General features: G+C 43.8%; 2 protein-coding genes across 2 annotated transcripts in view; both read right to left on the bottom strand.

The window, feature by feature from the left end:
• Nucleotides 1–12,954, bottom strand: part of atp6v1ba (ATPase, H+ transporting, lysosomal, V1 subunit B, member a) — a 74,800-nt gene extending 61,846 nt beyond the window's left edge. Inside the window, exon 1 of the mRNA XM_085994407.1 lies at nt 12,791–12,954. Within this exon, the coding sequence (XP_085850533.1) occupies nt 12,791–12,896 (106 nt within the window). The 5' untranslated portion in view covers nt 12,897–12,954. The remainder of the gene's footprint in view (nt 1–12,790) is intronic.
• Nucleotides 12,955–35,673: 22,719 nt separating this feature from the next.
• Nucleotides 35,674–42,462, bottom strand: vax1 (ventral anterior homeobox 1). The gene is made up of 3 exons (XM_085994013.1): nt 41,381–42,462; nt 38,406–38,593; nt 35,674–37,058 (listed from the first exon to the last, which is right to left on the bottom strand). The coding sequence occupies exons 1-3, from the start codon at nt 41,619–41,621 to the stop codon at nt 36,573–36,575; spliced, it is 915 nt and encodes a 304-aa protein (XP_085850139.1). The 5' UTR covers nt 41,622–42,462; the 3' UTR covers nt 35,674–36,572.
• Nucleotides 42,463–72,089: the final 29,627 nt, after the last annotated feature.

The following is a 72,089-nucleotide window of genomic DNA, read 5'->3' as shown; positions in this document are numbered from 1 at the left end:
TTGTGCAGCGCGATCTGGGGCCCAGCTGGGCCCCCGAGGATTGCGAGTGCCGGCAAAAGAGTCTGGCACCGAGAAGTGCCGGGCTCTTGGAATGCAGTCAGCACTCCGCGGGGGGGGGGGGGGCTCAGGAGGCCAGGGACAGCAGCGCGGAGGTGTGCTGGCAGGCAGCCAGAAATAGAAATGGCCGCCCCGCACCTCTCCTTTAATTAGTGCCTCTACCGCCGCAGGTAGGCCTCCCTGAACCGGTCGCACATAGCGTCCAGCGTTAAATCAGGGGGCGCATCTAAATATCGCGATCGGGGTGTCAGCGGGGCGCTGTGCGCACCGATGACATCATCGGTAGCGGCGCAGTGCTAACGGCTAGCGCCACCATTAGCGTCCCACGTGCCCAGTGGCTTCCGACCCACTTAGCGCCCTCTTAAGGCGCTAACGGGTGGCGCAGCCCACTGAATTTCTAGGCCTTTGTGTTTTAATGCGAGGAGTATTTGTAATAAGGTGGATGAATTAGCTGTGCAAACAGATGTAAACGGATGTGATATAATTGGGATTACAGAGACATGGCTCCAGGGTGACCAAGGCTGGGAATTCAACATCTAGGGGTATTCAATATTCAGGAAGGACAGGCAAAAAGGAAAAGGAGGTGGGGTAGCATTGCTGGTTAAAGAAGAGATTAACACAATAGTAAGGAAGGATATTAGCTCTGATGATGTGGAATCTGTATGGGTAGAGCTGAGAAATACCAAGGGGCAGCAAACATTAGTGGGAATTGTATACAGACCCCCAAACAGTAATGTTGGGGATGGCATTAAACAGGAAACTAGAGACGCATGCAATAAAGGCACAGCAGTTATCATGGGTGACTTTAATCTACATATAGATTGGGCTAACCAAATTAGTAACAATACTGTGGAGGAGGAATTCCTAGAGTGTATACGGGATGGTTTCCTGGACCAATATGTCGAGGAACCAACTAGAGATCAGGCCATTTTAGACTGGGCATTGTGTAATGAGAAAGGATTGATTAGCAATCTTGTTGTGCGAGGCCCCTTGGGGAAGAGCGATCATAATATGATCGAATTCTCCATTAAGATGGAGAGTGAAGTAGTTGACTCAGAGACTAGGGTCCTGACTTTAAATAAAGGAAACTACGATGGTATGAGACGCGAGTTGGTTAGGATGGATGGGGAACGTTACTTATAGGGTTGACGGTGAATAGGCAATGGCAAACATTTAAAGATCGCATGGATGAACTACAGAATTTGTTCATCCCTGTCTGGCATAAAAATAAAACAAAAAAGGTGGCACAACTGTGGCTAACAAGGGAAATTAAGGATAGCATAAAAGCCAAGGAGAGGACATATAAATTGGCCAGAAAAAGCAGCAAACCTGAGGATTGGGAGCAGTTTAGGATTCAGCAAAGACAAAAGGATTAATTAAGAGGGGGAAAATAGAGTATGAGAGTAAGCTTGCAGGGAACATAAAAACTGACTGCAAAAGCTTCTATAGATATGTGAAGAGAAAAAGATTGGTGAAGTCAAGCGCAGGTGCCTTGCAGTCAGAATCAGGGGAATTTATAATGGGGAACAAAGAAATGACTGACCAATTAAATACATACTTTGGTTCTGTCTTCACAAAAGAGGACACAAATAACCTCCCAGAGATGTCGGGGAACACAGGGTCTAATGAGAGGGAGGAACTGAATGAAATCAGTATTTGTAGGGAAATGGTGTTCGGGAAATTGACGGGATTGAAGGCCGATAAATCCCCAGGGCCTGATAATCTACATCCTAGGGTACTTAAGGAAGTGGCCCTAGAAACAGTAGATGCATTGTTGATCATCTTCCAAAATTCTATAGACTCTGGCACAGTTCCCATGGATTGGAGGTTAGCTAATGTATCCCCACTATTTAAAAAAGGTGGCAGAGAGAAAACGGGGAATTACATACCGGTAAGCCGGACATCGGTAGTGGGGAAAATGCTGGAGTCCATTATAAAAGATGTAATAGCAGAGCACTTGGAAAACAGTGACAGGATCAGACAAAGTCAACACGGATTTACAAAAGGTAAATCGAGCTTGAATAATCTACTGGAATTTTTGGAGGATGTAATTGGTAGAATAGATAAGGGAGAACCAGTGGATGTGGTGTATTTGGACTTTCAGAAGGCTTTCGATAAGGTCCCGCATAAGAGATTAGCGTGCAAAGTTAAAGCACATGGGATTGGGGGTAAGGTACTGACTTGGATAGAGAACTGGTTGGCAGACAGGAAGCAAAGAGTTGGAATAAACGGGTCTTTTTCCGAGAGGCAGGCAGTGACTAGTGGGGTACCGCAGGCATCGGTGCTAGGACACCAGCTATTCACAATATATATTAATGATCTAGACGAGGGAATTAGATGTAATATCTCCAAGTTTGCAGATGACACAAAGCTGGGTGGGCGTGTGTGCTGTGAGAAGGTTGCCGAGAAACTCCAGTATGATTTGGACAGGTTGGGTGATTGGGCAGATGCAGTATAATGTGGATAAATGTGAGGTTATCCACTTTGGTGGCAAAAACAGGAAGGCAGATTATCTGAATGGCAATAGATTGGGAGAAGGGGAAGTGCAACGAGACCTGGGTGTCCTTGTGCACCAGTCGCTGAAGGTAAGCATGCAGGTGCAGCAGGCGGTTAAGAAGGCAAATGGTATGTTGGCCTTCGTAGCGAGAGGGTTTGAGTACAGGAACAAGGATGTCTTGCTGCAGTTGTACAGGGCCTTGGTGAGACCACATCTGGAGTATTGTGTGCAGTTTTGGTCGCCTTATCCGAGGAAAGATGTTCTTGCCACGGAGGGAATGCAGCGAAGATTCACCAGGCTGATACCTGGGATGGCAGGAATGACGTATGAGGAGAGATTGGGTCGATTGGGCTTATGTTCGCTGGAGTTTAGAAGAATGAGAGGGGATCTCATTGAAACTTATAAAATTCTAACAGGACTAGACAGGCTAGATGCAGGAAGGATGTTCCTGATGGCGGGGGAGTCCAGAACCAGGGGTCACAGACTAAAGATAAGGGATAAGCCATTTAGGACAGAGATGAGGAGGAATTTCTTCACCCAGAGTGTGGTGAACCTGTGGAACTCTACCACAAAAGGCAGTTGAGGCCAATTCATTAAATATATTCAAGAAGGAGTTAGATATATTTCTTAAGGCTAAAGGGATCAAGGGATAGGGGGAGAAAGCAGGGACAGGGTACTGAATTTGGATGATCAGCCATGATCTCATTAAATGGCGGAGCAGGCTCGAGGGGCTGAATGGCCTACTCCTGCTCCTATCTTCTATGTTTCTATGTGTCGACAGTACTATCAAGCATACTTAAATTCTAACCGATGCTCAGTTTGAGTTCCGCCAGGGTCACTCAGCTCCAGACCTCCAGCCTTAGTCCAAGCATGGACAAAAGAGCTGAAGTCCAGAGGTGAGGGGAGAATGACTGCCCTTGACACTAAAGCAGCATTTGACTGTGTGTGGCACCAAGGAGCCCTAGTAAAATTGAAGTCATTGGGAATCAGGAAGAAAACTCTCCACTGGCTAGTCATACCTAGCACAAAGGAAGATGGTTGTGGTTATTCCTCAGGACAATATCCTAGGCCCAACCATCCTCAGCTGCTTCATCAATGACCTTCCCTCCATCATAAGGTCAGAAGTGGAGATGCTCAATGATGATTGCACAGCGTTCAGTTCCATCGCAATTCCTCAGGTAATGAAGCAGTCTTTGCCCGCATGCAGCAAGACCTGGACAACATCCATGCGTGGGCTGATAAGTGGCAAGTAACATTCGTGCTACACAAGTGCCAGGCAATGACCATCTCCAACAAGAGAAAGTCAAACCACCTCCCCATGACATTCAATGGCATTACCGTCATCTAATCCTCCACCATGAACACCCTGGGGGGGGGGGGGTCACCATTGACCAGAAATTTAACTGCAGCAGCCACATAAATACAGTGGCTACAAGAGCAGGTCAGAGGTTGGGTATTCTGCAGCAAGTCACTCACCTCCCGACTCCCCAAAGCCTTTCCACCACCTATAAGCCACAAGTCAGGAGTGTGATGGAATACTCTCTACTTGCCTGGATGAATGCAGCTCCAACAACAATCAAGAAACTTGACACCATCCAGGACAAAGCAGCCCGCTTGATTGGCACCCCATCCACCACCTTAAACATTCACACCCTCTACCACCAGCGTACCGTGGCTGCAGTGTGTACCATCTACAAGATGCACTGCAGAAACTCGCCAAGGCTTCTTTGACAGCAACTCCTAAATCCATGACTTCTACCACCTAGAAGGACAAGGTCCGCAGGCGCATGGGAACACCACCACCTCCAAGTTACACACCAACCAGCCTTGGAAATATATCGCCATTCTTTCATCATCACTGGTCAAAATCCTGGAACTCCCTACCTAACAGCACTGTGGGAGCACATTCACTACAGTGACGGCAACGGTTCAAGAACGCAGCTCACCACCACTTCTCAAAGGCAATTAGGGATGGGCAATACATGCTGGAATGTCCACATCCCGCGAATGAATAAAAAACTGATTTGCTAAATTCTAGGATAACAAAAAGTGTTCCATTCAGATTCTTTTAGTTTGTAATAATTTCACATATGGCTGTTTTAAAAATGAAATGGGATTGGGTGGCACAATGTTCTTTCACCGCACGCAAAGATAGGATGCACTGTTTCAGTTTATGAAATAAATGAAGGTGATTTTAATCGAAGAGCAGAAACAGTTTACACTTGACCTTCTATTTCATTTTTTTGTTCTCATGTTGCAATCCCTCCATGGCCCTGCTTTCCTCTATTTCTGTAACCTTCTCCAGTCCTACAAGCTTCTCCCTCCCTCCCCCCCCCCTGCCAAGAACTCGCCATTTCTCAGACTTTGGCATCTTGCACATTCCCCCTCCCTTTACCCCACCAATGGTAGCCATGCTTTCAGCCACCCAAGTCCCACTCTCTAGAATTCCCTCCTTAAATGCTTCCACCTCTCCTCCCTTCACACCCTCTGTAAAACCCACCCCTTTAAAGTCCATTTTTTCACACCGCTCCAAAGTTTTGGTGTGTTAAAGGCACTATAGAAATGCAAGCTGTTACTAACCTGAAAATGCCCAATAGGGTGTGGTGGCAGCAAAGTAAAAACATTACATTCTCCTGCAGACATCTCGCCTTGAGCACAGAAATTTGTTTGAAACAATCAAACTAAACCAACTGTTATTGGCAAAAAGTGACACTTAAAAATTCCCAGACACTCCATTGCCCTCAACCAAATAATTTCACCCTCAGAATACAGATGGTACATTCTTTATTTTATTATTTAAATGTGTTCTTTCCAACTTCTAATGTACAACATCATCCTGGTTGACCCTCTGAAGCTAAGGAGGATAGAACAATGTGGTGACTTTAAAGAGCTTGGGAGGAGAGGTTAGGAATACTATTTATTTCAGAATAAAAACTGCAAAGTCATGTAGCTTTGACAGAAGTTGATAATGCAGCATTTAGAAGTTCTCAGCAATATTGCCAAGACTACTCCCATCAAGGAACTGGCATACGTAGAGGCAATTTCACATAACAAGGATATCTGGAGCAGTCTCCAGATGGAAGTCACGGCAACAGAGATAAAACAGTTTAAGTAGGAGAAAGTGAGAAAGCAGCATATGAAAGCACAGAAGGCACAGTATTAGCACAATGTATTTCAATACCCAGGCGTGCGACTACTAAAATAAACATTCTAAATTAGACAAATGCACATTTGTAAAGATGTTTATTGTTCAATCCAATATTTTTCAGCTTTTCACCCAACTCCCCTAACTTGCATTTACATAGCACCTTGAACACAGAAAGCATCTCACACCTCTTCATAGTGAGGTATAAGGAAAATCCATGAACTCCTCAATCATCTTGTTTGAGGCTTGGGTGGAGGAGCAAGGGAACAGGGCTAAAGGTGGCAGGCGGCTATAATGAGAGCACACCTGGGTTTATATTTGACCACTGGGATGAACATATAGTATGTCGTTTTGGCAGAGGAGAGTGAGGAATGGATGAACTTGATGTGGTCAAGCCAAATCTGACAAAGGATGCTTAATCTAGTTGTGTCCAAGTTTGTGCCCCTCAAACAAGAGGGTGAAGATAGGGACCATAACAGGGACAATAATAGAAACAGGAGATAAGTGATGGTTCTGCTGAGGTGAGAGCATTGAAGGAGGTGACAGTGTGGTTGATTTCTTCACTAGAGGGCCAAAGGAATTAGAGTATGCAGTAGTAAACAACTTGGGAGTGTGTCCCTCCCCGCACCCCCCACCCCAGCATGAGCAGATGCTAAATGAGGGTACAGTGGTGTGGATGGTGAAGGATAGGAGGAAGTGCTCAGAGATAGCCTTGTCAATCAAGACCAGGAGCAAAGAGACATGAGGGAGTGGTTCTGAATATGGATAGGAGTACTTACATGAAGGATGAAATCTAGAAAGAACAGGAGGTCAGTGAATTCGGTGGAAGGCAGGCAAGGGAAGTTGAAGTGGAGACTGAAATCAAAGTTGAGGAATTGCTTGGTGTGGAGGCTGAGGGAAGTAAGAAGAGAGAACTTCTCAGGGAGCTTGGTTGGGGAGTAGATGACAAGGATTTTAAAGGAAAGATAAGAGAGGTGAAATAAGGCAAGATACTCAAAAGAGGCGACAAAAGAGCAAGGGGAGAGGCCAAGATATGTTTTGGCGATAATAGCCACACTACAGTGGTTTGGACAGGGAAGACAAGACAATGGCAAGTATAACCAGAGAAGGAGGTTTCAGTAAGAGGGGAAGAATTGCCACCATGATCCATGTTTGCAAGTGAGAAGACATTCTGGAGAGAAATACAGCGAGGCATAGCATTGTTGATCCTTCAGCAGAGCGGCAATGGTGGATGGAGCAAACAGTACAGGAGGTAGTTGGAGAGGTTAACCCTAAACAAGTGCAACAGGCAGGATGGGTGTTGGGAGTAAAGGGCAATTGGAGTTGTTACTCATGGAGAGGGAGCAGCAGGTGCTACAACAGGCCCAAGAGGATGCTGAGGTAGGCAGAGGGAAGCCACAGGCTCACACATGGTAATCAAGACTAAGGCTATGGCAGGAGTGAAGGGAGGCAGAAGAGGAATGAAGGGTGAGGGTAAGAATCAGGGGGTTTGATTTAGGGAGGGGGAAAATTATAAACATAGCTGGTTGAGGGGAACAGGAAGAGAGAGATCAGAACCCAAGGAGGTCCAGAAAAAAGAGTAGAGGGTTCAGATGTGGAGTGGCAGCCAAGCTGCACGAAGACAAAATAATCTTGGTCAGGAAAAGTTTTTTGTACTTAAGCAGAATGACACTGAACAAATCTGCACTTTCAAACCTGCTATTTTGATGAATAACTGGTAATACGATTTACCCACATTACATTGAACAGAACAGTTCGTCCCTTGCTAAGCTTACTATTCTGCTTAGTGTTTATCTCCAAATAGAGCTGTATAATGCTCAATAGCTGCACTAGTACAGGTATCACCACAGTTTCTTAGAGGCTTTACAACCACTATTTTCCTTTGACTGTTGAGTAATGTGTAAAACTAGGAAAAGGAAGAGAAAGTAGAGGATTCTGCTTTCTCTATTTCTCATTTCCTTCTTGTCCACTTTTGAAATTTACAGCTTAGAAGTCACAAGGGTAAGTTTGCACAATAGTGAAGAAGTTTGCCTAGAAAGATATTTTATGTAATGAGAATATAATTAGTAGCAGTGCAAAAATGCTTACATCCCACATGCATGCCGACCTCTACCTAGAGGACTAATAATGTGGACCACAAGTTCCTTTGCTGGTGCAGTCAAAACAACTTGATATTGTCTAACAGAAGTCACCCTGTCAAGCAAGTTAGATCTGGCCATCAATTTTCCCTTCCTCTCCATAGATGGTGCACTCCACTATTAGGCACTTTATTCAGTGGTTGAGGCCAGAACACTGGACTCATTCAAGAAAACATAGAAACATAGAAGATAGGAGCAGGAGTAGGCCATTCGGCCCCTCGAGCCTGCTCCGCCATTCAATGAGATCATGGCTGATCATTCAAATTCAGTACCCTGTCCCTGCCTTCTCCCCATATCCCTTGATCCCTTTAGCCTTAAGAAATATATCCAACTCTTTCTTGAATATATTTAATGAACTGGCCTCCACCGCCCTCTGTGGCAGAGAATTCCACAGGTTCACCACTCTGTGTGAAGAAATTCCTCCTCATTTCAGTCCTAAATGTCCTACCCCTTATCCTTAGACTATGACCCCTGGTTCTGGACTCCCCAACCATCGGGAACATCCTTCCAGCATCTAGTCTGTCCAGGCCTGACAGAATTTTATAGGTTTCGATGAGATCCCCTCTCAATTTTCCCTTCCTCTCCATAGATGGTGCACTCCACTGTTAGGCACTTTATTCAGTGCCTAAAGATACAGTAATCAGAAGAGGTAGAGTTGGTATTCTGAAAGGATAAAATAAAATAGAATGAAGAGCCTTCTTCATCTGATTTTATTTTATGACGCTTCTGCATTTCAAATTTTATTTAATATTTCTGCTTAGTGCCCCACAGTTCAGCAAATTTCATCCCATCAGCTGAGGAGCCACAGGAATATACTTGACACACAAGCATTTATACCACCAAAAAGATTGAAACTAAAAGCTTATCTATTTTTGAAAGGCAGTCCCTCACTACACTTGCTTTTGCCACAATATCAATTTGCAGAACACAACTAACTCAAGCCACTGACTCCTGCTATTTTGTATGGAGAGCAGAAAAACTGTAGCATCATACGTGAAAAGGGCTTTAGCTATGGCTGACACCTGACTAAAGTTTCCCATACTGCATCAAGATTTTAAAGCTAAAACCTTACGAGATGCCATAAATAATGTATACATATAGTTGGCCTTTTCATGTCTCATGGTGAAATAGCCATTATGAGTAATTAGCCTGCAGTTTTCTTGGAGAGACAGTCTCAGTCTGTCACTTATGATGTATTTTGGAGATACGCTTATCACACGTTCAATCATAGCAAACCAGGAATGGGGAGGCAACATGTCTGCCTCTGGTTACTTTTTTATTTTTACAAAATTCAATAGTAGCTTTCAAAAGGGAATTGGATAAATACTTGAAGGAGAAAACATTGTAGAAATATGGGGAAAGAGCCGGGGAGTGGGACTAACTGGATTGCTCTTCGAAAGAGTTGGCGCAAACTCGATGGGCCAAATGGCCTCCTTTTGCGCTGTACTAGTCTATAATTCTGGAAGAGTTTCCACTGAAGTTTGGCTATTTCCTTCAAGAGCTAAACCAGAGGCCCTTCAGATCATCTTACACTTAACCTACTGGTATATAAAGATTGAACAAATGATGCCTAGAACATCTTCTGCTCAGACTGCCTCTCAGATCCACTGAATAAATCGTAGAATTTTACAGTACAGAAGGAGGCTATTCAACCCATTGAGCCTGTGCCAGTTCTCTGAAAAATCAATTTAGTTCCATTCCCTTGCTCTTTCCCCATATGCTTTAATTTTTTTTTCACCGGTTTCCTCCCACAGTCCAAAGATGTGTGAGTTAGGTTGATTGACTATGATAAATTGACCCTTAGTGTTAGGGGGATTAAATACGTGGGGTTACGGGGATAGGGTGGGATATGTGTTGGTGTAGGGGTTACGGGGATTGGGTGGGATATGTGTCGGTGCAGGCTCGATGGGCCGAAATGGCCTCTATCTGCACTGTGGGGTTTCTGTGATTCTGTGATTGGCTCCCCATGGCCCACGTGATCCCAGGGATGCTTGCGAACCGCATGCACCTCTGGGTTACGCGGGCCCTGCGCACTTGGAGTTCGAGGCCCAGCATCGGAACTATACGCACCTCGGGGGCCCTCGGGTAAGTGTGTAGATTTGCCCATCAAAGAAGGGAATCTCCCTTCATACACTTGAGAGATAGACCTGTCAAATATATGAATGGAGATCACCTCAAAAACACTTCAAAACATTAAATAAATTTTAAAAATCAATTTTTTTAATTAGTTGAAATTACAATAAATTAAATATTTTAAACAAAAATTTAATTTTTTGAAAAAAATTGGAGTTTTTTTTACAGGGCTAAAAATAAACTTACCTTTTTTTTAAAAAAAAGTATTTTTAAATGATAAATGACTGAAAAAATTTTTTTTATTTTTTTTTAAACTTTTTTCAACTCTTATTCTAAAGGTTTTCTGTAGGCGGAGGGGCTCCAGAAAGCGGAACTATCTGCCCGCAGAGGCCCTTCTCTGGGGCAGGCATCCGATCTGTCAAGAGCATTCTTGACAGATCGGAAATGCCGGTTTTCAGCGCACGCGCTATGCATGCCTGAAACCGGCATTTCCAATGTCCCTACGGGTGGGTCCCGTAGGGATCGGAATATCTGGGCCAATATGGATTCTGCATCCACCACTTTTTCTGGAAGACCATTCCATGTGCTAACAACTATGTAAAAATCTCTTCTAAGCTCTCCCTTCATTCCTTTAGTGATGATCTTAGGATATGCACTTGTAGACCCCAGCAGTGGGAATGGTGTTTCCCAATTTAACTCATTAATTGCTCTTGGCAACAGTTGCATCAAGAAAGTGAATAAGCACACTCATGTATCTCATGGATGCAAACATTACTATTTTGAACTTCCCCTTTTCAATGTGAAAAGTCTAGAACATTTAAACTAAGTTAAAGCCACAGCTTCCTCAACTTTTTGAAAGTACCAAACAACAGAAGACAGACCTTCAGTTTCCAATTAAGAAACATCCATTTTCTGATCTGCAAAAGCAAATGTTTCTAAATCTCGAAGGTCAAAAGCGCCTCAGAATGCCAATTTTTTGCCATCCCACAGAAGTCACTGCTCAGAGTAATGGGAGATCCCAAACATAGCTTCACAAAAAGAATGAAGGGAGGGGTTACGTGAGATTTTTACATAGAGGGTTGTTGGGAGATCCCATACACTGCTTCGCTTTCAGTTTTCCATAGCTCTACATCTTTCAAGAGAAATGCTACTCACCTAGAAGGATACAGTCTTTCAATGGACTTTCCACTAATATCGGGATGTCAACAGCTGGAAGTTATTGTTGGCATCCTGGAAACTAGGACGGAGACGTGACTTTTTCCCTGGCTTCTTGCTATCCTCCTTGACAGTATGTTTTAGCCCTTGGAATGAAATCTCCCTCTTATAAACAACTTTGAATTAAGAGCGAGAATGACCTAATCCATTCCAGAATTTATGTCCTGCAACATTCAAAGAGATGTAACCAGTCAGTCCTCTACAATATTGTTGGTGCTGTACTACAGCTTGTGCTTAAGCCAAGACTACCTGACAGGAAGACATGCACTAGACTCTCAACATTTGCAAAGCTTCACAACTTCTCCATGTGAAACACTCCACCAGATTGCGTCAACCAGAACTCTGTCCCTCATTATGCATCAAGTAACATCTAGAATTAACCGTTATTTGCTCAACCAAGATTGTTAAATTATGCATTAAGGAATAGGCAATCTAATCTGCCCAGCAATGCAACAGTATGATATTGCCACAGCTATGTTCCTGGAAACTGCCAGGGTCACTTAAAAAAAAGACATTTGATCTGGTTACAGTCAAATTGCTTCACTTTTTCTCATTAAATTTTAAATGTAGCTATACTGTACTGCCAAGATCTATTGCTTGCATCATAAATAGAACAGTTTAAAAATAGTTTTGGAGTAGTTTTCAAAAAAAAAAGCAGGGGTTGCCAGTACACACAATTTCTTTTGTCAAATGATCTTAATATAGTGCTTAAACAGATATGATGTTTTAAAGCAAAAACAAATATAAGATGTTAGAAACTTGGGAACAGTGACACTAACTTAAAAGTACATCCTCTGAAAAACATAGCAATGTTATCTGAATGTTTCTTAGTTTATAGTCAGTTAAGCACTCCTCCACACTCCTACTGCAATGATACTTTAAGGAGATATTCATTTTAAAGGCCAAGGAAGATATAAAGCTTGACATTATGATTAGGCCAGATCACCATTCATTTAAAAATAAAACAAGTGCGTCACTCGAATTGGAGGCTACACTGCATTGATTCCCCGGTTTCAGATGGCACAAAACTAATCCAATGGTCTAATAAAGGTCTTCAAGAAAGGATCCTCAACCACAGCCACTCGTCTCCAAATTTAAATGTCTTGCTTCATTCCAGTCACATGACTGAATCACATGAAGCTTTGGGATGATCCTGTGACACACGGGAGTGGATTGGATTCCCGAAATAGTCTCGATCGAAGGGAGCAGACACTGGGTCTAAACTAAAATTGGCAGAAAAAAACAAATTATGACAACTCGATTGATCTGCTGACAGTGACACACTGAAGCTTTCAGATGGCGTTGGATCAATATGATGTCCCCGCCTGACACCCAATAGGCAAAATAAATTGCATTTCGATAACACACGTCCAAAAATATTGAACAAATGCCCATAAAAACGACAATTTGATGCAAATTTAAAAAAATGCCATTACCATATCTTCTGAAATGTAACTTCTTTAAATAAAACTGCCGAAAGCGGAACCTCTGCTTTTATAAATAAATATATTTATGTATAAATCCCCCCCAAACAGGTCCCGGGCATTTCCAACTCAGAGGTTGCACTCGCTCAAGGCCGGCTTTGAGCAGCCTGAAGGTTACAACAAATCAAACAAACACACGGCTTCCACCCCATCGATTTAAAACGTTCACCCAGCCACGTACTCAGCCTGGGCTGCGAGCTGTAGTTTCTGCCCGCCGCCTGTGCATGCTCCCTAGCCGCAAACGGAGGGCCATTGGCCACCAACGCCGGCTCCACCATCAGCGACATCTTTCCTCCTCACTCTCACTCGGAGAGACTGCGTGTGTCCTTGTCACGTGACCCGCCGCCAAGCGCGCCCCCCTCCACACGGAACTCCGGGAGCGCGCCTTACGTCACGCCGCCAGTTGAACGGAGTCACCAGCGTCGGCGCTCGCGCACATGCGCGCTCGAGAGAGAGAGCCCTATATGCAATAAAAAGAAAATTCTACAACATCCAAATCCCAATCAAAATCTGGCTAAAAATATTTGACAGCGTAATCCTGCCGATTGCGCTGTACGGTAGTGAAGTATGGGGCCCGCTCAATCACCATAGCTACACTAAATGGGAAAAACACACAATAGAAGCCCTACATGCAGAATTTTGCCGAAGCATCCTTCGCACCCAAAGGAAAACACCAACAAATGCATGCAGAGCCGAACTAGGCAGATACCCACTGATAATAAACATCCAAAAACGAGCACTAAACTTCCTAAATCACCTCAAATCTAGCTCCCCAGACACCCTTCATTTTAAAGCCTTCCAGACCCAAGAGCTAAACCCAGAAAAGAGTCCCCTGAGTCAGCTGCTACTGAAACTAAGTACTCCTACTCAGCCGGACCCTGACCAGTCCCAGACCAACACTGCCGTCCAAACACCAATCCGAGTGAACCAAATCATTAAACAAAGCAAAGAAACCTACCTGGAACATTGGAACAAAATAACCAAAAGCCAAAGCAGATTAGAATGTTACCGGGCCCTAAAAAGAGAATATAAACTGGCAGACTATCTCTCGACCATCAGAGACACAAAACAGAGACAGACCCTCACCAGGTACAGACTAAGCGACCACCAACTGGCAATTGAAAAAGGAAGATACAAGAAATCCTGGCAGCCTAGAGAGAATAGAATATGTGATCAATGTCTGGCCGGCGAGGTTGAGACAGAGATGCATTTCCTCCTAAAATGCGAAAAATTCAACACATCAAGAAACATATTATTTGACAAGCTCAGCCAAACAACCCCAGATTTCAAGGAATTGGATGACCTGTCAAAATTAAGATTAGTCCTGGGAGAAGGAGAGAGACCATACCTTGGTGCCAAATATGTAACAACATGTCACAACCTGAGGACTGTTTAAAATTAATACTGAATGTACCCACTGATGTACAAAGACTGTTTAAATTAATATTGTTTAAAGTAATATTGTATGTACCCAACGAAGGTCAGAATTGTTTGACACCTACAGAATGTTGGAAAACTGTACTTTTTGTTATGTAAGCTTTGGCAATATGGTTCCCTGTAAACTTTCATGCCAATAAAGCATTTGAATTGAATTGAAAATTGAGAGAGAGGTCGCCGCATGCGCGTCCATCCTCGAGCGCTCTCACCAGTCTTGGCCAATAGCAATCGCCGACGAGCAGCGGGCGTTGCTAGGGCGACACCGGTTTTTTTTTTGAGTCAAACATATTTACTTAAATATGGCAGTACTTGTTACAACTCATCAATTACATAATAAATCCATTACATTCATTAGCCGCAATAGAACAAAGCCTTAAAAACAGCTTTCGGGCTAACAGTACAAATGCAGTGGTAAATTTTACAGATAAACCAATAATATTAACAGTACAGGTACCCATAGTGAAAAACAATTTTACGCCAGTCCTATTGACAATCTAGTAACTCTTCGTTTTTGCTTGTTATTACCTGTTGTTCTTTTTTTTAACATTCAAGTACAACAGTACTTATACAACTCATCAATTACATAGTAAATCCATTACATTCATTGACGCGACACCGGTTTGGTCCTCCTGCGTTAACTTTAAAGGAAGAAAGGCTTGCATTTATATAGCGGCTTGCATTTATATAGCGCCTTTCACGACCACCGGATGTCTCAAAGCGCTTTACAGCCAATGAAGAAGATTTTGAAGTGTAGCCACTGTTGTAATGTGGGAAACGCGGCAGCCAATTTGCACACAGCAAGCTCCCCACAAACAGCAATGTGATAATGACCAGTTAATCAGTTTTTTTGTTATGTTGATTGAAGGATAAATATTGGCCCAGGTCACCGGGGATAACTCCCCTGCTCTTCTTCGAAATAGTGCCTTGGGATCTTTTACGTCCACCTGAGGGAGCAGACGGGCCTCGGTTTAACGTCTCATCCGAAAGATGGCACCTCCAACAATGCAGTGCTCCCTCAGCACTGCACAGGAGTGTCAGCTTAGATTTATGTATTCAAGTCCCTGGAGTGGGAAAAGGTCTTGCACACCATGCAGGTACTTCACCTGTACATTTACTCAACAAACATCTACCAGCAACTCCACTTCAAAAGTACTTCATTGGCAGTAAAGCACTTTGAGACGTCCGGTTGTCGTGAAAGGCAAGTCTTTCTTTCTTTACCACCTGCCCACACCCCCCACCACCGCCACAGTCTGTGCAAAAACTTTGCAGTCTTTCTCTTTCACCAAAGTTTTGAAATTCTGGTATCCATTGATCAGACACAGCATATTCTTAGTGCAGCTTCGCGTTTAGGGGTGTGGACTGGACTTTAAACTAGTCAGAGAGGGGGAATCTGGTGAAGATAACAAGCCTGAAGATAAAATAGATAGGAGATGAGAGTAAAGGTCAGACCATAAATGATCAAGGAACAAATACAGTTGTAGAACATAAGTATAAAATGACTGTTTAAAATAAAATCAGGGGAACAATTAATAAAAACAAATTAAATTACCTATACAGCAATGTGCACAGCATTTGAAACAAAACAGGGGGAACTGGAGGCAATAATTTGTAGTGAGCAGCCAAATGTAGTAAGAATAACCGAAACATGGCTACATAACAGGACAGGCAGTTAAATAGTGCAGGATATAATGTATTTAGAAAGGATAGTGAAGGAAGGGGGGGGGTGGTTGGAGAGTACTAGTTAGAGACAACATAAAGGGCAATAGAAAAAAGGGACTTAACTAACATTAAAATAGAAACAGAATCCATATGGATTAAGACAAAGGATAAGAAGGGATTGATCACATGAATAGGGTTATTCTACCGACCACCTAATAGTGGAAGGGAAGGGGAGGAAGTAACATGTAGGCAAATATATCAAATTAGTAAAAAAAAACAGTAATCATAGGAGATTTCAACTGCCCCCAAATAAACTGGCAAGAAGAAGTAGGGAAAGGGGGAAAAGGAATGGAGTTAATGGGAAATTAACCCATACAAATAAGAGTCATAGAGGAACATCTAGGAAATAGCGATCATAACATAATGAAGTTTAAAATAATGATTCAGAAAGACATAATTAAGATTAAGACAAAAGTAACAGAGGGGATGAAAATGGAATCAGGGAAGGTAATCTGGAAAAAAATTGACAAAGAAATAGAACAGTGGGAAATATTTCAAACGATTATCAATAGAGTTCAGGAGAAATATATTCCTCTAAAAAATGAGAACAAGCTAGCCAATAATGAAAAACCATGGATTAATATAGAGATAAGGGTAACATTGAAACTAAAGAAAAAAAATACATTAATACATAGACAATAAAGGAGAGGATGACAAAAGGGAATACGAAGAGCTTAGTTAGGAAAGAAGTAAAAACAACTATTTGTAAAGCAAAGTGGAACTCCAAAATTAAATTATCAAGGAATATAAAAAGAAATAGGAAAGTATTCTACAGACACATAAATAATAAAAGAAAAATCAGGATGGCGTAGGACCACTAAGGGAGGCATAAGCTATACTCACAGGTAATGACAATGAAATGGTAGAAATATTGAATAGTTATTTTGCCTCAGTATTTACCAAGGAGACTAACAAGGTGGCATGATATTAGAAGCGATCAAAAAAGATATAAAGGCATTTAAGATAGAAAGGCATAAAAGAATTTAAAACTGACACCAAATATGGTTGCAACAAAAACCTTTTATTGTGTTTGACCAAGTCTTTGACATAGGCAATGTCTCTAAGCAGTGGACATACAGATAAATAAACACAATTACCCCATTTTTCCTGATGGGTAGAGAGGTAACCTTCATTTATTCTTTCGATCCTGACTCTACAAATTGTGAAGGAAAGCGCAAGATCTTTATAGGCCTCTAGTCATGCACACTGTCCTAGATGATTCATTACGGCCTGACAAGAGTTTTTGTTGTATACAAGGCCCCCAGAAATGAGGTAGTTCCTACAAAACACCAGATGCCAACCTGTCCACCATCCTGACCCATTGTCCCACTTCCTATCGCTATCCTGGGCCCATCTAGTTTCACAATTTATTGACAAAGTTTCATCAAACAGATACGAATCACACTTCCTGCACTTTCAGCAGAAGCTAAACAGCACAGTCAGCTAAATTGTACCCTGATACATTAAATCCTAGAGCTTCCTCAGAATTAACAACTTTAACTATTTCATAATTTCTAGCTATAGTACAAATCCACAAGCCATTCAAAAGTAAAAAGAAAACAGAAACCTTAATCATATGAGATTAAACCAAATCCTAATCCTACGTATATATGTATACACAACTAGGGGATCTTACAAAGGGGAGAGATAATTGATAAACTAATCAAACTTAGAGAGGATAAAACCCCTGATCTGGATAGATTGCATCTGCGCATATTAAAAGAAGTTAGGGAAGAGATAGCAGAGGCACTATTACACAGATATAAAAATTCATTAGAAAAAGGAATAGTGCCAGAGGACTGGCGGACAGCTAATGTTATTCCTATATTTAAAAAGGGAGATAGGACAAGTCCATGGGACTATAGACCAGTTAGCTTAACATCGGTGGTAGGAAAGATAATAGAATCTTTACTCAAAGATGTAATAGAAAAACATCTAGAAACCAAAAATATAATAAAGAGTAGTTAGCACAGATTTTAAAAGGGAAGGTCATACTTGACCAACCTTATTGAATTAGTTGAAGAAGTAACAGAAAGAGTAGACAAGGATAATGTAGTAGATGTAATATATTTGGATTTTTAAGAGGCCTTCGAAACGGTACCAGTATATAAGACTCATGACTAAGGTCAGAGCACATGGAGTCAGGGGACAGGTAGCAGGATCGATAGCAAGCTGACAACAAACAGAAAACAGAGAGTAGGGGTTAAGGATAACTACTCAGACTGGCAAAAGATGGGAAGAGGTGTTCCACAGGGGTCAGTGCTGGGTCCACTAATGGGGAATGTATTGACCAACATTGCTTTAGGCAATGAATGTGCAGTGTCTGCCTGTGCTCCTAGAAAACCAGGCTGATGTTCTTTTTAAAAAAAACTCCCAAGATAAAGAGTGGAAAGGTGGAGTAACTTCAATAGAAAGTTCCAGAAATTTGACCCTGTTAGTTTTAGCAGCTCAAATATACAAATTGCCAAAATGCAAGTCACTTTCAATGTTAAGACAATGTGGAGAAACAATTTTTTTTTAAAACAATTAGAATGTTGGGATAAAGAGCCAGAACAGTTGACTATAAGTTTACAGTGATTATGACAAGTCTTCATAATGCACTGGTCAGACCAAACAAATACTACACGATTATTTGGTCAACAATTCATTAGAGATGATGTAGGAATGAGCAACATCCCCAACTGTAAAGGGCATGAGTTATGAGTAAAATTAGAGAAGCTTAAGCTCTACAGTCCAAAGAGCAGAACATTAGGTGAGTTCATTAAGATTTATAAAGTGTTAATTAATATTAATAAATGGCATTGATACAGAATCCTAGAATATTACTTCAAGGTAAAAGGGACCAGTTGGACAAAATAACAATGTAAATTAGTAAAAGGTAAATTTAAAATACATCTTAGAAAAAACTTCTTGACTCAAAGGGTGATCAAAATTTGGAATAATCTTCCAGGTAAGGGGTGAAATCAAGGACATTTGGGGAGTTCAAAATACAATTGGGTGCTGGGTTAGATAAGTTGGAGTATTGGAGGGATGAACTAAGTGGATCAAATGGGCTTTTATCATTGTTGACTTATTCTTATGTTCTTAAATCAGAGATTTCTCATAGTTGAACACTTGCTCTTGTAATCATGGTAAAACAAATGACCACTAAACCCCCAGTACAAAGCTAAGGAATGTATTGGATAAAGAAATAGTGTCATTAGTTGTTGAGGTTTTATCTGTCATCTCATTTGGTTGTGTAGTAATTACATTTTCTTAGGTACCCCAAATCACATTGAAGGCAGAGCACAAGCATGCCTCCTCTTTAGAAAGAGATGGGACCTAACAATGAATTATAATTTCCCAAATAAGCCTCTTTCTTGCAGAATGCTTGGTTCTAAGTATTAGCATTATTCAGCAGCAATAGATTGTGACCATTATTGAAGCAAGCATTGATGGGGAATTAAAGCATGATGATAAGTCTCCAAGATGCTTTTCCAAAACAAGGTTGTAAAGGTTGGTTTTCCCCAAAACAATGGCCCATAATTTGCAGTCAGCGGTGAAGCAAAGGTACTCGCCACTGACCTCGAAGAAAGCTGCCCACAGAGATCTCGCAATTTATTGAAAACTTGATGTTTCTCGGTGTGTAATTGATTGCAGTGCTGTGAATAGGGGATTCCAAGAGTGATGCAGCCATGACATCCTCAAGCTGTCTAAGCAGCCAATCACATTGAAGAATTCTCACCGACTGCAAACCAGAAAATAAAAAGCAGCTTTTATCCGCACTTTTTAAAAATGTTCCAGAGAGTGAAATAAAGATTGGGACTTTCACATGGGGCTAAGGTAAAAGCAGAAATATCATGAACAAACTTTAAAAAAAAAATTAATTGCAATTTTTATCATAATGGAGAAATCTGAATTCCACAAATATAAAAATTGGTTTTCAGTACCAGAACAATTGTTTAGCAGTCAATATGCTGTTAAAACCCCAGTTACACCTATTCCAACAATGCTTAACATTTAATGGGGTATTTAACAGCAAGATTAGCACGGAGAAGCTTACGTTTTTGTCAGTGCCACTGATTTCATTGATTGCCGGCTATATGGTCCACAGCGCAGCCTGTGTCAGAGCAGTTAATGACTCACCGCAACTTCAGGATTTCCGCATTTAGATGCGCATGTGCTAAATCCGGAAATCATGGTCAGCTTCAGAGTGTTAATGATGGCAAACACTGACAGTACGCTGTCATTACCCACCACAAAATCCGGGCCATTATATTAGTAAAAGTGATATGCTTATTACATTCCAATGACATTGAGTAGCAGGATCTAGTCCTATCATTTTGTTGCACTCCAGAGCCCAATCCTCAGTATGGTCAACATGAATACGTTTCTCAAGAAGTCCAAACTAACAGCAATCTTTGAGGCATTGTGCCCAGGACAGATCTCTCCAGAAGCAGATATTTTTGATACCCTAGCTAGACATGAGCAGCTGGCCTGATCATTGAATCGGCCAGGATAACCTATAGAATCATAGACTGATACAGCACGAGGCCATTTGGCCCATCGTGCCTGTGCCGGCTCTTTGGTAGAACTATCCAATTAATCCTACTCCCCTGCTCTTCCCCCATAGCTCAGTAAAAAAATGTCCCTTCAAGTTTTTATCCCATTTTCTTTTTGAATGTTACTATTGAATTTGCTTCCACCACCCTTTCAGGCAGTACATTCCAGATCACAACTCGCTGTGTAAAAAAATGTTTCCTCATGTCACCTCTGGTTCTTTTGACAATCACCTTAAATCTGTGTCCTCTGAATACCAACCCTTCTGCCACTGGAAACATTTTCTCCTTATTTACTCTATCAAAACCATTCATGATTTTGAACACCTCTATCAAATCTCCTCTTAACCTTCTCTGCTCTAAGGTGAACAACCCCAGTTTCTTCAGTGTCTCCACATAACTGAAGTCCCTCATCCCTGGTACCATTCTAGTAAATCTCTTCTGCACCCTGTCTAAGCCTTGACATCCTTCCTAAAGTGTGGTGCCCAGAATTGAACACAATACTCCAGCTGAGGCCTAACCAGTGTTTTATAAAGGTTTAGCATAACTTCCTTGCTGTTGTGTGCTATTCCTCTATTAATAAAGTCAATGATTCCACATGCTTTTTTAACAGCCTTTTCAACTTGTCCTGCCACCTTCAAAGATTTGTGTACATACACCCCCAGGTCTCTCTGTTCCTGCATCTCCTTTAAAATTGTACCATTTAGTTCATTTTGCCTCTCCTCATTCTTCCTACCAAAATGTAACACTTCACATTTCTCTGTGTTAAATTTCATCTGTCATGTGTCTGCCCATTTCACCAGTCTGTCTATGCCCTTCTGAGGTCTGTTACTATCTTCCTCATTGTTTACTACATTTTCGAGTTTCGTATAATCTGCAAACTTGGAAATTATGCCCTGCATACCAAAGTCCAGGTCACTAATATATATCAAAAAGAGCAATGGCCTTAATACTGTTCCCTGGGGGAACACCACTGTATACTTCCCTCCAGCCTGAAAAACAACTGTTCACCATTACTCTCTGTTTTCTGTCCCTTTTGTATCCATGCTGCCACTGACCCTTTAATCCCAGGGGCTTTAATTTTGCTAACAAGTCTATTATGTGGTACTTTGTCAAACGTCTTTTGAAAGTCCATATACACAAAATCAACCCTCTCCGTTACTTCATCAAAGAACTTGATCAAGTTAGTCAAACACGATTTGCCTGCTTCTCAGCAATCATTGCTTCACATCCTATATACTTGTAAACTTTGCAGACGACAAAATGATGAGAAAAGGAATCCTTAATCCTCTGAAGTGTCTGGTTTGGATATACTTGCAGAACTTTTTAATGAGAGTAAAATGAACAATATGTGTACAAAACAGTATATGTTACAGTAAATTACAATCAAAATACATTGGCCTAGAAATTGGGTATAGCCCCGCCAGCACGTTTGCGCCGAAAATTTTGCGCCCGCCGCAGAGCCAGTTGTGCCCGCCCCATATTCACTTTCAGCGCCCCAAAGCGGAACCGGGCGCTGGTACAGGGTGTGTCCGCCCCGCTTGGGGCGCTGAAAGTGAATTTCAGCGCTCCCGGTCCCGCTGCGCCACCCGATGCGGTGCGGCAGGCTGCTGTACTGCAGGCCTCCCCCTTCTCTTAAGGGGGAGGTGCCTGCAACGGCCGGAGCCCCGATTGCAAGTGCCGGCAAAAGAGCCCGGCACAACGGAGAAGTGCCGGGCTCCACGGAAACCAGCCGGCAATGCCGCGGGGGGGGGTGGAGGAGGCCGGGGAAGGAGGTGCGGGCAGGCGGCCGCTGAAAAAGCGGCCGCCCCGCACCTCCACCTTAACTTGCGCCGCTAAGGCTGCAGTAAGGACCCGGTCTCCCGATGTTGTTAGCGCCCGCCACGGAAGAGGCGGCCGCTACTGAAGATGGGGATCGGCGTGGTTTCAGGCGGTACCGGGGCACTGCGCACACCGATGACGTCATCGGTGCCGGCGCAGCGCTACCGGCTAACACCGATGTTAGGGCCCACCTAATTTCGGGCGCGACGCAACTTCCGGCGCAACCCACTCTTTCGCCCCTAATTGGGCGCAAACGCAACTGAATTTCTAGACCATTTATTGTCACTGTCATCTAGCCATCATTGTGACTACATTCCTTTCAATAACTTTGTGCGATAGCAAAATACTGCAGATGCTGGAAATCCAAAATAACAACAGAAAATGCTGGAAAAACTCAGCAGGCCAGGCAACATCCGTGGAGAGAAATTAGAGTCGACGTTTCGGGTCGAAACCCTTTTTCAAAACTGGAAAGGAAATGAAATAGATCGAAAGGCAGGGCTGGGGAGGGAACAAAAGAAGTGAAGAGACATTAAGAGGTATTCAAAACGAGACGAGATGGTGATAGGACTAGTAAAGAGACAAAAGACGGCTCAGATTAGGTGTGAAATATACTGGCAGAATGAGAGACAGCTGCCATGTAAAAAAGAGGAAAGGGGTGGGGGGAAGGGAAAACCCAAAACAAAGGGGTAAGGAGAAAAAAAAAAGTAAAAATGTAGTAGGGGCCGAGGTTATGATCTGAAATTGTTGAACTCGATATTGAGTCCGGAAGGCTGCAAAGTGCCTAATCAGAAGATGAGGTGCTGTTCCTCGAGTTTACGTTGAGCTTCCGTGGAACAATGCAAGAGGCCAAGGACGGTGAGGTCCAAGTGGGAATGGAGCGGTGAATTAAAATGACAGGCGACCGGAAGCTCGGGGTCCCCCTTATAGACTGAACAGAGGTGTTCCGCAAAGCGGTCACCCAATCTGCGTTTGGTCTCCCCAACATAGAGGAGACCTTTCAATACGTTAATTTTCTTAACAAGCATCTTGTATGGCACCATATCAAATACCTGCTGAAAATGTATACGCACAACACCCATTCACATTATCTGTAATGATTCAGTGAGAAATGGATCAGCTGGTGTGTCCTCTTCTAAATCATTTAAATGATCAAAATCATAAATGATTTAAAGAAGGAAGCATAGCGTGAGTCACTTCTGATTAAAAGAAGGGCTCTCTACTCGGCAGACTGCCTTTGTGCAGCAAACAGCATCAGTGGCATATGCAGGAGAAAACTCAGATATACAGGAAGTGTCTCAGGAATGATTCCACTGAGACTCTTAGGGCACTGAGGACCACACTCCAAACCATGACAATGACTAGATTCAGTGCCCTTGGAAATAGAATTCAGAGAACCATGAGTTTGAAGTTCTGACACTTTGTGCTGGGCACAGTCTGTGCTCAAGCACAGCAGCGATGACATGAACATGGGGACTTGGCCTTCAGTTGTCACCACCTGTTCTTGCCCCCAGCTGCCTCTGAAGCATATGATTGCAATAACACAAGCTATTGCTAGTGCATGCAGAATCATTCCTAGTGCATGCAGAACTTTTTCCAGTTCTGACGAAGGGTTACAGACTTGAAACGTTAACTCTGTTTCTCTCTCCACGGATGCTGCCTCACCTGAGGAGTATTTCCAACATTTTCTGTTATGTCAGAATCATGTAAGTTTGGTAGGTGGCCAGCTGAATCATAAACAGACCCTCAGCAGATCTCGAAGGAGATCACCACACTAATTCTTCCAGCAGTACGTCAAGTAGGAATGAAAGTGTGAAGACTACAGTGCACGAGTCCATAATTACACTGGGAAAGTACAGCTACACATCAGATTAAATACACAGTACACCTTCACTATTATTTCCAATAAAGGCACTACAGCACTTAAAACATTGGTTCCTGTTTTCTTCTAAATTAACTAGCGGATGTCCTGTAAATTCAGCAGGAAGAGTCCCTGTGTTTGTTGTCTTGTTGCTGCTTTTCTGTGTGGGTGTGTTTTTGCTTTGGTTGTGCCTTTTTTGTCACGTTCTGTTTTTTTCCTCCTTTTCATTTTTTGTTTCTGTTTTATTCTGCTTTTGTTTTTCAGTTGTGGGGGGTCAGGTGTGGGGAGGAGGTGCAGGGAAAAGAGAGTGGTATGGGCATGGTGGCAAGTGCCAGGAGGTGGGAGAGTAGAATGGTAGGGGATGAAATTGTGGCTGGGAATTTTGGTGGGAGGTAGTAACTGGTAGCAGGAGGTAGTAATGGGAAGGGTAAGGTTGAGGGGCAGTAATGGTAGTGCACAGGGCGGGAGGAGGAGAGAGAACATATTGGCCTAGAAATTCAGTTAGGCCAGTTTTCAGGCACCAAATGGGTGCAGGGAACGATGACTGCACTGAAATCGCGGGCATTGGTCCTTCGGCTCATCTAAATAATTGTGACAAGCCCATTGTACCTCCACGGGCAGCTCATCCAACTGAATAAGTGAATGTCGGGCCACTTGCCTCACCGGTAGCAGCGCTCAGATAAATCCCAACGTGGTGAGGAAGGGCAGCAGCTGGCAGGCGAACGGTGGAGCCAGGAAGAGCACTCCTACTCCTGCTCCTCCAGGCTCCACATCAATTAAGAAAAAATTTAACTTACCTCTTTGGTGGCAGCCACTGGCTAGGCCACAACCATGTCTAGCAAACCTGAGGCCCAATGCCAGTTCCACTCAGGGCAGCCCATTTCCCGGCAGGGTCTTAAAACAGGGGTTACGCCCCTTATTAGAATATGCAAGGGGCTTAACCCTTGTTTTAGGCGGCTGATGTGGACGCCTGAAAAATGGACAACCTAATTTCTGATTAAACGTTTTCAAGCGTCCTTGGGCTGCAGTATGTCAGTCTTCGAAATTGGGCCTTGTTTCACCTATTTTACACCCATAAAATGGGCGCAATGAGGTCCAATTACTATCCCATTCAATGCATAGGCAGGTGAGGGAATGGATCGGGTAGTAGGTTGGACTTGGAGGATGTGGGGATAGGGAGAAACTAGAGTGAGCGGAAGGCAAAATTGGGAAGCAGTAATTTGTTTTTAAAGTGCTTCTTAGGACTATCAATAAATGATACTGCCATAAGCGCTTTACAAAGAGAGGATAGAGGTGTTATCAGGGTGTGTCGAAGGATTGAGATGGAAAGCTGGATAAGTGTGTATGAAATTGTAGGTTGAGGCACACGCTGAAGGGATAGGCTAGCTGAGAATAGAAGAGGAGCAGGGAACCGGTAAAGAGGAGTAGGGTCAGGTCTAAGGTGAGAGATGAGGTGGGGTGGTCAGTGAAGAAAAGTGGGAAAGCAGTGAAAAGGAGGGTATGGGTCTAGGGCAGGGGCATAGTGCATTGAGGCTGAGGGCAAGGGTGGAGTAGATGTCCCCTTAGGTTATTTGTAATAATGTGTGCGGAAGCGGACCATGGGTTCACGTGGGCCTGTGCTCCAATCAGGAAGCAGAAGATCTCTCAGATACACATAGCTCTGATTCTACTTTCAATTCAAATAAGGATATTCCAATTTTTAAGCCTTCATCTGAAGCGTGTTTTGCATTTTGCCTCTTGCCTGATGAATTGATGGCGCAAAAGAGATACCGGGATACGATCAAGCATTTGCTTATCAAAATATGAAGAAGTGCAGTTTTAAATATTAATGTGTAGTTGAATACTTGCTTCTGTGTGTATTGCTGTCACTTTGTGCTATTCCACATTTTCTCCAGGTGCCATCCCAAATGAAATGACATCGGTAGTGGGGAAAATGCTAGAGTCCATTATAAAAGATGTAATAGCAGAGCACTTGGAAAACAGTGACAGGATCGGACAAAGTCAACATGGATTTACAAAAGGTAAATTGTGCTTGACTAATCTGCTGGAATTTTTTGAGGATGTAACTAGTAAAATAGATAAGGGAGAACCAGTGGATGTGGTGTATTTGGACTTTCAGAAGGCTTTCGATAAGGTCCCACATAAGAGAATAGTGTGTAAAGTTAAGGCACATGGTATTGGGGGCAATGTATTGACTTGGATAGAGAACTGGTTGGCAGATAGAAAGCAAAGAGTTGGAATAAATGGGTCTTTTTCCGAGTGGCAAACAGTGACTAGTGGGGTACCGCAGGGATCAGTCCTTGGACCCCAGCTATTCACAATATATATTAATGATCTAGACAAGGGAACTAGATGTAATATCTCCAAATTTGCAAATGACACAAAGCTGGGTGGGCGTGTATGCTGTGAGGAGGATGCCGAGAAACCATAGGATGATTTGGACAGGTTGGGTGATTGGGTAGAAGCATGGCAGATGTAATAGAACGTGGATAAATGTGAGGTTATCCACTTTGGTGTCAAAAACAGGAAGGCAGATTATTATCTGAATGGCAATAGATTGGGAGAAGGGAAAGTGCAATGAGACCTGGGTGTCCTTGTGCACCAGTCACTGAAGGTAAGCATGCAGGTGCAGCAGGCGGTTAAGAAGGCAAATGGTATGTTGGTCTTCGTAGCGAGAGTGTTTGAGTACAGGAACAAGGATGTCTTGCTGCAGTTGTACAGGGCCTTGGTGAGACCACATCTTGAGTATTGTGTGCAGTTTTGGTCGCCTTATCTGAGGAAGGATGTTCTTACCATGGAAGGAGTTCAGCGAAGATTCACCAGGCTGATACCTGGGATGGCAGGAATGACGTATGAGGAGAGATTGGGACGATTGGGCTTGTACTCGCTGGAGTTTAGAAGAATGAGAGGGGATCTCATTGAAACTTATAAAATTCTGACAGGACTGAGCAGACTAGATGCAGGGAGGATGTTCCCGATGGTCGGGGAGTCCAGAACCCGGGGTCACAGTCTAAGGATAAGGGGTAGGCCTTTTAGGACAGAAATGAGGATGAATTTCTTCACCCAGAGAGTGGTGAACCTGTGGAATTCTCTACCACAGAAGGCAGTAGAGGCCAATACATTAATTAAATATATTCAAGAAGGAGTTGGATATATTTCTTAAGGCTAAAGGGATCAAGGGGTATGGGGAGAAGGCAGGGACCGGGTACTGAATTTGGGTGATCAGCCATGATTGCATTGAATGGCGGAGCAGGCTCGAGGGGCCGAATGGCCTACTCCTGCTCCTATCTTCCATGTTTCTATGTTTCTAAGTAAATATTCAGGTTCTACAACGTTCCTGGAGGTCATCTAATTGGAAAGAAAAGCGTCCAATGCAGTAATAAAGCATCAGGTGAAGATTGTTTATACCCCTTACACTGTGGAAAGAGGCCCTGTGCCTGTTTCCACCAGCTGTAAAATTTTCGTACGTAATTGCTGGGCAGTTTGTGGGCAATTAGTCCAACTCTGCACCAGCAATTAGGTTTTCAATGTCGGTGCGGTGTTGGTGCGGATGATCTGTCAAATCGAAATTTGACAGATCGCAAGTTCTGGATTTAGCGGATGCGGGAAATCCCGAACTTGCTGTCCATTTCAAATACAGTATGACGGCGTACTCTGAGAGTACGTCGTCATACCCACTGCAACGTCTGGCCCTATATTTAACTGTAGTACCTATGTAAAATCATTTAATGTTTACTTTTAAAATGCTGCACATGCACACAAAGTTAAAATACACACGGATAGATTTTAATTCCAGGCATGGAACGAGATGGCAGGGGACAGAACACCCAACACATTTTGCGGCGTAGGCCTTATTATCACGCCGCTGGTAAGCTGCATACCCTGAACAGGCGCCCCGCTGCAGCGCAGTGACTTGGGGCCGGCGCAATATCGGGCGACATGGAGGATGATCCAGGTGGCAGGCAGGTATGTCTGGGGAAGCAAGCGATCACGGAAAGGGGCGGCAGTGGCCCACATTATTCATCGTCCGGTTTAACTGGGTTGAGTGTGCATGGTATACGCTCCACCCAGTTGCGTCTCTAAATTGCATTCTCGGGATCCTATGTAATGAGGCTCCCAGCCTATTCAGGTGGGCGCCTGGGCTGCCCAGCAGAAGGCCCAGAAAATATGGTGGCAGAGCGCTAACGAGACAGTAAGTGGTGCACAGCAATTTTAACTCTACTACCGCCCCATTTCCGCCAGGCGGGGCAAGTTAAAATCAACCCTACAATGCTTACCAGTGTATGGCCAGTGCCTTCATGCAACCTCTTTCAGTTGGAATAGAAAAATACTCCATTCCGCAAACATTTTTATGAATATAATCAGTGCTATTCTATGATCAGTCAACTTCAAATCAAATCAAATCAACTTTTATTGTCATTGTTAGTGCACAAGTGCAGTACAACGAAATGTAGGCTTGCGGCTCCCGAGAGTGTACATTTAGATTAAGACATTTAAACATTCAACATTCATTTGGCTTGCAGTATATTAACATAAACATAACCATAATAAAGTGCATTGGCAGATGTGCAGGCTTTAGAGTTTATTTGTGGAGTTCAGTAGGATGACAGCCCTGGGAAAGAAGCTGTTCCTAAATCTGGTCGTACGGGTGCAAATGCATCTGTAGCGTCTCCCAGATGGCAGGAGGGTGTGCTTGGACTTGAGGTGTGCTTGGACATAACAGCATAGAAAATTACTATTTTCTCTACAAAATAGAGTACAATATAAGAAAGACTTCACCTACCAGCGCAGCCATAATTTAACAACACTTATCTTACAACAACAGCAGATTGAGAGTCAGGCAGCCCATTGACTCAAACCCATTAACATCTGGTTGGGTAGCCAGTGCTGTAATAACTGGACTACGCTATCACCAAGAGGTGTTTGTCAAATTTCAGAAATGCTGGCATGGAGGTGATGAACTTTAGACAATTACATAACAGTAAGGTTTGCATTTACATTTAACTGAAATGGTATAATTTTCAATAAACATCATCTTAATTTAATGCCTCATGAGGAAATTTATATAGACAAATTAATACTAATGAATATATCCTAGTGACAAAGGAGTTGGTATAGGTGTAAAATGGAGCCAGCAATCAAACACAGAGTAAATTGCTTCATATTGCGAGGTCTGATTTATACTGACAGCTCCAAAACCCGATCTGAGCTTGTTGAGATTCATTAGTGTAGAGATTTCATCATGTCATGATGTTTGCGTGGTGACATCATGGGGCATTTGTATAAAGCAGTCATTTTAATTTTGGAGGCAGTAAGCATATTTTTAATATTATCCCCAGGAGTGATACTAAAGTGAGTAATAATTTTAGGTCTGATTAAAATATTTTCTTCTGTTGCCTTGCTCAATTTTATCTTTTAAGACTTGAACCACAGAAGCCTGCATTCAGAGTGCAATCTGCGATCTGTAGATCAGGGGTACATAGGAACAGGAGTAGGTCATTCAGCCCCTTGAGCCTGTTCTGCTATTCAATGAGATCATGATTGATCTAACTCTATCTACGCGCCTTGGCTCCATATACCTTAATCCCCTTGGCAAGCAAAAATCTATTGATCTCAGATTGAAAATGATTAATTGAGCTAGCATCTACTGCGTTTTGTGGGAAAGAGTTCCACACTTCTACCACTCTTTGTGTGACAAAGTGTTTCCTAACTTCTCTCCTGAATGACCTGGCTCTGATTTTGAGATTATGTTTCCTTGTTCTAGACTTGCCTACCAGCGGGAAAAGGTTTTCTCTACCTCTATCAATTCCTTTCAAAATCCTAAAATCCTCAAACAAATCATCCCTTAGTAATTTGTGTGTTGCATTTGTTTTTTGGGCATAACATGAGCACAAAGCACACCACGTTATCAGGGTGACATCCAGAGGGGGGGTTGGGGGGGGGGTTAATGATCACAATCCTGGTGTAACCGCCAGGATCATATCTCCGCGGATTTTCTAGGCCACTAGGCTTAACACAATATTCCCATCAACATGCATATATCTGAAGTTGCAGGTAATAACAGATTGCGCTGTTTTGATTTAGGATTTAAAAGGAAAGAAAGACTTGCATTTATATAGCGCCTTTCATGACCACCGGACGTCCCAATTCGCTTTACAGCCAATGAAGTACTTTTTGAAGTGTAGTCACTGTTGTAATGGAGGAAACGTGGCAGCCAATTTGCGCACAGCAAGGTCCCACAAACAACAATGTGACAATGACCAGATAATCTATTTTAGTGAAGTTGATTGAGGGATAAATATTGGCCAAGATACTGAGGAATACTCCCCTGCTCTTCTTCTAAATAGTGCTATAAGTTCTTTTACATCCACCTAAGAGAGCAGACGGGGACTTCGGTTTAACGTTTCATCCAAAAGGCAGCACCTCTGACAGTGCAGCGCTCCCTCAGGACTGCCAGCCTAGAGTTTTGTGCTCCAGTCCCTGGAGCGGGACTTGAACCCACAACCTGCCGACTCAGAGGTGAAGGTGCTACCCCACTGAGCCATGGCTGACACATTTATCAACCACTAAGGCAACAACACTAAGAGCAGCCCTTTCCATGCCTTCAGGCCCATGAAGTTCAAACAGGCAAAATCAGCTAGTAAGAAATCTAAGCATCAATAGAATTAAGCTGCCTAGGCTTTCTGGAAGCAATTGCCAAAGCTCACAAGCTAGATATGGCCCTTGGGCCAAAGTTTGGACCAAAGTGAACTAAGTCCACTAGGACTAGACTAGACAGACTAGATGCTGGAAGGATGTTCCCGATGGCCGGGGAGTCCAGAACCAGGGGTCACAGTCTAAGGATAAGGGGTAAGCCATTTAGGACAGAGATGAGGAGGAATTTCTTCACCCAGAGAGTGGTGAACCTGTGAAATTCTCTGCCAAAGAAGGCAGTAGAGGCCAATTCATTAAATATATTCAAGAAGGAGTTGGACATATTTCTTAAGGCTAAAGGGATCAAGGGATATGGAGAGAAGGCAGGAACAGGGTACTGAATTTGGATGATCAGCCATGATCTCATTGAATGGTGGAGCAGGCTCGAGGGGCCAAATGGCCTACTCCTGCTCCTATCTTCTATGTTTCTATGTTTCCCATTTGATCATTGCTTGTGGCGTTATCTGGAGCTGAGTAGAAAGAATACCAAACCCCAGTGACAGTCCTACTCTTCCAGGTCCCACTGAGCCAGACTGAGTGGTCAATTATTAATAGCACTCCGGCGTACCATGGATCTGCCTGACACAGTGTCACTAATGAAACAATGACTGTGTTTTTGTGTGGTACTTTAGTGAGTAACATATTTGTGAAAATCACCAACTAGCCCAATGAAGAGTTGTTTTATTTTGTACTTTCAATATGATTTCAGATTTCTATAGGAATACTACAGTGCAATTGTATCTTGAACCATCCTCTGCCAATCATCCCTTTTCATACTCACAATATAAGCCTAACTGCCCAGCAGCCTCACCAAACAACAATCTAACTTTGTAGGATTGTGAAATTTTAATATGAATTAACGAAGGGATATGAAAGGAGATATTATAGTCTAATCTGGCTTGTATCCGGTGTTCGCTAAATAAAGGCCGTATAAGGCAGATTGGCTGACACAGTGAGCTGGCATCCTTGATTTGAATTCAGTCCAGGCTGATAGAATGAAAGTCTCCCCTTTCCACCGGCTCAAAGGATCCTCTGTGAAATAAATTTGTGCAGTTTCAACTCATTTCCTAGTGGGTGTGGACTCACAACAACAAAAAAACTGCCCCTTAATTTGGCACTGAATTGACAATCTCATTCTGGAGACCGAAACGGATGGCTGGTGTGGGAAATGGAAAGATCACACTGAGATGGTATAGGTGCTCGTGTGAGGCTGGGTTTAAGGCATATCCCTGGGGCAGATTAAGAGAAGCCCCAAAACAGTATTTTTTCCACTTCCCAGTGCACCAGCAGTCCTCACCTTGATAAGCACAAACATGGTACTTGGTTTTACAAATAACATTCCTCATTAAAAGGAGCAAATATTCATTTCACAAAATATTCTGAAAGAGAAAGTTAAAAGTATGCAAATACCGCCATCACGATTTATAAAACACGCTGAGGGCATTAAACCACATAGCTAATATAAACCTTGAGGTGGATGTGGGAAACCTTTACGTGAATCTCCACTCAGGAGCGATGTTTATTTAAAAAAGACAATTGGCCTATGTACTCAGGAACGGACTTATTCCAAGGTCAGCCTTTAGATTTGAATCCCCTGAACTCTCCAATATTAAAACATGTCCAGTTACCTAATGTTATTGGTGTCAGTTCAATACTCGCTACCAAACAGCCGGCCCTTTTGAACAGAATACATAATAATATTCAAGCCAATTAAATGTTAGGTTGAAAGGTATCTTGGCTCAATGTTAATTTATTGTTGAAAGCACCAGACAATACGGCAGTCTCCATTAAACAAAAATCGCCCAGGAGTGTCAATTTTATATTTGATGGAAAGGCGTTTGCTTGTCTACAATCCGCTGGTTAATTACTAAATAGCAAACAGTATTATAAATCTTCCTAATTCCGAAAAGGCATAGGCCGAAGAAATACACTCCCCCCTCCCCTAAATACAGTATGGAAGCAGCATCAAAGGTAAAAGGTTAAGGCACGTTGGCGATACCTGTATTTCGCTCCTAACAATCACACACCGACACGGTGTAGTATCTTATGTTACAATTTGATTTCGATGTTTACCTAACGAAATTCTAACAATTTGATTAGGATAAACGTTCGCGACCAAGATTATTTTATCGCTTTGCAAAGTTATAAACTCCGAACGATATGGAACAAACTCCACGGTGAATGCATTCTTTCGCTAATCACAGCAGTTACACGCATAGCGTGGCGCTTGCTTTCAGATTGGCTGATAAATTCGCAGCAATTTATAAAGAACATTTTGTTAAATGGAGCTTGCGCTTGTGGTTTAGAACATGCATCATGCTGAGTACCTGTGGAAGTACGACAGATATGAAACTTTTAATTCATTGCAGTTCAGTTCAATCTTATTCCCGTTATATCGACGCATCTTCTTTGTCTGCACTTCACTTGCTGTTCATGCGGCTCCAGTCAAACTGTTAACAAATATAAAGCAGTTTTAATCAGTATTACCGAAAATAATAGAGGAAGTGATTTAAATATATATATATATTTCACTATATCCGAATAATAGAACAGCACGAAACAGATTTTCATCAGAAATTAAACTTTTGCCGCTACATTAAAAAAAATCGCTGTCTGAGCAAAGTTGAAAATGAATGGTATAATAATATAAACCACGACCTTTGTCTCGGTCCACTCTCGACCACATGTTGCTGACCAGTTATGGACAATATAGTCGATATGTGTTTTTATTGGGACCGGGATTATTTGACTGTAAGCGTGCCAGCGAATAAATTGCCAGTAAACACTGTGAAACCGAGAGTGCTGAAACTCCCCCGTGTCTGATTCATTCCACCAAAGCCTCCAATTTCTTGTTGAAGTGCGAGTTTCTATAGTTTTACAGTGTAGGCTTGTGTGACATAGGTCAGATCTACCCACACTCAATCAGATCACGGTTAGACTAGATTGATTTGCAGTTTAGGGTGTTTATTTTGTAGTTTAGACAAGCTATTAGCCGAAGTGCAAGTCAAGACTGAGAAACTGTATCGTAAAGGAATCTTATGTACGTATTCGTTAGAGATTAGTGGGTATTTTTGGCGTACAGAAACGGTGTAATATTCCATTTAATGCAGTGCTTGCATCTCCCCAAACGAGAACAAATCGTCTGAACTGAATCCATATTAATGCAAATAAGCAGAAGGCCGGATGGAGAGAGGACAGCACAATCGCACTGTCACAACCCGGCGATAAACAGCTTAACATCTCTGCCGCTGTAACAGGAATCGTGCCCAACTTCACTTCTGACTTCGCAGATACATTAAAATGAATGAAAATATTAAACTATTCGCCTAGCGTCAGAGCTGTTGCTACAGCTGGTGTCAAAAGAGAATCATTTTGATCTGTATTCTGACCCAGGCAACAGGTGCTGCCTTCACAGAGAAAATGAAAAGGAATCACACGGTTTAAATGCATGTCGTTTTTCTTGTTTTCATTTCTTTGTCACTCCCCTTTTTAAATAATTTATCGTTTCTCCTATTGATTTGTCTAACTTCAGTATTTAATTTACTAATCACCGCCCTCCCCTCCCCCCAAAAAAAAAATTCGATTAGTTTTAAAATGTCCCGGAATGACTTTTGGAAGTTGCCGAGTAAGAACAATTGGATCCTGTGGGGCAGAAGATTAAAAATACGCAAACTTAACGTTTAGCTGTAATTTGATTTAGTTTGCAAAACAAACCCCGAGGAGTAATAGAAAACGATGATGGCATATCATATAGGAAATAAACAGACTACAGCCTTTAGTGGTTTATATTTTGTGGATAATTTATAGCTGTTTTTTAAAAGGCTGCCTGCTCGGTTTCAATGCTTCGGCGGATTACAAATGACGCGTACAATTTTGAACATGGACTGCAGTAGCCCCCACGCTGCAGCAGTGTAAATCTGCTGTTATTTCACATTCACAAATCTTGATAAGTGGCACATGTAACAAACACTTGAAACTTCCGGGATGTTTATTAAACTGCTGTGCTGGGAACGGTCTGTTGTAACCCGGCGGGTCTATAATGTAAGTCTTTCTGCGGCTACTTTGTGCAATTATCCAGTGTTGATTTCAAAGTTCAACCCCCTTTTCAAAACAACTGCACTTAAAACACCTCCCAAACAACAATATTTTAAGTATAATTCTGTCCAGTTTGGATACATTTGACAGTAACTTAATTGTAATTTGACCCATGATTTACTAACTTTAAAAAAAAAAGCAATGTTAGATTTATTCTGAGGATAAAACAATAATATTTGTGGCCGTTCTTAACAGTCGCGTAAAACCTCATTTGGTATCAAATAATTTGAAAGGTGCAGGGTGTTTTGGAAAATCACAACTGTGGTGATTAGTACCAGAGAGTGACGTCAGATACCAGTGAGTCAACAGACAGCGAAAAACAAAGTCAAATTGCTTATTAAACTCATATTGAACTGCTCTGATTTTCGATATAGTTATCCAGAGAATGTACATAATATTAACACTTGTAATGTATATGTTAAATATATTAGAAACATACATGCAAACGTTTTTTTTGAATCTATACTGGTTATTGATTTCAATGGCCATGACCCTTTTATAATGATGTGTAAAACTCTATTGTTTGCAATGAATGCTTTCCCACCTTTATTTAGAACAAGTGGTGCACTAAGGCTATTTGATTATATGGTGATATTCACTTATCTTCGTTAACAACAATCATTTTGGTTGCCACTTTATAATGAAAATAATACCGCAATTTCCATCATGCAGTTCTGGGACTTGATGACTGATAATGAATAAAAGTAAGATTATCACGTTTCCTAAATTATTACAATACGATGGACAAATGTGAATGAACAGCCGAAAATGACATCCACTATTTATTTGTTAACCTCAAAAGCATACTCAGATGTGCCCTGTTTTAAAGATACTACTTGAATATATTTTAGACGTTTGTGCAGCCCGTCCCAGTCAAGTGTGGCCTCGGCAAATCACAGATAATGCCCAAAGTGTGTTTTCGGTAGGAATGAGAAACCACAGCTGTTAACATTTCAGGGTCACGTATATTTTCACTCTTAGGACATGCAAAAGATAACAAACGACAAAATACAGATCAAGTTAGTAGCAAGGGCTTTCATTTGTCTCTATTGAACTTTAAATACACTCACCGGCGTTCCATTAAACCATTAGTCTATTAATTACGGACGTTAATCAATAATTTACAATAAAATACCGTTTCAGATTTTACCTCTTTCAAATTATTTACTATAATAAAAGCTATACATCAGAACATCTGGAGTTTGGCTGCACATGTTTGAAACAATATACACTTTTTTTATACAAGAAAGACCAGACACTGAACAACCTTCATTCATGACATATCTAAACAGAGCTAGAACAGGCAACATGAACATCGAATACTTTTCTCAGAAGGAACCAAACTCTTAAAAAAGTGTCCATTTTTTTTGTTGGTTGACTTACCTAAGCTGAAATTCAAAAATATCCAAAATTATACTGTACTACTTAACAGGTCAAACAAAACTCGACATTCTTTAAAAAAAAAGTTGCCTGCGTTATTTTTGTACTCGCACAACATGTGATATAGTTACCAGAGCCGTGTAGTGTGACCTCGTCAGCATTTAAAGTGCTGCAGCAGCACCGTTTTAAAACTGATGTTTGAGTCTTCAGTTTCCCCACAATCGAGCGTGTCACTGGATAGGTTGATTCTGACTGTTATAAATTAATTTAAACTTGACTGGTAGATCGTTGGGAATGGACTATGTATGTATATTTACAATATATATTTGTGTGTATGTATATGTTACGTGAATGTTAATTTTCAATATTTTAAAATTCAGCCTACACGGGTCAACAGATAAGATGTTTCCTGAAGTTTTTTGTCAGTCCATTATTTTCTTGTCCATCGTTTCTCTTTTGCCATTCCTGGAATAGGGCTCGAAAGCGGAAGAGCTCAAGTATCTAGCAGATAGTTCTTGCAAGTTCCCCGTCAATGATCCCGTTACAGTTAAGGGCGAGGCGAGCCTGGTGGTTACCGTCCCAAGGAGAGACGGTACGGGCATATTGAAAACGTTGTGTCCGGGATGGGTGGTGGTTAGTGTCGGTGCTCCTGACGTCCCCACCGCGAGTGACGAGGTGGCCAGTGTGGTGCCAAGGCCGACCACGGGGGCACGCAGAGCCGATCCCAGGGTGCTGGAGGCGCAGGGCAGGAGACCCGACAAGCCAGGCGGGGACAGCAGCCTTCCTTGCTCCAGGAGCCGTAATACGCTGCATGTTGCTGCCGTCTCGGAAGCCGTCGACCGAACGTCGGAATCTTTGCCTTGGTCCTTTTTCTGCTTCGTGCGTCGGTTTTGAAACCAGACTTTCACCTGTTTTTATAATGCACAGCACATCACATAAATACACGCCAATGATGCAAGGCAGCCTTTAACCTACTTTCGCGTTTATTTGCCATGCCAGACTTAGGCCGATGCTTCAAAATAACCCTGTGACAAAATGTGTATTTCTTTAGTAATCTATCTGTCATCGACCTGAAAGGTGACTATTCCTAGAATATGTCCAATGCAAACATACAATCCCAGTTACACGTAAATTGAGTTAACGATGGAGTTGCAAACCTAAATACAAACTGAGAATGCTGACACGAAAATATGTATTTTTACTAATATGTCACACACAAAGTGGTGTGATTATCTACAACGTTTTAATGTAACAATTTATTATTATTTGTTGCTATTCAATGCATCTTAAGTATAATAAATATGCATTAGGGAATCGTATTAGATTCTTTCTAAGAACTCAGTATGGTTGTAAAACTGAGTCATTTCATATCAGTACATTTTTTAAACGGTGCCTGATTCTTATGTTCGGTAAATATGAACAAATATTTGCGACAGATCCCGCCAACGTTCACCTCCATGAGTGAAACACAAATAATATCTTGATATTGATACTGAACACAAAGCGTTCTAGAGTGTACCAGCAGTGCTGTCCCCGTGAACTGTAAAACCTATTTGAGCAAAGTCTTTGGTGTATGAGTTAATAATGTTGAAAACAATTTTTTTTAAACTACACGAAGCACCGGTTTACAAGCGTAATTCGTAAAAGTGATTTATTTCCGTTCCTCACAGAAATAGCGCTGTTCCACTATTATTTTAAAAAGATACAGCGTGGCCAGCATAAAACATTTGGACAACTGGCTTATTGTTAAGTGCCTGTATTATTTAGAATCCAACCCATGCAGATCTTTTGGAAGAATTAATGGAATTTTGTGAACAACTCTGAGAAAATAGCAAATGTACAAGTTTTACGGTTCGATGAATCCTTTCCCAACCAAACGTGTCGATAACTGTACCTAAAACTATAAATATTCTTCCATATCTTAACAGTCATCATCTTTGTTGGTTAACATAGGCCCCATATTTTAAGACTCAGGACTATTTTAAGAAAATCGGCTGAGCTATTGAAATCTTGATTCAGTAATAACCAAAATAAGTGTGTGTCCAAATAAATTGTCATTCTTCTTCGCCAGAGCTGCAGGTTCGGAAAACACTAGCACATTAAAAATGAATTGTTTATATATATTTTTTAAATCAGTTTAATCAAAGATGCTCATACAGAACCTTTCGGAATATGTAAATGTCAACCTGTACCGCAACACTAATGAACTGCAGCACCATATAATCTCAAGTTTATAAACGACCGTCTATGTCTACCTGAGTTTCTGACAAGTTGAGCTGTCGAGCCAATTCCGTTCTCTCCCGACCCACAACGTACTGACAGCGTTGGAACTCCATTTCTAAACGATACAGCTGCTCCGCCGTGAAAGACGTTCGGGTGCGTTTAGGCCGATCAAGGTCCAGCCCTTTGGGCAGAATTATTTCTCTTATAGATCCCTTGGCATCTGCATGATTGAAATGCAGTTTGTCAGTTATGTTTCAACCAAGCCACAACAACAACAACTCCTTTAGGGTAATAAAACGTCCAAAGCAATCCATCTAAGTAGCAAGCCTTCCCTAAATAGTCCAGGACTACAGATCATGCAGATAGTTTCTATTTTGGCGGTTGAAATTAACCATTTGCGCGTTCATTACATTCCAAACATCATATGGTAGGAGAACATTCTATTTGTTTTAACATGTGTAAGCAGGGTCAAGGACTGTCAATTTTCATCGTTTTGCAAATGAAACAAGATAAAATGTAGCTTGTATTTGGCGATGTACATTCAAAGAACTCCAACAAAAATGAGCCAAAATATCACCTCTTTATATGGCAACTATTTCTGAAGCACTCGGATGGTCACCTGGATTCTAAATTATTTATAAACTTGATTACTACAAACCTTTGGCAGCGTTACATTTCAGCACGAGCTTATTTGGATTGTGTAGATCCGCCAAATTCCCCTCATTAAAAAGTGCAGACAATTCATAATTTAAAAAGAAAATGCCTTATTTTAGTGAAAGCCCAAAATGATTATTAAACTAGAATTCACAGTCAAACGAAAAGTATAGCTTGATCAGCGAGTGAAAGCTTTGGAATAGTCAAGTGCTAATATTTAACACGCAGTTTTATCGATATATATTGCGATTTAATAATTTATCTTTGGTTAATAATCACAACCAAAGGGTACGTTTTTTTAAAAACATAACTAACTATATTTTATTAATGAAAATATATTTAGCTGCATACGAGGTTAGCATGGCCCACAAACTTTGGTTTGCACAAATGAAAAGTAAAATCAAAATTTCAGTAAAGTCACGAAAATAAAATCAATCGTAATTAGCAAAGAACGTATGGTTTCTGCAGCTCAATGTATCCATAACTGGAACTACCACAACCAGCAAGAGTATGTGTTTCTGCTCAGGGTCACTCCGGTCCTTGGAGTGCTGCGCCTGCAATTCAACCTGACGCGCGTCTGGGGGCCAATCGGCCACAGAAGGATTAACAATTGTTTATACCAGGCACTGCTTCACAGTTTCATTGCATTTCTTCAATGTTAGAACGCAAGTTTACCACTTATAATTACCGAGCGACGCAGACATAATTTTTAAAGTTAAAAACATAGAACCAAATATTTGCCTGTTTTTGTTTTCCTTTGCAGTGTCATATTAATTTTAAACATGGCGTGTTTGTTTTATTAGTAACTATGCTTGTAGCAAAACAGCAATAAAACGCGTTATCCACATTATTGACAATATAAATAACCACATGACCTTCAATCAAGAAAATGACTAATACATTACTAGATTAATACATTTATACCGGTAACATTTTTAAAACAAGAACTCGGCATCAAGAAGGCACGGCTTCCAGACAGAACCCAAACACAGACATTAACTGCGACCCTTCAATATTATAGAGGTGGGGTACATCGTACGTTTACAATTTTTACAATTGAGGAAAATCGAGTTGCTTGAATTTAAACGAATGGGTTTGTAAACAATGTAAATCACTCAGGTTATGTATAGGTATGTATATGCATATGCATTGTGACTTATGTAATCCTTAAACAGAGCCTGCCATGACAATAGTAAATTATATCGCATAAATATACCTTGAGCCGCATAGGTATAAATGAAGAGAACCCACAATTTATTTTGATCCGAGCTATGCAACTGGGCGTTTTTTAACGGCCTCTAGCCTAGTTGTTAGCACAATGTATTTTTGTGAATGAATGCCTTTTTATGATGTTATGTTTGCATCTGTAACAAAGGGTGACTAGTTTGAGCTGAAATATATTTCCATTAAGGTTATTTATATCCACAAACTGTATCAGGATCTTGCTGTTTCCAACCTTAAATCACCGTCCCAGTAGTGCAGAAATTGTTACATTTTTCGTGATGTTCTTTAATGTAAATTCTGAGTTATTCCCACCCATTCATAAACCGACTGCAAATATCTGATTTGTTTTATATAATAAATGATAACGCGTTGTTTTAAACCGCCATTCTGGAGCCGTAGAAGTATTGATATCAGTAAATTCGAGTCCAAGTCTTGAATTTGGACTGTCAATTGTTAACCTCGTTAGGAAGGGAAACAGCATTTAATCTACCCAGCATGAATTTTCTGGGCAACTCTAAATTCGCCGCCCGCAACTTACTTTCATTTGGCATAACTTATTTTTTTCCCCCTCGGTGTAAAATAGTTCTACAAAATTCAAATATTTCAAATCTATACGTCAAACGCAAAGAGTGTGTAAAAAATAAGGCAGAAAAGCTCAGCTGGCTAGAACCAGGGAATAAATATCTGAAAAGGAATTGTCAGAGGCCAGAGGGGAGACAAAGAATAAAAATAAATAAATGAATTACAGAAAGAGGCAAGCGGCCCTTTTGTTGTAAATAGTCGATCAGCTATGGTTGTGTTGGAAACACTCGGCCGTGTGTGCGCTGATAAGTTTGTACTGGCAAAAATACGGAAATGTAACCACAAACAAGTAGCAAATTGTCCCCAATAAAAAAAACCTGATACATTCTCCCGGAGAGCGTCGAACTTTACAGTAATCGGCAGATCATGTTCGCTTCCACGCTATTTTTTTTAAAGGTACATAACAACGTGGTGTAAAACGTAAAATAGTGTTTTGTATCGCGCATCGGAAGCTCAAGCTGAGCTAAGCCAGTGGGAAAAGTCAGTTTAAAACTCAACAACAACAGGGAGAGAGAGAGAGAGAGAGAGAGAGAGAAAACGCGCTCACCTCTTACAAGAATCCGTCTACAATAGTCCGGGTCAGTAGTACTAGATTTTGTTTTATTGCAGTCGTCGGGGACTGCAGAAGCTGGGAAAGTCTCCTGCTGGTCCTGCATCAAAGAATCCCGAAGGTTTCCGTGAGAATCCCTTGAATTCGAGCTGGTTTCTTTCCCTTCTCGGAGTCCATTCTTTAAACCTCTGCTCGACTCAGCTTCCATTATTGGCTCTCGATTGCATCTGACTTCCATCGAGGACTGTTAATGAAACGTAGTGCAACAGAAACAAAAAAGAAATCGCAAGGCACAATAAAAAAAATTTTGGTATTGTCCCGGCTGCTGTATTCGCTGCAAAGTTCGTTTTTTTTTTATCGAGGAGGGTCGTTTCCGAATGCTCGATTGGAACACTGCATTCGCCGATGGCCGTTCTTTTATGGTTGTCCAGCTTGAAATGCCAAATGATCAACACTACGTTACATAGTGCTTTAAGCTGCTGCCTTCCAGATTTACTGTTGTGAGAGATCTACAAATGCCAGGCACATAGTACGTACACTTGCCGTTTCAATTGATTATGGGTAATTTTACGGCCCGACATTTACGTTACCCCATGAATGCACTGACTTGTTTGGATAATATATCAGGTCTTAATAGATGGTTTCTCTGCTCGTCTTCAATCAGGCAGCTAAATACAGTAAACTGATTGGTCTCAAATGCGGATAAAAATACACTTGTCAGAGAGTTAAGAGTTTCAGGAGAGTTCCGAGCAGTTTGATGGTGTAATATTAGCACCGCCAGCAGCCATCTCTAAAGCCCGAACTCCTTTGAGCTTGCTATCCCTTGAACTGAACGTTCAGAGCAGTGGGACTGAGTCACCTTTAGGAGCTGCCCAGAGAGAGAGAAAAAAAATCTATTCAAAATATATCCACAGGAAACAGCCAGTCCGGAAAATCCTAACTAAAGATTCGCTAAATGAAAAGTTTCACCTCAGTTATTTCATTGTCAGTGCAACAATATATTTGGTACCTCGAATGGACAATAATCCAATAAGACCATTGATTACCCGACAATGAATCAATTCAAGTAAATGGATGGCTGCTTGGAGCACGCTCCAGTCCTCCTTGTCACCTCGCGGGGCAGAAGCCCTCTTCACGCTGCTCTTCGCATTCATTCTTTTATGGGAAATGGGGAAAAGAGTGAAAGATGGCAATTATCTAATTGGACTATTAACAAACAATTCTCCGAGTGTGGCTTGCATGGTCGTGTTTCGTAGGGCGGGGTGAAAGGCCACATGTCGGACTAAACCCATTCATAGGGAGCCCGGGCCGTTTTAGGAGCTCGAATGGAGGTCTCTGCCTACAGCTCTCGCAATGGAAGCGCAGAACCGCAACATTAAGAATGCCGGCGATCTCCATGGTGTTGCCTTCTAAAAAGAAATTCATGTCGGATTTCTGGAAAAAAAAAACCACCCTCATTGTCCTCTTATTCCTTGTTTCAGCAGATACCTTAAACCCATATGAAGTATTTGCTCCCAGTTATCTTTAGTTTGTACATACACCGGTCTGTCGGGATTTAGTTTACCATTTTAATGATTACGCAAAGGGAGGATGATGACCTTTAAAAGGAACATTTCGTTCTCTTGTAGCCAGCACATAAAACAATTTAATTGGGATTTCCTTGTTTTCGAGATTAAACTCAATGAATAAGATAGATAACCGCGCAACTAAACCCTTCCTGCTCACATCTTTGTTTGAAAAAATACCCTGATTTAAAAAAAAAAAAAGTTTTCATTCTCTGAATTGTCAAAGTTGGATTCCAGTCGCTGCAGGGAGGTATGTCCGCAGTGAGCGGCGGATTTGCGATGGTTCTGGTGCACGTTACAAAGGGGCGCGCTGGACTTTATTTTCTTGGAACAAGCCAAACATCGCTTCAGATTTCCAGCATCCGCAGTATTTTGTAAAACATCTCTGAAGTTCTTTGCTCGCAACAGTCAGAAATCTACAACCTCAAGCAGCACAGCACAACACTGCATTCTTGTAAATAAGAGGACACCACATCAATTAAACTTCAAGCTCACTCAATGCAAATAAACTTTCTTTTTCACCGAAACCCCAAATATTTATTTGTCCGTAATTTTATACAAGCTACAGTACTGTTTTAGACTAAGTTGATATTGTTTGAATCCGCCAAAGACACAGAATCTATCTGTCACCTTGGGTAACTTTGCAGTAACAGCGGCTTATCTTTTAATTCATTCGCCTTCAAGCAAGCGTACTACTGTTTAATATAACACACTCAAAACAGTCGAGAACAGCAGTCGCATATGGTTTTTATGTACCTGTTTTCAACAAATGAATACAAATTGTTTTTTTAATTCTAGGAAGCAGGGTGTTAGATTTAAAGACGGAATTTGGCGCGCTATATAAACATTAATGAAGACAAACACTAGCCGATTTGTCTGTAACAGTTTTGGGCGACGCGATTCTTTCTTCTGCAATATTTACGGTAAAATGCACAGTTTCGGGCAGTTGCCCATCTTAATTTGACATTTCCACATTGGCTGCAAAGGCAAGCTACAAGTATTAGCGTTACTTTAATAATGCACAATGCACATTATAATAAAATCACGGGTTTACGATATTTAAATCAGTCGGAAAGCGCGCTCTTGAGAAAGCCCACATTTATTGATGCAATCTGGCGGATATCTTGGTTAATTGTACTGTAGTCAAAATGCACTGTTAAACCAGTTCTAATTGAAAGTATCAAAGAACAACTACTGGACAGTGCCGAACACTTATCAATACAAAAAGGAATATTGCGAAATGCAGTCAACTGCACTTAGATTTATGGCCATTGCCGGGTTAGTCTTTGTCAGTACAAATTCTTAAATCAGCTATAGTTTTTAACTGTGTTCAAAAGTTTAAGAACTTTTTGGTCCCTTCATCTGTGGTGTCTCCTGTCAGCCTCCTAAGTGCCACTTGTGTACGAACCTTCCTCTCAAGTGTGCTTAGTAATTACTTTGCACGACACCGCCCTGAACCGATTTAAATTACAAGGCCCAATGCGGACAGATTTATTTAAAAAGAAGTGAAACACAATCTGACATTTATGCTCGAATCCAAACAATCTGGAAAACTGGAAGTTTTCAATGGCGCAGACACGAGAGTGAGTTACTTTTTGTTTCTTTTCCCTCCAAAGGATCATTGAAATAAATCGCAATGGGGAATATCTTGTCATCCACCATCAAAAAAGGTGGAAAAATCATTCTCTCACGGCAACGGTGAAGTACGCTCGCCCATCTTCACACTAGGGAAATACACGCATTTGCTTTTTATTTGAAGGAGTTAAAATAATTTAAACTGGAAGAGAATTGCTTTTAGGTCCTGCATATTTAATTTTGCACTAACCCTTGCGTTAGTTCTTAGCGTTTTTCGCTACGTTGGCGGACCATGTTGGTAATTTTGCCTATGATGCAAGTACTGACAGTAGTTTGTATAACATTACATGGTGTGCAATGATGTTGGTTACACGTATTTCCAGGAAATGCGTCCAACGCATTTCAAAAAGCATTATGGACAGTCAGACGTCGGCAAATGCTATCGATACAAATGCGAATTATAAAGTGCTTACAATTCCTCAAGTCAAAGTCTGCCTGGAATTCAGAATATATAAATATTACAAATAACACGGCAATCCTTTAAAACGAATCAAATTAGTTTGATCTTGTTCGTAGGTTTTCAACGGCCGATGTAAAGTTCAAGTTAATGAATCCGTCTAAAGGTATGAATGCTGTTATTATTCACAGATCTGTTGGGGTTCGAGAACATTTGCTCAACAAAACACGATTTTCTCTAAAAGCTAATCCAACGTGCAAACAACAAAGACCAATATGTCGTTTGAATGTTGTCTCAATCATGAACCATTAATGTGTTCTGCCTTGTCTATCAGTTCTCTGTGAACGTCCCCCATTGCACTATCTTTAATCACGCTTGCACATAAACAGCTTCTGCATTTGTAGTACTGAAATAACAAAAAAGTTAATATGGGCTGAAAACGAGGTACATTACCAATCAGAAACAAAGAGCAAAAATGCGCCACTTTTATCCCTGGAGAAAGCAAGAAACTCAACTTGTCCGGTTCTGACGAATTTCTTCTCCACCATCAATGCTGAGGGGAATCTTGATTCTGTGGTAAATCAGCAGCGACATCCAGTGGATAATATCTCGACCATTAATTATTGACCCGCAAAGAATGCATGGCATTGATAAAAGCTACTGCAAGAGCAACACTTCAGTACTTCTCACCTAGCTACATAGTCAATGATATTTGAATAGGAAAGCCAGTTATTTTAATATAATATCCAGTGCTATAAAGTATCATTTGGTAGAGAGAAAAAAACCCAAGTGTAATCTAAAAATTCACAGAATGTGAATCGATCATCTCGCTCAAACCTAATGAACTGTACTGGGCGAACATACTGACAATGACGGACAGCTAAAGACCCCCTGGTCCATCGAGCCTCTCCCACACAATTGCGATACCTTGTGTATCACAGCATATACCCTCTACCCCACCCAAAACCATGTGATCTCCTGGGAGAGGCAAAAAAAAACATACAAAACCCAGGCCAATTTGAGAAAAAAAATCTGGGGAATTCCTCTCGGACCCATCTAGGCATTCAAAACTAGTCCAGGGGGCCACTCTGGCCCTGAAGTCCCTGCAGTACCTAACTTCTGTAAGAGATGATCCCAGCCAGAAACAAATCGAGCTCTCACTTGAATGAATTCAGTGAGTCCACGTCCAAGGCAGGAGACAGCAGCCTGTTCCAGAGGTCCATTATGCTCTGGGAAATGAACCACCTCCTGACATCTAACCTAGATCTAGCCTTATACAGCTTAAATTTGTGACCCCTGGTATTCCTAACCTATTTCATTGAAAAAAAATGTCAGCTGGAACACAATCTATTCCCTTCATTATCTTATAAACCTCAATCAGATCCCCCCTAAGTCTACGCTTCTCTAAGGTATAGAGTCCCAACTCTTTTAGCCTATCTTGATAACTAAGATGCTTTAGACTGGGAATTAGTCCAGTGGTCTTCTCTGCACCCTTTCCAAAGCCTCAGTAATACCCACCATGTGAGGAGACCAAAACTAGACACATTATTCCAAGTGCGGCCTGACCAAGGTCTTGTACAAGGATAAAACAGTATGCCTCGTCTTGAATTCAATTGTCCTATGGATACACCCCAACACCCTATTTGCTCTAGTTATCACAACACGGCATTACTCATGTACCATTAAGGATGTATGCACTAGAATGCCCAAATCTCTTTCGATCTTCACCACCTTTAATGCCTTTCCCTGAAGGGTGTATGAATGTTGAGCATTTGCCCTGCTCACATGCATAACACTGCTCTTATCTAAGTTATACATCATTTTCCAGTCTTGAGCCCAATCTCCCAAGATAATGGCCCAGAAATTAGGTTCGGGAGCTTGCCGCACGTGCAAGCCCCCGATGTGCACTTACCCGGCGCGCTGACAGCTGAAGCCTGGGCCTGCTTGGAATTCCTGTCACTGGTCTGGTTCAGCTGTCGGCGCGATGTGCTTGCCTGATCCAACGGCGTAGTTAGTTCGATGTGCCGGCTGGGATCAGGTGAGCACTGGGCAGCCAATCAGGGGAGGGAAAACTTCATTCATGAGTTTGATAGTAAGAACTGTCAAACTCATGAAAACTACGGGCGCCCAAAACACTACTTAAACTTTAAATAAAATTTAAAAAAACATCCCACTAATTAAATGAACTATAAATAACTTTTTAAAACTATTTTAAACAATTATTCAAATTTAAAAAAAAAATATTTTTACTGTAAAGTCCTTAAAAACAATAAAGCTGTGGAAATTTTTTTATAATTTTAAATAATAGACCACTTACCTTAAAGAATCAAGTCCTTACGTCTCCTTTTTACATTTCTAAAAAGTTGAGGCCCTTACACACGGGCAAACCTGTAAAAAAGAAGGAAGTTCAACACGTGCGCGCAGAGTCCTGCGTGCACGTGTTGGACCTCTGAACCCCTTGGAGGAAATGCCGGTTTCCTGCGCATGCGCTGTGCATGCTGAAATCTGGCACTTCCAACGTGCCCACGCGTCAGTACCCCGTCCGTACTCACGCGTTGGGACCGGAATTACTGGGCCATTATTGGCCCTGAAATTGTCTGTGACAGTGTACTCTCAGAGTATGCCGTCGTATTCCCTTTGAAATACCCCGCAAGTTTGGGATTTCCACATGCGTTTGCATGCATCCGCGGGGGCCCGAGAAAGCAATCGCTGGTGCAGTTGGGCTATTTGTCCAGCGACTGGCCAGCAATTGCCCACGTAAGTCTTATGGCAGTGCACAGGACCTGCTTGTATCAGCGTAAGTGGATAGCTAAGGCTTAAATTAAACATTTTCATATCCTAAATTATGCACATACACTGTATTAACTGAGTTTATGCAAATATTGGCCCAGGTTACAGTTTTAATGATGTCTAAAATTATTATTAAAAAATTTAATTTTTATTGAGGTTGGTGGAATGAAGGTAATTATGAATAAAATTCCAATCCTGTTAATTGTATAATTATTACATTTTGGAATTCCACTGCATATCATTAGGGGATTCCCTTCGTAAATGATTGAAATGGAATTCTGCTTATTGATTGGAGGACCAGCCCCATACGATTCCAGGTACGCTTCCGCACCACCTGCGTCCCTGGGATCCGTGGGCCATTGTGCTGCCCTCCGCCTCGAAGCCTGAGACCGCAACTTTTCACAGTCTGGGCGCCAGGAGGTACATTTGTAATTGTTTCGTGGGTGGGAGACGGAGGTACGCCTCTGACCGCAATTTCTAGCCCAACGTAAATCAAACCAGTCGGAGATATCAAATAGCCTGAGAAGCCAATGGGAGACCATGCAGGGAATGTAGATGGGTTAGCTGTTTGCTGTTATGGGCCTCAGGTGAAGGAGGTTCTTGGGCAGTCCCAATTCAGTTCTACCAGAAGCGAGCCAACAGTACAAAACCACCTTTACTTTGGCAGTAATTGCCATTAATTTGGTAATGACACTAATAAGTGTAGCTGGGGTAGGAAATGGCATTTGAGAAGACACATTTCTAATGTAGGCTACAAGGAATTTTGAACTGTGTTTAATCCATGTTTGACATAGGAGTAGCTGGAACTGGCACTTGGTCCAAAGGCATAAAACTGAAGTGGTGTGAGATTAGTTCCTCAAAGTAGTCGGACACCATTTGCCTAAATTTAGTTTGGACAGAAGCATACCTGAATTACACTAAAAGGATTAAAATCTCATCTAGATCACAGTCTCTCAACTTCCAAAAGAAATATAATATCATGTCATCTACTATTGTGCTATCTCCTTGAATATCTCCTTGCTTTGATATGATTTGGAGTAATTATGTGAATTACCTTTAGTTTGGCCCATTGATACTGGGGCCAAAAGGGGTTAAATTATGAGGGCAGGCTTGTATTCCCATGAGTATAGGAGATTAAGGGGTGTCTAATTGAGGTGTTTAAGATGATTACAGGAGTTGATAGGGTAGATAGAGAGAAATTATTTCCTCTGGTGGGGGAGTCCAGAACAAGGGGGCAGAACCTTACAATCAGAGCTAGACCATTCAGGCGTGATGTCAGGAAGCACTTCTTCACACAAAGGATAGTGGAAATCTGGAACTCTCTCCCCAAAAACTGTTGAGGCTAGGTCAAGTGAAAATTTTAAAACTGGGATTGATAGATTTTTGTTAGACAAGGCTTTAAGGGATATGGAATCAAGGCAAGTGAATGGAGTTGAGATACAGATGAGCCATGATCTAATTGAATGGTGGAACAGGCTCAAGGGGCTGAATGGAGTACTCCTGTTCCTATGTTCTGAGATTTTTTTAAATCTTGTAAATAATTTTGTTTTGACACTCGAGTGTAAGGTATTCGCCAAACCATGGTCTTCGAAATTTAAGATGGAGCTTGGCTGTTCTTTGCGGGTTACAAAGCCAAACAGTTTATCCAGGGCTATAAAATATGACTCTGAATCTTGGGTCATAATTTGTTTTCAATCAGATTGCAGGTAATTTAAATGAAGAGTACCTAATTGTTCCTCTACCTCGCTCAGTGCAAGATCAATGGGTAAATAAATATTTCATGCAACTATTTTGATGTTAGCCTAGTTTCATTGACAGCTAATTGGTATTGTTAATGGAGGCAATTGGGAATTCCTATCTCTATTTTGTAGATACAGATTTCAAAACCATATATCCCCCCAATGGTTCTTCAAAGTGCACAAGTATTCCACCACACAGATCTCTCAAGAGGGCAATTGGGGGGTGGGGAATTCTCACACTGAGAATACCTTGGATAAAGCTACTTGAAAGCTCCTTACCCTTTGTTCCCTCTTGGCTAAGACATCATTTAGAACCCACAATTGAACTCTTCCGTTAGGACAGTTACTATACTTTTTCTACCTACTGAGATCACGTTCATCCATTAAATGAAATTGTCTTCATTGTCCTTATGGGAGGGCATCTAAGATATATGTGTTCTTGGGACTCATGTATTATAGGCTTTCAGAAGTACCCACATCTTCATTTGATACTTCTTCCATGATTAGTCCAGTAAGAATTTGATTCAAATTCCCATTTATCCGTCGTTGATTAGCTTTTTCTTTTCATGCTTCAAAGCATCAAAAATTGCCATATTATTGAACTTCTATCAACAGATTCACAGTTTATCTGTGAAGAACTGCACTCTTGTGTGATGTTTATTCTTTGGTGTCTAGTATGATCTTACAGTTGGATATGTGAGCATGCTATTGGTGTTATTTGGAAGTAAATTAATACTTCCAGTTTGAATTTTTTGAATGCCCATGTCAGCCAGATGATGGTTTCATTGGTGAAATGATTCATTCTTTGATGTGAGGACTATGTAAGAAGTCTGGTAAGGCCTTCAAGTTGTTCGTCTTCAAGATATAGCTTTGGATTCCAGCCACAGCTATCAGCGATGAACAACCATGAATTTCATCAGCATCCAAAATTCCATTAATATTTCCATAATTTGACTGTAGACATTCTTCTCTGCAGCTCCTCAGTAATGTTTGTATATGGCTTCCATAACAACATATCAAATATTATTTTATTTTTCTTAGGAAAATTTTCCTGGTGTAACTATTTAATTTCTTCTTGAATATCATTTAGTATTCTTGAAAGGCAATTTTCAATGATTTTGCAGCCAGTATTACATACTGGATGGGCTACACACATTAAACAATGTTTCTAGCAATTAGCTGTTGAGCAACAATGTCATTGGGGCACAGTTATTGCTGTACAAAGATACATTAGATTTCCAACCAATCAGAACTCCATGAGATATATTTAAAATTTTGTCACAAACATGTCATTATAAATCAATAAAGCTTTAGTAAAATATTTTGGGCTAGATTTTCAGTTGATAGCGCCAGCAGTTAGCGCCTTAAGAGAAGTGATTTTCGGGCGCTATGCGTGTAGCGCCTGTGCGCAGCGCAGTTTGCGCCCCGCCCCAAATTAAGTTGCCCGTTAGCGCCGGCGCAAAGTTTAGCGCCCGCCCGGATGCGCGCGCAGAAAATGACGTCACATCCTCGTGCAACGCCCTTTGTGCGCCCCGATTCCAAACTTCAGTCGGACCGCCTCATTGTGCAGCTGGCGGCCGGAGCGTTTGGAAAAAGGAACGCAACACAACCAGCGCGGGCCCCGGGGGGCGCAAATTAAAGGGGACGTGCTCTCCAGTATAAAGGCCAGCCTTTTTTCAGAAAACACTCTTGTGCAACGCATTTCTGGAGACACAACAAGGAGGATAGCTAACTGGTTTCAAGCAGCAAGAGCTCAGGTATTTTTGGACTCAGGCCAGAGCGCTGAAAGTGGCCTTTTGGAAATTTGAGTGTTTGCCAGGATTTGATGGGGGTTGCATGGGGTGCCAACGCGGAGCTGCAGCTCCATGTCCGTAGGGCTCGCAGACGCATTGTGAGAGGGGCAGCCCTGGCTAGAGGCAGAGGGGGCTACAGGCGTCGGCCACGTAGGCCTTACCCAGTCAGGCTATACCGCCAGCAGCGCTCCTACCTAAACATGAGTGCCGCGCGATGTGTTAAAAGGCTCCGATTCCGAAAGGAGGTGATTGCAGAGATCTGCCACCTGCTTCGCCGAGATCTGCGGCCAAAGCTCAGGTGCAGGACGTCTCTGTCGGTGGAAGTGAAGGTGACGGTGGCATTGAACTTCTATGCCACCGGCTCCTTCCAATACGCTGCTGGGGACATAGCAAACATCTCCCAGTATGGCGCGCATCGCTGCATCCGCCAGGTGACCGAAGCACTGTTCAGAAGGAGAAGCCAATTCATCTCCTTCCCCATGGCCCTGGAGAGCCAGCATCAGCGCGCATTGGGATTTTCCAGACTCGGGGAATTCCCCTTGGTGCAGGGCGCCATTGACTGTACGCATGTGGCTTTGCGGGCCCCTCTGGAGCATGGCGAGCAGTATCGCAACAGGAAGGGCTACCATTCTCTGAATGTGCAGCTGGTGTGTGACCACAAGCAGCGCGTCATGGCAGTCAATGCCAGCTTCCCAGGCAGCAGCCACGATGCCTTTATCCTGCGGCAGAGTACTGTGCATGACATGTTCCAGGCACAGCCTCCCCCAAGAGGATGGCTACTCGGGGACAAAGGCTATCCTTTGTGCACCTGGCTCATGACCCCGCTCCGCGCGCCCAGGACCGCTGCTGAAGAGGCCTACAACGAGAGCCATCAAACCACCCGCAACATCATCGAGCTAACTATTGGGGTCCTCAAGCAGCGGTTCCGCTGCCTTGATCGCTCCGGAGGAGCTCTCCAGTATTCGCCGGACCGGGTCTCCCAATTTGTGGTGGTTTGCTGCATGCTACACAACCTGGCTATCCGCAGGACTCAGGCACTGCCACCTGACGTTGGACCAGCACCTCAGGAGGAGGAGCAGGAGGAGCATGAGGAGGAGGAGGAGGAGGAGCAGGAGTACGTTCCCAGGAGGGAGCGACCAGGGCCAAGGGCCGCACGACGCCACCTTATTACACGGTACTTCTAAGCCCCCTGTCAGGGAATGGCCAGGGGCCATGAGGGAAGATGAATGCAGCTGCTCCACAAGCCCTCAGCCGGTGAAGCCAACAAACACTAAGAAGAACAACCATGGAGACTGCATGAATAAAGATAATTTTTTATTACACAAAAATGAAAAGCCCTTCCCACATGAATCCCCAAAAACAATCATCGGGCCCCACAAAAAGCCCAACAAACGACTCACTCCCACAAACTGGGGAGGAGTCACTCCACCTTTCTTCAAACCGGGCCTCAACGTCGGCCTAATGCAAAAAATAAGCCCTCCAGCAACACAACCATGGGCAAAATAAAGATGGCCACCGCCATATAAAAGGAAAGCTGGCCACACCCTCTACTGAGTGGCCCGTGAGGGCGAGACCTTGCCCAGCCTTTTGCCTCCCCTGCCCGGCCTGCTGCTCCTTCGCAAGCTCTGCCCAGTGGCTGCTGCGAGGCTGGGGGAAGGTGCCTGAGGCTCAGATGCTCTTCCGCCAGATGCCGCTGGGGGGCGGCCTACACGGCGTTTGGGCCTCGAGGGGCCGTCTGCTGAGTGGCGCACCTGAGCCTGGCCACCATCAGCTGCAGCTGCTTGCCCTTGACGCCCCAGTGGGGGAATGGCGGCGACGGATGGCGCAATGTGGGCCAGCTGGCGTCTGGGATGCGCTGGCTGGTGCTGTGGCGCGGTGGCACTCGGCCGGGCCCGCACTGCAGGATCCGCAACAATCAGCCGAGGGGCGGCTTGCTGGGATGGTCCAGCGCGGCGGCTGCCCTGGCGATGCCTGCCTGAGACAGCGCGTGTGGCAGCAGTGAGTGCCCCTGTTGTCCTGGTGTGCGCGCGCATCACATCCGCCAGGGTCTTGACGGCATCAGTCAGCATGCGGCCACTCGCGGCAGTTGCTGCCCCGAACTCGCGCACACTGGTCGCCAGCGGCTCGATGGCCTCAGGCATGCGCCCCACCACGCTCATGAGCTCCGTGTGGCGCCGGTCCGAATCCTCAGCCATCTTATCCAGCTTCCGCACCTCCTCCGAGGTGAAGGTGTCCGGACTGGAGTCGCGACTCTCCCGCTGGGGAGGAGGGGGCCGAACTAAGGGACCCTTGCCACGTTGGTGGCGGCGAGTGTGCCGATCAGCAGCACTCCCCTCTGATCCGTCCCCCCTTTGGGGGGAAGGCCGCGGGCCACGCGCACGGCTCCTGGGTGGCTGGACGCCACTGGTCCCAGAAGCTGCATTGCCCTGCGACAGTTCCTCCAGGCACTCGTCCAGTGAGGAGGTGTCAAGCATTTCCTCCTCTCCTGCGGGATGTGACTGTTCCCCCGATGGTCCGGCTTGCTCCTCCTCCTCCTCCTGCTCGGAGGTGCTGTCACTGGCAGCTTCAGGGTCCTGGTCGTCACCAGCTGAAAGCAGGAATGCACAAGAGTAGCTTCAGAGTGAGGAGACGGCGTCAGCGAGGGAGTTAGGACTGGTGGCATTCAGCGCATTGGTGGGACAGTGGCAAAGGAGGTAGCTCGGATGGGCCAGTGCGACGCGAGAGGGCCAAAAGGCGAGGTCCTTACCATTGCCGGGCAGTGGAGGGTCGGATACTCCGCACGCTGTGGGGACGATCACACGGGCTCCCATGAGCACACACACGCGCTCCTCCAGCCGAGTGAGCTTCTGCAGCTTGGCGCGGCCACCCCTGGCACGGGCCTGGCGATTAAAGGCTACTTTAGCCTGCAAGAGAAAGGACGGGCTGTAAGTGCGCAGTGTAGCCCTGATGTAGTGTGCACTGCCTCCCATGGTGGAATAGCTTGGACAGAGTGAAGCCCTGATGTAGTGTGCACTGCCTCCCATGGTGGAATAGCTTGGCCAGAGTGAAGCCCTGATGTAGTGTGCACTGCCTCCCATGGTGTAATAGCTTGGCCAGAGTGAAGCCCTGATGTAGTGTGCACAGCCTCCCATGGTGGAATAGCTTGGCCAGAGTGTAGAGTGCCGAATGGCCATTTGATGCTCATGACTGTCCCAATGCTGCTGGCTGAGGGCTGGCCAATAGGACTTTCAGCTCCCTTTGCCCATCATGTCAGGTGTACATGCAAGAATGAGGAGGAGACTGGAAAGGCTACTCACCTTGACAATCCTGGTCAGGTCGTTGTATTTTTTACGACATTGTTTGTGGGTCCTGGGGGCATCGCCGGTGAACGTCACCCTCTGGGCGATCTGCTTCCAGGCTTTGGTGTAGTCGTGGTGGGTTGGATTCCTCCCACTCTCTGGGAACAAGATCTTGCGCCTCACCTCCAGAGCTGTGACCATTATGTCCAGATCACCCTCTGAGAAGCGCAGGGCACGCTGACGGGCCTTCTCTGGCGTTGCCATGACTCCCTGGGGCTGAGCAGCAGTGTTGAGGCCTCTTTGCAAGGCTGCAGTGTGCAGGGCGTGGCAGCAGACCAATTCGTCCCTTCCCCCTTTAAGAGCTGGTCGGCGCCACGGGGTCTGCTGTCAGTCCAAAAATGACCGCACCCACGCTGCGCCCCGCCTGGGCGCTATCCCTCTGGACCGCCGGCTTAGCGCCTAAAGATAGTAGTGGAACGCCTCTTTTAGCGCTCCACCAACCTCTTAGGGCGAAGCCACTGAATTCCCGGCAACGGGGCGCTACTTTGGGGCGGGCGCTAACTTCGGGCGGGCGCTAAGGTTAGCGCCCCAAAACTGCCTATACTGAAAATCTAGCCCTTTTTCTTTAACTTTGCACAGAGAGGAAAATGTACCCCAGATCTCCCAAGGGAGCAATGCAATGCTCTCATACTGGCTCCATGTAGACTGGTTTTGTCCATCTTATACATTGAGATGAACAAGCCAATCTACCAGTAGCTCTATGTTAGCTTACATAAATGTTAGATGTGTTTTTATCTCTGCTTCCATTGTGTGGGGCTAGTGACTGACTAGTGTCATTTCATTCCACTGTAGTGGATTCCATGCATTATGTTGCTGTATTTCTAGAAGTGGCTGAACCACTTCACAAAAGTCTTCCAGTGACCCTTTCTTTGACTAAACCACCCCCCACCCCCCCCAGCAATTTCAATTATGGCTCAGGTTCTCCACATTTTTCGATCAGCACCTTTATCAATGTATTTCCTGTTTCAGTTCTCCAGCTACCCTTTCAATTCCTCTGTTCTGATTTGCAGGTCATTTGTTTTTGTATGCAATATCAGTGGATAACCCATTCATTTTTGTTTGCAGCTTATTTGCTTTCCTTGGCAGGATGTTATTTTCATTCATTTGTATTTCATGTATTTGTGTTTGCAGGTGGCGTGCAGTTCAATTTCTTTTTAATATGCCCTTGGCCATCTTTGTCAATCAGCGTAAAACTATTGCATCCCAGTTTCTATTTAGGCTTATATATTTTGCTGAGTCATCACATAGAGTTTGGTTGTAGTCAATGAGTTGCTGTCAAGTCTCAGACTGGGGTTATCATATTTCCTGGGCCTAATATATTTTTTGATGAGGCTTTACTTGTTTCCCTCTTAATTACACTCGCAGAATGGAACAATTACACTGGTGGATGGAACAACACTAAGTGCTGTAATTAACTACAAACTACCTGATTTGTTCCTTATAACTTCCATAATATTTTTCAACCTTCTATAATGACAACAAAATATACACCAGCAACGTGCAGTTTATTATAAACTTTCATGTCTGATAATAAGGAATACCTATTCCATCCTTCAGAAGACACTTGTAATGAGTATCAAACTGTTTTTTGTCTTTATTCAATTCAATTCCATTCAATTTTATTTGTCATATATGCAACAGACGTGTGTACTGCACAATGAAATGTTGATTTTTACGAGTCCTCCCAACATTGGAATAAATATGGCATAACAATGATAAAAATACTAATAGAAATACTAATAGAAAGACAGTAATAATAAATAAAACAACAGTAATAAATAATAATAAATTAATCATTCATGAGCCTTATGGCCTGGGGGTAGAAGCTGTTTCGAAACCTGTTGGTACGAGACCGTATGCTTCGGTATCTCTTACCGGACGGGAGCAGGGCGAAGAGGTTGTGGCTGGGGTGACTCGCGTCTTTAATGATTCTCAGGGCCTTCCCCCGGCACCTCTCGGGGTAGATATCCTGCACAGCAGGTAGTTTAATTCCTATAGTGTGTTGTGCAGCTTTCACTACCATCTGTAGAGCCTTGCGGTCTGTGGCAGTGCAGTTGCCATACCAGGTAGTGATGCAGCCGGACAAGATACATTCATGGGGATGTGGGCGTCGCTGACAAGACCAGCATTTATTGCCCGTCCCTAAATGCCCTCAAGAAGGTGGTGGTGAGCCGCTTTCTTGAACTGCTGCAGTCCGTGAGGTGTTCCCTTGCAATTCAGTATCCTAATGGATAGGATGGTACAAGGTGGATAAGTAGAAAATTTACCAGTGCTTTTTGCTGGCAGAACATTTTATGCAGAGAGTGACTGATGTACTTATTACAGGCCATAACAGTTGGTTTGATTAATGTTTTAGTCATGATATGGCACTGCATTAGACCTGTGTTTAATTTATGACAGAAATGCCACAACATGACCCTAACCAAAATTACAAATTTTATCCACAGTGATTGTGACCATGGCACAATAATCCTCCTTGCACTCCTCGACCTCTCTGCAGTCTTTGACATGGTTGACCACACCATCATCCTCCAAAGCCTCTCCTCTGCTCTCGAGCTCAGTGGGACTGCCCTTGCTTGGTTCCACTCCTAGCTATCCCCAGAGCATCTCCAACAATAGCTTCTCTTCCCGCACCCGCATCATTACCTCTGGAGTCCCCCATGGACCTATCCTTGGTCCCCTCGTCTTCATCATCTATAAGCTGCCCCTTGATGACCCCATCTGCAGACATGGGCTCAGCTTCCACATGTAGATAGATAGCACCCAGATCTTCCTCTCCAGCACTTTTCTTGACCCCTCTGTGTTATCAGACTGCTTGTCCAAAATCCAATCTTGGATGAACCACAATTTTCCTCCAGATAAACATTGGGAAGACCAAAGCCATTGTCTTCTGCCTCTGCCACAAACTCCGTACCCTTGCCACTGATTCCGTCCCAGCTCTCTGACGGCTGTCTCAGGCTGAACCAGACAGTTCGCAATCTTGGCAGCTTATTTGAGCCTGAGGTGAGCTACTGCTCCCATATCCTCTCCATCACAATGCACGCCCACATCCACCTCTCTAACATTACCAACTTTCACCTCTGCCTCAGTGTATCTGCTGCTGAAACTCTTATCGATGCCTTTATCACTTCCAGACTCAACTATTCCAATGCTCACCTAGCCAGCCTCCCATCCTCCACACTCCGTAAACTTCAGCTCATCCAAAATTCTGCTGCTCATATCCTATCCCGCACTAAATCCTACTCACTCACCACTCCTGTCCTTGCTGACATACAGTGGCTCCCATTCTCCTACAGCCTTAACATTCAAACTATAATCATCATGTTTAAACCCCTTCATGGTTTCTCTCCTCCGTACCTCTGTAACAGTTCTACATCCCCCGAACTCGGTCTTCCTGTGACTCTGACTTCCCTCCCTTCATCTCACCATTGGGGCTGTGCCTTCAGCCGCCAAGGCCCCACATTCTGGAATTCCATCCCTGAACTGCCCCTTCTCTCACCTCCCCCTCCTCCTTTGAGATCCTCCTTCAAACCCAGCTCTTTGGTCACCCCTGCTATTGTCTCCTTCTTTGTTTTGGTGTCCATTTCTTTGAGCCTGCAAAGAACTGTGGAACATTTTTCTATAAATGTATGTTGTTATTTTTGTTTTTAAATTATTATAAAATGCGTGGGTGGTATATCAGGTGGGAAACATATAGCGCCATAATACATATTTTCTATACCCCTGGTAATGTGCACACTGATTGAATAAAGACAGAAAAATACGTCTTGTTTTTTGGAATTCAGGCTGCTTTAAATATCTTTGGGATGGGATAGCAAATTCATTTTTTGGTGATGCAAGACACTTTCAAGGAATAAATAGTCTCCAATATAAATAATAGTGGAGATTCCTGTGTATTAGTTAACAGACTGCAGCACCCTCTGCTGGATTTCACTTACAATACTGCTTATCACAAAATATCACCGTAAATACAAATGCTCTTAAAAATTCTTCTAAATATAATTTAAAAAAATAAAGCAAATTTAACTATGAACTAGCATTTGCTCAATAAATAATCAGCATCCAATACTGTAATTGTTCAATATTATTAATCACATTTTATGTATAAAATATAATTCTAGTTTATAATCTGAAATATAGAATCCAGCATTCAAAAGATCAACAAATCCTATCAGTTACTTAGATCCTGGCTGGTCAAAGTTTAACACCATTGCTATAATAACACCTTAACCATGCTGAGCTTCAATATTGGACAAAATTTCGCTTGCTATTAATAATCATGCGCTTCACGAAAGTTATTATATTGTTTTATTTTATGTGTGGCAATGGTGATCATCAGTTACAACAAATACCAGCTAAATATAACGCAGTAGATTTAAAAAACCTGGCGTAAAACTGGCATTGCTGATTGGCTGCCTGTTATAGAAATGATCCGATTATCACTTCCAGTGACTTCAATGAAAATTAAAATCGGGCGTTTTCTATAACAGGCGGCCGATCCCCCATGTCAGTTTTACACCCAGGCAGCAAGCTGAAACTCTACCTCTACATCTATCTGTGGGGTAGTTATATAACTTACATCATGGTGCAATGCCTTTTAGAACTACCATACAGTACACTGTAATGTTAACAGCTTAACAGGAAAAGGATTAGTCTGCTCTCCCAATGAAAACAATATGAACTGTCCATTTAACAATGGAAATATGGAAGCAGCAAAACAGAAAAAAAGAAAACTAAAAAGGATTACCAATTAATACTGATTTAAAAAATATATATTAAGCGTTAGAAACCTGCTGGATGTGTCTTAACCTTAGAAAAGCTCTATTACATCAGTGTTTCTTTTTCTTTTTATGAGTTTTCTGTGTGTAAGAATTATTGGGATAAAAATTTGATTGCCCCAAAGACGGGCGCAGGGATCACGATGCGGGATCAACCCGCGCCCGTTCAAAGTAATGCAGGCAGCACACAAACTTCGTGCTGCCTGCTAAATAGAATGATTATGGTGTGCAGCTCAGCACTGAACATGCTGCTGAGTGGCTGCATGCTCAGCAGGGGGCCAAAGTTTGTGCGAGACTGCACTTCTTAAAGCCAGCCTGCACTTCTTAAAGCCAGCCTGCATGTCTTAAAGAGGAGGTGCATTCTGGCTGCAGCAGGTGATTCAACTGGCATAGGAACAGAGTATGAGCAGGAAGAATTACAGTGGCACAACAGGTGAGAGAGCATGCTCCTAGCTTCTCGGATGCAGCACTGGAGGCCTTGGTGCAGGAGGTGGACAGGAGGAGAGAGGTTCTGTTTCCACAGGGGGCCAGGAGGCCCTCCAGGCAAATGCAGAAAAGGCAATGGGAGCAGATAGCCATCGTGGTCAATGCCAGCAGTGTAGCCCTGAGGACCTGGATGCAGTGCCGCAAGAAGTTCAGTGACCTCACATGAGTGGTCAAGGTCAGTGAGATCATCTTCAAATGCCATATCCTTACAACTGAACCACTAGCCTCAGACACTGCTTAATTCAGCACATCCCCTTCACTCACCTACCAACAATCTCTATCAATCATCACTCATACCTCACATTTATAGCTTCACCTCACCCTCACAAACTTATCCCTGCTGCAAGCCTCACACCCATATCTCACAGCTTGAACACACTGCCAGCTATTCAATCATGACAGGCACATTTCCCAAACACACTGCACCACATTCACTGACACACTTCCCTCTCTCTTGCAGGGCAAGTTGGCTCACAACCGTAGGCAACAGGGGATATCCGCAGGCAGACAGGCGTGCATGAGCTTACCCTAATGGGGGAGATGGTGCTGGTGATAATGGCCATCGCTGAGCCATGGCAAGCGGCGTGGCCAAAACACTGCAAGATGATGGTATCCTCATAACTAATCATCCTTCTCACATCCTACTTTCCCCTCATCCCACGATCTCTTCTGATTTACAAGCTGCAGATGGTGTAAACATGTACCTCTTGCTTCCCTCCCCCCACCTCCTCACCACAACCGTACCCTTGTGCCTTTCTCCTTTCATTTAGCCAAGAACTCCAATCTGGCCAGGCAATGGTGGAGGAGCAGGAACTGCAAGAGGAAGAAGGCAGTGATGCTGAAGACACAGCACTCTCACTCGATTTCACACTCACAGCCACCAGCTCAGATACTGACACTGCGGGTACTTTAGAGGGTAGCATAGAGGCGGGATCTGCACATGGCGACTCTCCAGGCACGAGTGGGCTGCAGGGAAATGGGAAAGGGTAGCGCAGGTGCCAGCTCACCAGAGGGCGAGGTCGCACAGGACTCAGATGAGGACTTCGATGGGGTGACCTACAGGAGAATGTTGATGGGTATGCCAATGTCTCAGCTTCCATTGCAGCACAAGCAGAAGCCACTCAACATCTAAGTGCTGCAGTGGAAGCTCAGGCTGAAGTCATGCAAGCTCAGCTTGTTGCCATACAAGCTCAGACTGCCGCCATCATGGTCGCGGTTACTAGTTTTGAAAGGGGCTTGCAGGGTCTCACAGCAGTCCAACAACCTGTCCTCCAACAGATTACTAGGATTGCTGAGGTGCTGCCCTGGGGGAGAGGCAGTGGCTCCGTGGAGCAGGAACCTGCTGTCCTCTCTCAGGATGACAGCATTCGTCCTCCCACCACTGCCACTCTGCCAGTGCCCTTGCTGCTGCCTGTCAGCCAGCCAGCCCAGAGTGCTGCCACCCATGCCAAGGTGGTGCAGTATGAAGCCTGGCCTTCTAGGCCCAGAGCTGCTCGAGGTCATCCTCCAAGGCCATCTGCAGTCTCCCCCACTGAAAGCCAGCAGCCTTCCACCAACCATGCTGCAGCCATTGGGGTAGCACTGCTTAGGAGCACTAGGACAGGCAAAGGCATATGGGAGACAGAAAATAAGGGAATGCCCAAGGGTGATTAGTTGACTTTTTTATGTAATATTGGATGGTTTGATTAATAATTTTGGTTTGGAATGTTTGTTTTGTGGTGTATTTTATTGTAGCATTGTGGCCGAGAGGACGCTGTGATGGTCAGTAACAAAGGGAGGTAAGGTTTGGGACTGTTGGTGAATGGGGAATTGGGGTTGTGTTCACTGGTACCGTAGTCGGATGAGTCGGTCACGGAATTCCCAGCCAGAAAGGGGCTGTGTTGGTTGCCTTCTCCCTTCCTCCTCCTCCTCCTCTTCCTCCTCCTCTAGAATCATTGAATCATAGAACACTACAGCACAGAAGGAGGCCATTCAGCCCATCGAGTCTGCGCCGGCTCTTTCGAAGAGCAATCAAGTTAGCTCCGCTCCGCGCTCTTTCCCCATATCCCTGCAATTTTTTCTCCTTCAAGTATTTATCCAATTCCCTTTTGAAGGCTATTATTGAAATGTATCCACCAGCCTATCAGGCAGCGCATTCCAAATCCTAACCACTCGTTGTGTAAAAACGTTTTCCCTCATGTCGCCTCTAGTTCTTTTGCCAATCATCTTAAATCTGTGCCCTCTCGTTATCGGCCCTTCAGCCATTGGAAACAGTTTCTCTTTATTTACTCGACCTAAACCCTTCATTATTTTGAACACTTCTATCAAATCTTGTCTTAGCCTTCTCTGCTCTAAGGACAACAACCCAGCTTCTCCAGTCTATCCACATAACTGAAGTCCCTCATCCCTGGAACCATTCTAGTAAATCTCTTCTGTACCCTCTCCAAAGCCTTCATGTCCTTCCTAAGGTGCGGTGCCCAGAATTGGCTGGGGCTGAACTAGTGTTTTATATAGGTTTAGCATAACTTCCTGACTTTTGTATTCTATGCCTCTATTTGTAAAGTCCAGGATCCCATCTGCTTTATTAACTGCTGTATTAACCTGTCCTGCCACCTTCAAAGATTTGTGCACAAGCACCGCCAGGTCTCTCTGTTCTTGCACCCCCTTTAAAATTGTACCATTTAGTGTGTACGGTCTCTTCTCATTCTTCCAACCAAAATGTATCACGTCACACTTCTCGGCGCTAAATTTCATCTGCCATGTGTCCACCCATTCCACCAGCTTGTCTATGTCTTCTTGAAGTCTCCTCCTCCTCCTCCTCAGCTTTTCACGTATACATGATGGCAAGGGCTGTGCCCTCATGATGGCGAGGTTGTGGAGCATGCAGCAGATGACAACGAATCTTGAGACGCACTCTGGCGAGTACTGCAGAGCTCCTCCAGAGCGGTCCAGGCAGCGGAAGCGTTGTTTAAGTACGGCAATGGTCTGCTCTAGCAGATTTTGTGCGGCAGCATGGCTTTCATTGTATGCATGCTGCCCATGTGTGCTTGGGTTGTGCACGGGAGTCATGAGCCAGCTGGTCAGCGGATAGCCCTTGTCGCCCAGCAGCCACCCTCTGGTTTGTCGTGGTGGCTCAATTGCAGATGGTACAGCGGACTGCCGCAGAATGAAGGCATCATGACTGCCACCAGCATACTGAGCATTGACCTGCATGATGCACTGAGTATGGTCGCACACCAGCTGGACATTGAGGGAGTGGATTCAACTTCCGGATGTGGTACATCTCCGAATTCATATGCGGCACCCGCAAAGCAACGTGTGTGCAGTCAATGGCACCCTGCTCCATGGGGAAGCCTGCTATCCTGGCGAAGCTGCATGCTCGCTCCACCTGCTTCTCTCTGGCAAGAAAAAATGAAATGTATTCAGTTCTCTTTTCTCTCAGTGACCTCCCTTATGCAACAATGCACAGCGAACTGGGTAATGTTGGAAATATCGCCTGCTCAAGCCTGGAAGGAGCCTAACACATAAAAGTTCATGGCCACGCTCACCTTGACAGCCATTGGCAATGCCATCCTCGCCCACCTCTGAGGCTGCAGTTTTGCCTGTAACAGGTGGCAGATTTCAGAGAGCACCTCCTTAGTGAAGCAGAGACATCGCTTACACTGTTTTTCACTGAGGTTGAGGAAGGAGAATTGTTCCCTGAAGACCCTCGATGGATATGGCCTCCTGCTGAGAGCCGTTCTTCCCCTCCTCCTCCTCCCTCTTCGAGCAGCTTGTCCTCCTCTGTGTCGCCTCTGTTCATTCTCCTTGTCATGCTGCAGCTCAAGGAGGATACAAACTACTGCACCCATGTCTGGGAGCAACTGGTCTGTGTAGTGTATGTGCCTTTAAGAGCCCCATGTGTACTGTAATGCCGGTAATGGCCACTCGGGCTATATAAGCCTGTATATTGTGTTGTATCAGTTAGTTCCCCTCCAGACTTTGTTTAGTAAACACCTGTGAAACCAACTCCTGTCTTCAGTGTCTCTATCAACACACGGACACAACAGTGGCGACGAATTGGAAACGGACTTACCTGCAATTCGGCAGCACCTCAAGGACATCGATTCCTCTGGCGTCCAAAGTTGAAGAAAAATCAAGAGAAAGAAAAAGCTGTGGTTTCACCAGCTAGCCAAGCTGGTGGCAGGTACTGCAATAATCCTTCCTGGGTGTTGGGCTGGGGCTCCAGCGGCTGGCTCTGCAGCTAGGCCAAGCAGCGAAAGCGGAGGCAAGCAGTAACAGACGGGGAGGGAGCACTCGGGAGACGGCCGGCACTGCAAGCAGGTCAGCGTTCAGACCTAGAGAGTCCGGCGGGAACGAGTCTCCAACTGTAAATAAATAAATAAAAAGAACGGAAACCGCGGGAAACAGCGTTGTCATCGGCAGCAGCGGCGGGGAAGCGCGGGAAGCGCCATATCTGTTCTGCAGAAAAGAAAGAAAAGCGCGGGAAGCGCCATTTTTTTTTCTAGGATGCCTAAGTCTGGCAATATTGATGCTTTTGATAACGAGATAGAGGATTGGACCACATATGTGGAAAGAGTGGAGGTATATTGCACCGCAAATGGAATAGAAGATGAAAAAAAAGCTTCAGTACTGCTAAATCTAATGGGCGCAAAGACATACGGGCTGTTACGAAATTTAATCACTCCAGCCAAACCAAAGGACAAGAATTTTAAAGAAATTGTTGATACCCTACAGGAGCACTTAAACCCAACAGCGCTGCTGATAGCGGAACGATTCAAATTCTTCAAGAGAAATCAACACAAGAATGAAAGTAACGCTGATTACCTCACCAAATTAAGAAAGCTATCAAAACACTGCCAATTCGGGGCAGGACTAGCAGATTATCTTCGAGACAAATTCGTCTGCGGTCTCCTAATTGAAGGAACACAGAAAAGGCTGCTTTCTGAAAAAGATTTAACACTGGACAAGGCTTTCAGTATGGCTGTATCATACGAAGCAGCCGCAAGAGGAGCTGCAGAGATACAACAAAAGACACAGGACTTCGGCACCCATGAAATGACACAGGGTTTCGAGAGATGTTATCGCTGCAGCAGATCCACCCATGACCAGAGGGACTGCTGGTTCAAGGACAAAGCATGCAGGCAATGCGGAAAGATTGGACACATTGCACGGGTATGCCGATCTGGACAAAAAAAAATCCACGGACAGTAGCTCCGAAGACCAGAAGAGTGATAGCGACTCCGAAAACAAGAAACTAAGCTGTCTCAAATTACATAATGTAATTGCCAAAGATGATTACCAGACCATTTGGGTTACCCTCATGATAGCAGGGTCCCCAGTTAAAATGGAGCTAGATACAGGATCAGCTCTGACCGTCATAAATCGACGGGATTATGAGCGGCTATTTCCGCATATACCTTTAAAAGACATAGCCATTATCTTGAAAACATATACGGGGCAGAAAGTATACCCCAAAGGAAAAATAAGGGTGCCTGTTGTATACAACGGCAAGGAAATACAAAAGTTGTATTTATACATTCTACAAGATGGTGGTCCACCGCTGTTGGGACGTGAATGGATCAGGAAAATACGTTTAGACTGGCACTCCATTCAGGCACTGACGGTGACCAGTAAGAAAAAAAACGATGATGACGTTATACCTGAATGATTAAAAGACATCTTGGGCAACGCCAAAGAAGTGTTTCAAGAGAAACTAGGAACCTTGAAAGGCATCACCGCCTCAATAAAAGTGGAAGATGCAGCAATTCCCAAGTTTTTGCAGTCGAGGCAGAGCTGGAGAATTTGGAAAAGGCAGGCGTATTATCCAAAATAGATTGGAGTGAGTGGGCAACACCCATCGTCCCAGTCATGAAGAAAGCATTGAATAATGATAAATCTGAAGAACAGAGAAAAATTCGCATCTGTGGAGACTTCAAGGTGACTATAAACCCGGTCCTTCACACGGTACAGTATCCTCTTCCGAGGATAGAAGATATTTTCGCTTCACTATCCGGAGGGAAACGTTTCACCAAAATTGACTTGGCACAGGCATATCTACAGATGGAGGTTGAAGAGGCCTCTAAAAAATATCTCACGATAAATACGCACAAAGGTCTGTACCAGTACAATCGACTGGTTTTCGGAGTAGCATCTGCTCCAGCTATCTGGCAAAGAGCTATGGAGCAAGTCCTCCAAGGGATTTCGGGGACTCAATGCTACCTAGACGACATCCTTGTAACAGGAGAAAACGACAACGAGCACCTTGCCAATTTGGAGCAGGTGCTCACTAGGCTGAGAGAACGGGGCCTACGAGCAAATCGTGCGAATTTTTCCAAAATCAAATATCATATTGTGGCCACATAATTAATAAGGAAGGGTTGCATAAGTCACCTGAAAAAATTGAAGCGGTCATAAAAGCCCCAGCACCTGAAAATGTTTCACAATTAAGGTCGTCCCTGGGATTAATAAATTACTATCATAAATTTTTACCGAACTTATCAACTCTTCTACACCCTCTTAATGAACTGCTACAAACAGGAGTAATTTGGAAATGGAGCGAAGACTGTAAACGTACCTTCCATAAATGCAAAGACTTAATCACGTCCAAAGAAGTTTTGGCTCATTACAACCCATCACTGCCAATCAGACTGGCGTGCGATGCATCCCCTTACGGCATAGGAGCAGTATTATCGCATAAATTCCCTGATGGCTCGGAACGGCCGATAGCTTTTGCGTCACGCTCATTGAACTCAGCTGAGCGTAACTATGCCCAAATCGACAGGGAAGCACTCAGCCTGGTATGGGGAGTGAAGAAATTCAACCATTACCTACACGGACAAAAATTTACCTTGTTGACTGACCATCAACCCCTCATCTCCATATTCAACCCTAAAAAGGGTGTTCCCATTATGACAGCGCAAAGGCTACAGAGGTGGTCCCTTTTTCTAGGGGCACACCAATACAACATAGAATACAAAGGATCAAAACAGCATGGGAATGCTGACGGGTTATCGCGCCTACCGTTGCCAACGGTAGAAGAAGCACCTACCGTAGACCCAGTAGAGATTTTCCACTCTACCATAGTCGAATGTCTACCAGTAACAAATTCTGCCATTGAAAGGGAAACTAGAAATGACCCGACTCTCTCACGAGTCTACGATTTAACAGTGAAGGGATGGCCAGCACATGGCGAACCACTGTTGCCAGCATTCTCGCAAAGAAGAGAACAGCTGTCAGTGTGCCGGGGAACCTTGATGTGTGGATCCAGAGTGGTGATTCCACCCAAACTCCAGGATAAAGTTCTAAAGGAGCTTCACGAGGGGCATCTGGGTGGAGTGAAAATGAAGAACCTAGCCAGGGCGTTTGTATGGTGGCCAGGTATCGATGGAGACATCGAAGAAATGACCAAGAGCTGCCTAGGATGCCAGAAGGTCCAAAACGCTCCACCACAAGCCCCTCTACATCCATGGGAGTGGCCCTCATCTCCCTGGCAAAGGGTACACATCGACTTTGCTGGTCCATTTATGGACTCAATGTTCTTAATCGCGGTTGATGCACACTCCAAGTGGCCGGAGATAATAAAGATGTCCTCCACCACCACGGAAAAAACCATCACAGTATTAAGGACCATATTTGCCAGGAATGGGCTGCCGGAACGGATCTGTTCTGATAATGGACCGCAATTTGTGTCCGAAGAATTCAGGAAGTTCTTAAAAAAACAATGGGGTTAAACACTACACATCCGCCCCATACATCCCGCCACCAATGGATTGGCTGAAAGGTTTGTCCAGACCTTCAAGAAGGCCATAAAGGCCATGGGTAATGAAGACATAAAACTTCAGCACAAGGTGGATAACTTCTTATTCGCATACAGGAATGCAACACATATGGTTACAAACCAAACTCCCGCCATGATGTTCTTCAATAGAAGCCTAAGATGCCGGCTGGATTTGATCAAGCCACACATCAGAAGGGACGTGGAGAACCGGCAATTTCAAGGCATGAATGAAAGGCCAACTAGAACCTTCCAGATAGGTCAACAAGTTTTGGCCCGGGACTACCGTACCGAGAAATGGCAGCCTGGAACTATCTGCACACGACTAGGACCGCTGATGTATACCGTGGACATCGGAGAAAGCATAATAAGGCGCCATGCTGACCAAATCATAGAGTCATCCGAAAAGGGACAACCTACACCACAACTCTATACGCCTAATGATGAAGTAGAGATACCCATATCTACCTCCGATCCGGTGATACTGGAACCCGATGAACCCGACACTGGCATTCAAGCCGAATCAGCCTTGCCAAAAGAACCTACTACACCACTAGAAACTACTACACCACCGAGGCGTTATCCGGACCGAGTCAGGAAGCCTCCAGAGAGACTGACTTATAATTAATTAACTACAGCAATGTGTAGATTATTTTTCTGGTAACATGTAATTAATGATTACTTAAAATATTATGTACTGGTTGGCTAAAAGGGGAGGAATTGTAGTGTATGTGCCTTTAAGAGCCCCATGTGTACTGTAATGCCGGTAATGGCCACTCGGGCTATATAAGCCTATATATTGTGTTGTATCAGTTAGTTCCCCTCCAGACTTTGTTTAGTAAACACCTGTGAAACCAACTCCTGTCTTCAGTGTCTCTATCAACACACGGACACAACAGTCTGAGCAGAAGCCTTGATGTAACCTACCACACTACTCCCATGACACTTCAGCAACTTCAAATGTTTTTTTTATATGCGGTCATGGGATGTGGGCATCGCTGGAAAGGCCAGCATTTATTGCCCAACTCTAATTGCCCTTGAGAAGGTGGTGTCCGTGTGGTGAAGGTACTCCCACAGTGCTGGTAGGGAGGGAGTTCCAGGATTTTGACCCAGCGATGGTGAAGGAACGGCGATATACTTCCAAGTCGGGATGGCGTGTGACTTGGAGGGGAACTTGGAGGTGGTGGTGTTCCCATGCGCCTGCTGCCCTTGTCCTTCTAGGTGGTAGAGGTCGCGGGTTTAGGAGGTGCTTTCGAAGAAGCCTTGGCAAGTTGCTGCAGTGCATCTTGTAGATGGTACACACTGCAGCCACGGTACGCCGGTGGTGAAGGGAGTGAATGATTAAGGTGGTGGATAGGGTGCCAATCAAGTGAGCTGCTTTGTCTTGGATGGTGTCGAGCTTCTTGAGTGTTGTTGGAGCTGCAACCATCCAGGCAAGTGGCGAGTGTTCCATCACACTCCTGACTTGTGCCTTGTAGGTGGTGGAAAAGCTTTGGGGAATCAGGAGGTGAGACACTCACCGCAGAATACCCAACCTCTGGCCTGCTCTTGTTGCCACAGTATTTATGTGGCTGGTCCAGTTAAGTTTCTGGTCAATGGAACTCCTGCAGTGATGTCCTGGGGCTGTGATGATTGACCTCCAACCACCACAACCATCTTCCTTTGTGCTCCAGCCAATGGAGAGTTTGCCCCCCCGATTCCCATTGACTTCAGTTTTACTAGGGCTCCTTGATGCCACACTTGGTCAAATGCTGCCTTGATGTCAAGGGCATGCATTCTCACCTCACCTCTGGAATTCAGCTCTTTCGTCCATGTGTTAGCTGTGGCTCAGTGGGTTGCACACTTGCCTCTAGAGTCAGAAGGTTGTGGGCTCAAGTCCCACTACATGGGACTTGAGCACATAAATCTAGGCTGACACTCCAGTGTTGCACTGTCGGAGGTGCTGTCTTTTGGATGAGACGTTAAACCGAGGCCCCATCGGCTCTCTCAGGTGGATGTAAAAGATCCCATGTTATTATTTTCAAGTAGAGCAGAGGAGTTATTCCTGGTGTCCTGGCCAATATTTATCCCTCAATCCACAAAACAAAAACAGATTATCTGGTCATTATGACATTGCTGTTTGTGGCAGCTTGCTGTGTGCAAATTGGCTGCTGAATTTCTCACATTACAACAGTGACTACACTTCAAAATGTCCGGTGGTCGTGAAAGACGCTATATAAATGCAAGTCTTTGTTTCTTTTTATGTTTGGACCAAGGCTGTAATGAGGTCTGGAGCCAAGTGGTCCTGGCGGAACCCAAACTGGGCATTAGTGAGCAGGTTATTGGTGTGTAAGTGCTGCTTGATAGCACTGTCGATGACACATTCCATCACTTTGCCGATGATTGAGAGTAGACTGATGGGGCGGTAATTGGCCGGATTGGATTTGTCCTGCTTTTTGTGGACAGGACATACCTGGGCAGTTTTCCACATTGTCGGATAGATGCCAATATTATAGCTGTACTGGAGCAGCTTGGCTAGAGGCGCGGCTAGTTCTGGAGCACATGTCTTCAGCACGACAGCCGGGATGTTGTCGGAGCCCATAGCCTTTGCTGTATCCAGTGTGCTCAGCCGTTTCTTGATATCATGTGGAGTGAATCGAATTGGCTGGAGACTGGCTTCTGTGGTGGTGGGGGCCATAGGAGGAGGCCGATATGAATCATCCACTCAGCACTTCTGGCTGAAGATGGCTGCAAACGCTTCAGCTTTGTCTTTTGCACTCACACATGTTGGGCTCCGCCATCATTGCAGATGGAGATATTCATGGAACCTCTTCCTCTCATTAGTTGTTTAATGGTCCACCACCACTCACGACTGGATGTGGCAGGACTGCAGAGCTTTGATCTGATCCGTTGATTGTGGGATCGCTTAGCTGTGTCTATAGCATGCTGCTTCCGCTTTTTAAGCATGCATGTAGTCCTGTGTTGCAGCTTCCCCACGTTGGCACCGCATTTTTAGGTATGCCTGGTGCTGCTCCTGGCATGCTCTTCTTCACTTCTTATTGAACCAGGGTTGGTCCCCTGGCTTGATGGTAATGGTAGAGTGAGGGATATGCCAGGCCATGAGGTTACAGATTGTGGTGGAATACAATTCTGCTGCTGCTGATGGCCCTCAGCACCTCATGGATGCCGAGTTTTGAGCTGCTCGATCTGTTCTGAATCTATCCCATTTAGCACGGTGGTAGTGCCACGCACGATGGAGGGTGTCCTCAGTGTGAAGACAATGCTGTCATGGACAGATGCATCTGTGACAGGTAGATTGGTGAGAACGAGGTCCAGTAGGTTTTTCCCTCGTGTTGGTTCTCTCAGCACCTGTCGCAGGCCCAGACTGGCAGTTATGTCCTTCAGGACTCAGCCAGCGGTGGTGCTACTGAGCCACTCTTGGTGATGGACATTGAAGTCCCCCACCCAGAGTACATTCTGTACCCTTGCTACTCTCAGTGCTTCTTCCAAGTGGTGTTCAACATGGAGGAGTACTGATTCATCAGCTGAGGGAGGGCGGTAGGTGGTAATCATCAGGAGGTTTCCTTGCCCTTGAGCCTTCATGGGGTCCGAATCAATGTTGAGGACTCCCAGGGCCACTCCTTTCCGACTGTATACCACTGTGCCGTTACCCCTGGTGGGTCTGTCCTGCCGCTGGGACAGGACATACCCAGGGATGGTGATGGAGGAGTTTGGGACATTGGCTGAAAGGTATGATTCTGTTGTTTGACTAGTCTGTGGGACAGCTTTCACAATTTTGTCACAAGTCCCCAGATGTTGGTGAGGAGGACTTTGCAGGGTCGACTGGGCTGGGTGTGCCATTGTCGTGTCCGTAGCTGGTGCCGAGGTCGATGCTGGGTGGTCCGTCCAGTTTTATTCTTATTGTTTTTCATAGTGGTTTTTTACATTTCAGAGGGCAGTTAAGAGTCAACCACATTGCTGTGGGTCTGGCGTCACATATAAGCCAGACCAGGTAAGGATGGCAGATTTCCTTTCCTAAAGGACATTAGTGAACCAGATGGGTTTTTACGACAATCCGATAGCTTCATAGTCACCATTACTGATACTATTTATTTAATTAACGGAATATAAATTCCCCAGCTGTCAGGTTGGTGATTTGAACTCACGTCTTCGGATCATTAGTCCAGGCTTTTGGATTACTAGTCCAGTAACAGAACCACTATCCTACCGTGATAACAGACCACCAAACACTTGTACAAACTCACCAAGAACCAGTAGGAATCAATCAGCAACTAACCTGAAAGCACTTGATGATCCCTTTAACTAGAGCTGGTGGGGGGTCCTTCCTGCTGCTGAATGCATGTTCAGCTGTGTGAGGTTAAGAGAAGGTGTTAGTTCCAGCGTTGAGGTCAAAAATGGCAGCGCTGGCGTCAATTCAGCGTTGCACGCT

Source organism: Somniosus microcephalus, chromosome 8, assembly GCF_052327205.1.
Source record: "Somniosus microcephalus isolate GS21.2 chromosome 8, FLI_Smic_1.0, whole genome shotgun sequence".
NCBI lineage: Eukaryota > Metazoa > Chordata > Chondrichthyes > Squaliformes > Somniosidae > Somniosus > Somniosus microcephalus.
This window is presented reverse-complemented; position numbering and strand designations above follow the sequence as displayed.

What these genes read in the sequence shown, in the direction of transcription:
- vax1 (XM_085994013.1), bottom strand. Translation starts at nt 41,621, where the DNA reads ATGGAAGTCAGATGCAATCGAGAGCCAATAATGGAAGCTGAGTCGAGC. An exon ending in TAGACGGATTCTTGTAAGAG is followed by an intron (nt 38,594 to 41,380) that starts GTGAGCGCGTTT and finishes TCAATCATGCAG; the next exon opens with ATGCCAAGGGATCTATAAGA. An exon ending in TCAACTTGTCAGAAACTCAG is followed by an intron (nt 37,059 to 38,405) that starts GTAGACATAGAC and finishes TTATAAAAACAG; the next exon opens with GTGAAAGTCTGGTTTCAAAA.